Source organism: Ovis aries, chromosome 3, assembly GCF_016772045.2.
Source record: "Ovis aries strain OAR_USU_Benz2616 breed Rambouillet chromosome 3, ARS-UI_Ramb_v3.0, whole genome shotgun sequence".
In the NCBI taxonomy this organism is placed as follows: domain Eukaryota; kingdom Metazoa; phylum Chordata; class Mammalia; order Artiodactyla; family Bovidae; genus Ovis; species Ovis aries.
Window position 1 is genome coordinate 147,095,747 of NC_056056.1, and position 72,089 is coordinate 147,167,835.

Genomic DNA, 72,089 nt, shown 5'->3' on the forward strand with positions numbered 1-72,089 from the left:
AAAACTCATTTGAGCTCTTAAACCAGATTCTAGCTATTTTATATAATAAAAGATAAAGAAACAGAATTTTTAAAATGTATAAAGTATAAGGAACTCTGCCTAATTTGAGCCTTGAGCCATAGTTTAAACATTATTTTAAGGAAAAGCCTCTTTACCCATTTATCTATTGATGGGCTTTACCTTGCTTCCATATCCTAGCTATTTTAAATAATACTGCAGTCATATAAAGGTGCATATACCTTTTTGAATTAATGTTTTTTTCTTTGGGTAAATAGCCAAGAATGGAATTGTTGGATTAGTTAGTTCTATTTTTAATTTTTAAAAAAATCTCCATACTGTTTTCCATAGTTGTTTTGTCGCTAAGTCATGTCCAACTCTTTTACGACCCCATGGACTGTAGCCCACCAGGCTCCTCTGTTCATGGGATTTCCCAGGCAAGAACACTGGAGTGGGTTCCCATTTCCTTCTCCAGAGGATCTTTCCAACCCAGGGGCTGAATCCACATCTGCATTGCCAGTGGATTCTTTACCACTGAGCCACCTGGAGAGTCCCTTTTGCATAGTGGCTGCATCAATTTACACTCCCACCAATGGTGCACAAGCATTCTATCTCACCATTCTTGCAAATACTTGTTATTGGTTTTCTTTTTGATGCCAGCCATTCTGACGCATGATAAGCGCTACCTCATCGTGGTTTTGACTTGCATTTCCCTGACGATTAGTGATATTGAACATCTTTTCATGTGCCTGTTGGTCATCTGTATGCCTTCTTTGGAAAAGTGTTTATTTGAGTTCTCTGCCTATTTTTTAATTTTGTTGCTTGTTTTTCGATGTTGAATTATGCAAGTTCTCTGCATATTTTGGCTATTAACCTCTCTTTTTTTCTTTTTCTCTTTCTTTTCTTTCTTTCTTTCTTTCTTTTTTTTTTTTTTTTTTTTGGCAGCACTCCGCAGCTTCTGGAATCTTAGTTCCCCGACCAGAGATTGAATTTGGCCCTGGCTGTGAAAGCACCAAATCCTAACCACTGGACCTCCAGGGAATTCCCTGGCCATTAATATCTTATCAGGCATATCATTTGCAAGTATCTTCTTGCAAATGAAAAGTAGGCAGTCTTTTCATTCTGCTGACAGTTTTCATCACTGTGCAAAAGCTTTTTAGTTTAATGTAATTCAATTTGCTTATTTTTAGTTTTGTTTCCCATGCCTAAGGAGAAATATCCAAAAAATATTACTAAGAACAATGCCAAATTATGTATTTCCAAGAAAAGGATCAAGATGAAAGAGTAGTGGTATGGGGGCTCACCTCCCATCATGAACATATCAGAACTACAACTGTATATACATTTTTGCTGAAATCAACCTGGGGACTAGCAGAATGCCTCTTCAACAACCAAGAGTATAGTGAAAGATCCACACAGAGTCTGGCAGGAAAGGATGAGAAGTGGTCTGGTAGGGATCTGTGTCTGTTGGGGAACACAAAAGAGGAGGGGCAATATCACAGGCTCAGCGATCCTCCTTGGGGAGTGATGGGCTCATTTCTCATAGCAGACACCCCAGCCCTGGGGGTTGGACACCAGGAAGACAAACTATCTTAGCTTTCTTGAAAACCAGTGGGGCTTACTGGAGGACTGTAAGGGAACCAAGACTATGCGTTAAAGTGTGCAGGCACAGATTTGCTTAATTCCAGTCACCGCACAGAGGTAGCAGACTGAAAACTTACCTGAGGTTCTGTCTGCCTTGCCAGAACTGACCTTGTATAAAAGTTGTTGCTATGTCCACCTGCAAATATGGGATGATAAGTGAGAATTAAAGACCCAGGAAGGCATAGATTTTTATGAATTTGGTAAAGGTTGTTCTGAATTTAACTCACCAAATAATAAGTCCGTTAGGAAGTTGAGAGATATAGACCAATGAAGAAAAAAAAAATAACAGATTGATATGATTTGGCACAAACACAGAAGTACCAATAACAAACCTCATTTAATGTAGTTTTTGGTAAAGCTTTGGGTACTCGGCCAAGTTGGAGAAAGAGCTTTTAAGAATCGTCAAAAAACATGTATGAATGTCAAAGAAATACATGAGTCAGAAAGGGACAGATATTATTGTCCCCTTGTATGTGGAATACCTACTGTGTGCATGTGTGTGTGCTAAGTCATGTCAGTCATGTCCGACTCTGTGCGACCCTATGGACTGCAGCTTGCCATGTTCCTCTGTGCATAGGATTCTCCAGGCAAGAATACTGGGGTGGGTTGCCATGCCCTCCTCCAGGGGATCTTCCCTACCCCGGAGTAGTCAAATACGTAAACAGAAGGTCTGGTAGTTACCAGGAGTAGGAGAGAAGGGCAAGTAGGCTTGTCTAATAGTACACAGCTTTAGTTTGAAAAGATGAAGAAGACATGGAAATGGTTGTTGATGATGGTTACACAACAATGCAAATGTACTTAATACCACTGAACTGTACACTTCAAAATGATTAAAATGGCAAATTTTAGTTATATGTATTTTACCACAATTGAAAAAAAGAATCATCGGGAGAAATTTGGAGGAAACTGACTAGGATAATGCAATGGAAATGACCATGAGAAACTAAACGTGCGTATCTACTTGCTGCTGCTGCTGCTGCTGCTAAGTCGCCTCAGTCGTGTCCGACTCTGTGCGACCCCATAGACGGCAGCCCACCAGGCTCCCCTGTCCCTGGGATTCTCCAGGCAAGAACACTGGAGTGGGTTGCCATTTCCTTCTCCAATGCATGAAAGTGAAAAGTGAAAGTGAAGTCGCTTGGTCGTGTCCGACTCTTCGCGACCCCATGGACTGCAGCCTACCAGGCTCCCCCGTCCAAGGGATTTTCCAGGCAAGAGTACTGGAGTGGGGTGCCATTGCCTTCTCCGGCGTATCTACTTACTGATAACAAATTTCCTTATCGTAAAATTTGTTTTTACCTTAGAATGTGAAGAAAATCTCAGCAAAAGAGTGCCCCCTTGTGGACCTCTGTGAGGTGGCAAAACGCGTAATGAATAAATTCTCTAAAATCACCCAGTTCTCAATCATGCATTCCAGTTACTGCACGTAAGATTTATGCTTGCATTCCTTGATTTCAGAGAACTCAAACATCTCTCAAAAGTTAATTTAGAGTTATAAACTAAAAGAGTCATGCTGATATGTTTTGGAGAGATTCTTTTCTCTTAATTTCTTAACACGCAAAAGAATATTCATTTCTTGAAAGTTTTAAAGGTTCAAGTTTAGTGGCTCTAATGCTAATTGTAACCTAGGATATTTAAATTCATATTGGATTTCTGGAAGAAGTTTCTCTAATGGTAAATATATATATATATTTTGTAGTGGATTTTTTGTAGGAAGAGAGGGCTTAAGATTAACTTTAGGGTGGGTAGAAGATTGGAGAAAGGTTCAAGAGGGAGGGGACATATGTATACCTATGGCTGCTACATGTTAATATATGGCAGAAACCAACACAGTATTGTAAAGCAATTATCCTTCAATTAAAAATAAATAAATTTTGTAAAAAGATTACCTTTATTTCATTCATCGCTATATTTTGTTCATTCATCTCAGTAGAAATGATATCTTTTTTGCTACTGCCATCCAATTTTGCTGTTAGCAAATAGAAAATTGAAGAAAATTATTATCTCTTTGATCACCACAAAGTGGTATGATGCCCTTCCATGACAGATATTTTTATTTATTTATTTTTTAAATTTCTTTCTTTATCCTGAACATCCCCTCCCACCACCCTCCCCATATCATAAAAATGATATTTTTATTTAACACTTTTAAGTTGTTTTTTGATGATTACATAATTATTTCTCTTGTTCTTTATTTTTTTTAACTCATTTGGTGGCCAAGGAACATGTTAAATAAAATTTTCAAGATCATTGGAAGAAAGAGTGGCAAAGCAAATTTAATATTCTGATGTATGGATTTCCTACACTAATCTTGGAGATGCTGCTCTAAAAATATATGTTTTCAAGTAGAAACAATCTTGTGGGGATAGGATTTTTCAAGGTAATTTTATTTTATGGGGTAAAATAACTTATAGACTTTGATAAAAGTTTATTTTACAGACCTAAGTTCCCAATGATGAATCTATCAATTTTGAAGAAGACAATAGAAAGATGAATTGCCCCTGCTGGCATCATTCACTTGACTTTGGAAATGTTAGAGTCATCCAGAAATCTCCTTGGAAATATTTTTTTAGTGAAAATTTCAAATTAAATGTCTTTCTACACTTTGATTTCTGTTTACTTAGGATCTGAAACCTGAACCAGTCTGGTATTAATGCAATAACTATGAGTTACTTAAGCAATCTGTGGTTATCCATTTTGGAATGATTTGAAGACATTTGCAATGGCAACCCACTCCAGTATTCTTGCCTGGAGAATCCCAGGGACGGGGGAGCCTGATGGGCTGTTGTCTACGGGGTCGCACAGGGTCGGACACGACTGAAGTGACTTACCTTAGCAGTTATAAGTTCATGATGTTAATTATAGTGTGCCATTAGCAGGCTATACCATTTCCAATTGTAGCTATGTGAGGATCTTTAAAAACTTCTTATTTTAGAATAATTTTAAATTTATAGAATAATTGCAAAGACAGAGAATTTCGATATACCCTTCACCCAGTGTCCCTTCATGTTAACATCTTACATTACCATGTTACACTTGTCAAAATTTAAAAACTAATATTGGTACATTGGCTTTATTAATAGCTGAGGAAAGAAGTGAAAAGCAAGGGAGAAAGGGTAAGATAGCAACTGAAATCAAAGTTCCAGATAATAGCAAGGAGTGATAAGAAGGCCTTCTTCAATGAAGAACACAAAAATAATTAAAGAAAACAATAGAATGGGAAAGACTAGAGATCTCTTCAAGAAAACTGATGATATTAAGGAAATATTTCATGGAAGGATGGGCATGAAAAAGCACAGAAATGGTAAGGACGTAACAGAGTTTAGAGATTAAGAGGCAGAAGAGATTAAGAAGAGGTGGCAAGACTACACAGAAAAACTACACAAAAAAGATCTTAATGTCCAAGATAACCATGATGGTGTGGTCACTCACCTAGAGACAGATATCCTGGAGTGTGAAGTCAAGTTGGCCCTAGGAAGCTTTACTACAAAGCTAGTGGAGGTAATGGAATTCTAGAAAAGCTATTTTAAATCCTTAAAAAAGATGCTCCTGAAGTGTTACACTCAATATGTCGGCAAATTTAGAAAACTCAGCAGTGGTCACAGGACTGAAAAGGTCAATTTTTATTCCAATCCCAAAGAAGGCCAGTGCCAAAGAATGTTCAAACTATGAGATAATTGAGTTCATTTTGCATGCTAGTAAGGTTATGCTCAATATCCTGCAAGCTAAGCTTCAGCAGTACATGAACTGAGAAATTCCAGATGTACAAGCTGAATTTAGAAAGGGCAGAAGAATCAGAGATCAAATTGCCAACATCCATTGGATCATAGAGAAAGCAAGGTAAGTTCAGAAAAACATTTACTTCTGCTTCATTGACTACATGAACACCTTTGACTGTGTGGATCACAACAAACTGTGGAAAATTCTCAAAAAGATGGAAATACTAGACCACCTTACCTGTCGCCTGAGAAACTTGGATGCAGGTCAAGAAACAACAGTTAGAACCTTACATGAAACAAGTAACTGTTTCAAAATTGGGAAAAGAGTACAACAAGGTTGTATACTGTCACCCTGCTTATTTAACTTATATGCAGAGTACATCATGCAAAATGCTGGGCTGGATGAAGCACAACCTGAAATCAAGATTGCAGGGAGAAATATCAATAACTTCAGATATGTAGATGACACGACCCTTATGGCACAAAGTGAAGAGGAATTAAAGAGCCTCTTGATGAAGGTGAAAGAAGAGAGTGAAAAAGCTGGCTTAAAACTCAACATTAAAAAAACTAAAATCATGACATCCAGTCCCATCACTTCATGGCAAATAGATGGGGAAACAATGGAAACAGTGACAGACTATTTTCTTTGGTTCCTTAATCACTGTAAATGGTGACTGCAGCCATGAAATTGAAAGATGCTTGCTCCTTGGAAGAAAGGATATGACAAACACTTTGCTAACGAAGGTCCATACAGACAAAGCTATGGGTTTTCCAGTAGTCATGTATGAATGTGAGAGTTGGACCATAAAGAAAGCTGAACCCTGAAAAACTGATGCTTTCTGACTGTGGTGTTGGAGAAGATTCTTGAGAGTTTCTTGGACTGCGAGGAGATCGAACCAGTCAATCCCAAAGGAAATCAACCCTGAATATTCATTGAAAGGATTGATGCTGAAGCTGACGTTCTAATACTTTGTCTACCACATGTGAAGAGCAGACTCATTGGAAAAGACCCTGATGTTGAGAAAGATTGAAGACAAAAGGAGAAGGGATAGCAGAGGTTGAGATGGTTGTATAGCATCACCTACTCAATGGACATGAATTTGGGCAAACTCTGGGAGATAGTGAAGGACAGTGAAGTCTGGTTTGCTGCAGTTCATGGGGTCGCAAAGAGTCAAACACGACTGGATTAAAAAAAAACAATACATTACTGATAACTAAACTCCAAAACTTATTTCATTTATCCACTAATGTTTTTCTCTATCCCAGATTCTCATCCGGGATATCATATTGCATGTAATAGTCAAACCTCCTTAGTCTTCTCTCATCTATGACAGCTTCTCAGCCTTTGCCTGTTTTTCATGACCATGACCATTTTGAAAAATATGTACTTTGTAGATTGTCTTTAAATTTGATTTTGTCTGATGCTGTTTTCATGCTTATAGCTAGGGTTTTTATGTGTGTAGAACACTGAAAATGTGGCAGCGTCCTTCTCATAACATCAAGTGAGAGATGCTTGATATCAACATGGCTTATAAGATACCCTTGATCACTAGGTTAAGGTGCATGTGTGCTAAGTTGCTTTAGTCACATCCAACTATTTGCAATTCTATGGACTGTAGTCCACCAGGCTTCTTTGTCAATGGAATTCTCCAGGAAAGAATACTGAAGTGAGTTGCTATGCTGTCCTCCAGGGGATCTTCCCAAGCCAGGGATCAAACCTGCATCTTCTGTGGCTCCTGCTTTGCAGGCAGATTCTGTACCACTGAGCCACCCTGGAAGCCCTAGGTTAAGGTAGTGCTTGTCAAATTTTTCCATTATAACGTTGCTGGATTTTCAATTTTTTTCTTTTTGCTATTCTTTGGGAGGGATCACTATGTCCAACCCACGCTGAAGGTGAAAGTAATTAAGCTCTACCTCCTCAAGGTGGGGGAGTATTTGCATATGCTATTTGGAATTTTCTTTGAGGAAGATTTGTCTCTTCTCTTTTATTTGTTTATTCAATTATTTCTCTATATCAATATGGATTCATGTATATTTTATTCTTTGGGTTATTATCCAGTACTATTTATTTTCTTGCCCACATTTTCCAGCTTTGGCCATTGAGATCTCTTTCAGACATGTTCCTGTGGCCTTTTGATATGCCCCCATTCTTTTGTTTTCTTAAGCACTTCCTTACTTTCCAATATTATAGATGCTCCAAGTTCATCTAGTATTTACTAATATTTCTATTGCCCCAGAGCTAGACTCAGCTCTTTCCAAGGAGTTACAATGCCTTTTATGGCAAACGGTGTTTAAAAACCAAGATCAGGGCACTCAGTGTGCTCATTGTTAAGTCATACCTTCTAGACCCTCTCAGCAAATATAACTAAGAAAGTATGTATGTATATTAACCTATGTATAAACATATGTATATAATTATTTCTGTATCTTTCCATTCATAGACAGATGATAGATGAATGGATACATAGATATAGAAATTCATATTAAGTCTCTGACATTAACCCAATACCACAGGGTTTATTCCTACCTTTTGTGAGACTTGTTTAAAAATATTGAATCTTACTTCCTCTTACTAATCTAATCTTTTTTGGTAATATGTCCTATATTACTAAATAATGTTTGCCTTATAGGCTGCTGCCAGTGCACTTTGGTGACTAATGATATTGCAATATCATTTTCTATAAGTAAAAAATTTTGACCCATACAGCAGACCCTGCTGTTATCTACCTAATCCACTCTTCTTTAGTCCTCAAACTTTAAGGCTAGCAGTGCGTCCAGTTTAAAATTTTTCCTCCTCAGACTTTCTTTAAACTAGGGTCACCTTCATGCAATCTAGATTTATCAGATGCACAAGGAAGCCTACTGGGTACAGCTTATGCAAAGACTATTGTTTTCCCAATGAAACACATATTTTGTTCTTCATTCTGTTCTCATCCTACCATCTTAGACACATGATATATGGAGGTGGAGCAGCTATCTTATGAACAAATAGATAATAGCCATATACTAAATGTGCAGAGCAGGAAGAAAGAAGGATCCTTGTTTAATGAGTTCTCTAAGCAACTACATCTAAAGACTACCTACCTCCAGACTTCTTGTTACATGGGGGAAGCTATGCAACTCATATTAAACTAAACTACTATAGCCTGTTATATGAAGTTGAACAGTCTTAACTGATACAACCCATTTGGAGTAATGGAGGAATAACTTTTTTTTTCTGTCTAACATGGGTGATATGTTATTGCAATATGTGCCATGGAATACTTCCCATGGTTTGTTGTATCACATTTATGTATTGAAAAACATAGTCCAGTTTTAAGGGTTGCTATGCAAAAAATTTAATGGTATTAGGCCAGCAAGTTTCAGGATAAGGCAAAGGTTCCTCCATATATACCATGTAAGGGAAAAAAACTGTGAAAAAAAGGAAATTGTGTAGGACCCTGAGGTCATAAATTAGCTTCATAAGAGACTGATTTACAGGATGTGTGTCAATATCTTAAGAATACAATCCAAAGATTTTTGGTATGGCAGGAGAGGAATATGGTGAAGGAAGAAGGGGAAGCAGGGAAGTGTCAGAGTTCATAGGAGAATGTGCAATTTGAAAATAATCATACTTGAGTTATAATGACTTTGATCAATATATTTAATTTTCTTTGAAAATTAATAATGATAATACTATTTATAGACATGTTTTATGTTCTTGGCAATATATTTTGCCTCATAAAAGTATTATAACATAAACTTGTTACATTAATACTTCGCAGTTAGCTACTCTTAGTATCTTTGCATAAAAGATTAGGAAACAAGTGTAGAAGCGTAAACTCACATATCTAACAAGCTCTGACATTTAAGACCAAATACATCTGGTTCTAGGACCTATGTCCCTACTCATTCACTGAACTGTTTTCTTGTTTTTGTTATTGTTGTTTTTCAGTTATCAGTCGTGTCAGACCCTTTGTAACCTCATGGACTTCAGCATACCAGGCTTCCCTGTCCTTCACTATCTCTCAGAGTTTGCTCAAATTCATGTCCATTGAGTTTATGGTGTTTCCTTGCTAAATAACATTAAAGGAAATTATAGGTCTTTTACTTTACAAAATAGTGCTTTATCAAAAGGGTTTTTAAAAGTTGAGTAATGCTGTTTTACTCATAGTGAAAAATGGAAAGATGTTTTTCCTAGAAGTACTGATAGGAGTAAATCTCTTTGCCAAATTGACATAAATGATGTATTCCTAGATGAATATAACACTTTAAACTGGCAGTTGAGTCACATGAATCTATGACCTTAGGTCATTACAGTGTCACTAAGAAATCTCTTCTCATTTAAAACATAAATAATGAGGTATATTTGTTTCATGTAAATTATTTGTGAAAGGAATATGCATAGTTCATATGCTCATAATTCAATTTTATATGAGATATTTTGAATCATGCTAGAAATGACAGGCAATTTTAATGTTATTCTGATTTAGGAAATGCTAGTTATTTGGGAGCTTAACTGAAATGCATAAATTATAACATGGATTTGAGAAGGAATTTTTATCATTTTTTTCTATACATAGTAAATGTATGTGATTGAATTCTTAAAAATTATTGTTTAAGAAATTAGGAATTAGAAATTTTTACTGAAATAAGAAGAAATACATTTTCCAACTTTTAAAGTATAGATTTTTAGCAGGCACACTGCTTTTTTTTGTAACACTACCTATAACAGATTTTCACACTACTTAGATTAGCTTGGGAACCACTGGATATTTCCTTATGAACATAAAAACATTTTTGAAGAGCTTATGGCATTCTTTTTTTTAAATTTTTTATTGAAGGATAATTGCTTTACAGAATTTTGCTGTTTTCTGTCAAACCTCAACATGAATCAGCCATAGGCATACATACATCCCTTCCGTTTTGAAATTCCTTCCCATTTTCCTCCACATCCCACCCCTCTAGTTTGATACAGAGCCCCTGTTTGAGTTTCCTGAGCTATACAATAAATTCCTGTTGCCTATCATCTATTTTATGTATAGTAATGTAAGTTTCCATGTTACTCTTTCCAAATATCTCATCCCCTTCTCCCCTCTCCCCATGTCCATAGGTCTATTCTCTATGTCTGTTTCTCCATTGCTGCCCTGTAAATAAATTCTTCAGGACCATTTTTCTAGACTCCATATATATGCATTAGACTATGATATCTATCTATCTCTTTCTGACACACTTCACTTTGTATAATAGGTTCTAGGTTCATCCACCTCATTAGAACTGACTCAAAGGCATTCCTTTTTATGGATGAGTAATACTCCACTCTAGATATATACCACAACTTCTTTATTGATTCAATTGTCAGTGGACATCTAGGTTGTTTCCATGCCCTAGCTATTGCAAATAGTGCTGCAGTGAACAATGGGATATATGTATCTCTTTCAGTTTTGGTTTGCTCAGGGTATATACCTAGGAGTGGGATTGCTGGGTCATGTGGTGGTTTTATTCCTAGCTTTTTAAGGACTCTCCATACCATCTTCCATAGTGGCTATATCAATTCTAATTCCCACCAACAGTGCAAGAGCATTCCCCACTCTCCAACACCCTTTCCAGCATTTATTGTTTGTGGAACTTTTGATGAGGGCCATTCTAACTGATGTGAGGTGATATCGTAGTTTTGATTTCCATTTCTCTAATAATGAGCTGATAAGAACAATAAGAATTGATACATTTGAACTGCGATGTTGGAGTAGACTCTTGAGAGCCACTTGGACTGCAAGGAGATCCAACCAGTCCATCCTAAAGGAAATCAGTCATGAATACTCATTGGAAGGACTGGTACTGAAGCTGAAACTCCAATACTTTGACCACCTGATGCAAAGAGCTGACTCATTGGAAAAGACCCTGATGCTGGGAAATATTGAAAGCAGGAGGAGAAGGGAATGACAGAGGATGAGATGGTTGGATAGCATCACCAACTCAATGGACATGACTCTGAGCAAACTCCAGGAGTTGGTGATGCACAGGGAGGTCTGGCGTGCTGCAGTCCATGAGGTCGCGGAGAGTCGGACACGACCGAGTGACTGAACTGAACTGAACTGTGTAATGAGTGATGTTGAGCATCTGTTCATGTCTTTGTTGGCCATCTGTATGTCATTTTGGAGAAATGTCTGTTTAGATCTTTCTCTCACTTTTTGATTGGGTTGTTGGTTTTTCTGGTATTGAGTTGTATGAGCTTCTTGTATACTTTGGAAATTAATCCTTTGTCAGTTGTTTCATTTGCTATTATTTTTCCCCCATTCTGAGGGTTGTCTTTGCACCTTCCTTAGTGTTTCCTTGGCTGTTCAAAAGCTTTTAAGTTCAATCAGGTCCCACTTGTTTACTTTTGTTTTTATTTCCTTTACTCTAGTTGGGTCATAGAGGATCTTGCCTTGATTTATGTCATTAAGTGCTCTGCCTATGTTTTCCTCTAAGAGTTTTACAATCTCTGGTCTTACATTTAGGTCTTTAATCCATTTTGAGTTTATCTTTGGGTATGGCGTTAAGAGATGTTCTAATTTCACTCTTTTACATGTAGCTGTCCAGTTTTCCCAGCATCATTTATTGAAGAGGCTGTTTTTGCCCCATTGTATATCCTTGCCTCCTTTGTCAAAAATAAGATATCCATAGGTTCATGGGTTTATTTCTGGGCTTCCTATATTGGTCCATTGGTCTTTATTTCTGTTTTTTGTGCCAGTACCATACAGTCTTGGTGACTGTAGCTTTGTAGTATAATCTGAAGTCAGGAAGGTTGATTTCTCCAGCTCCATTCTTCTCAAGACTGCTTTGGCTATTCAGAGGCTTTTGTGTTTCCATGTGAATTGTGAATTCTTTTTGTGGAGGAGCTAGAAGGCTTTAAGCAAGTACTGAGAATGTATTTGCTCCACTCATGACGAAGGTTGAAAGCTGGAATGAGCATACCAATGGGTTATGAGCATTCACCGAGTGCCTGAGGCTGGGAACGGATAATGAAGGGTTATATGCCTGGCCTTGAGGCATTCAAAGTCTTCTTTCTGACCACCTGTTTCTGGGAGCAAGGACTGTTGTTTCATGATAAGACTCCCTTTAGAGTTTCGCCAGAGCTATGTTATGGCTTGGGCGGTGGGAACTATATTTTATGCTTGAATGCTTTGATGTTTTATTGAGAAAGGCTACGTGCAAGTCTGCTTTATGCTTTGCTCCCTGAGACCATATATCTGCAAAATCTGGATAATAAAACTTGTCAATCCACTAGAGGCTGTCCCTGAATGTCCTTTTCAGAGTGTGGCCCTCCTAGCCTTACACTTTTGTTCTAGTTCTGTAAAAAAAAATGCCATTGGTAATTTGATAGGGATCGCATTGAATCTGTTGATTGTGGTTGGTAGTATAGTCATTTTTACAATATTGATTCTTCCTAACCAAGCACATGAAATATCTCTCCATCTGTTTATGTCATTTTTATTTCTTTCATTAGTGTCTTATAGTTTTCTGTGTACAGTTTTTTGTCTCCTTAGGTAAGTTTATTCCTAGATATTTGATTCTTTTTGTTGCAATGGTGTATGAGATTGACTCCTTAATTTCTCTTTCTGATTTTTCATTGTTAGTATACAGAAATGCAAGTGATTTCTGTGTATTGATTTTGTATCCTGCAACTTTGCTAAATTCACTGATTAGCAGTAATTTTCTGATACTATCTTTAGAGTTTTTTATGTACAGTAATTAAAAGACATTTACACCTTGGAAGAAAAGTTATGACCAACCTAGATAGCATATTCAAAAGCAGAGACATTACTTTGCTGACTAAGGTCCATCTAGTCAAGGCTACGGCTTTTCCTGTGGTCATGTATGGATGTGAGAGTTGGACTGTGAAGAAGGCTGAGCGCTGAAGAACTGATGCTTTTGAACTGTGGTGTTGGAGAAGACTCTTGAGAGTCCCCTGGACTGCAAGGAGATCCAACCAGTCCATTCTGAAGGAGATCAGCCCTGGAATTTCTTTGGAAAGACTGATGCTAAAGCTGAAACTCCAGTACTTTGGCCACCTCATGCGAAGAGCTGACTCATTGGAAAGACTCTGATGCTTGGAGGGATTGGGGGCAGGAGGAGAAGGGGGCGACAGAGGCTGAGATGGCTGGATGGCATCGTAGACTCCATGGATGTGAGTCTGAGTGAACTCTGGGAGATGGTGATGGACAGGGAGGCCTGGCGTGCTGCGACTCATGGGGTCAAAAAGAGTCGGACACGACTGAGCGACTGAACTGAACTGAACTGATGTACAGTATCATTATCTGAAAACAGTGAGAACTTTACTTCTTTTCTGATCTGGATTCCTTTTATTTCTTTTACCTCTCTGATTGACATAGGTAGGAATTCCAGAACTATGTTGAATAATAGTGGTGACAGTGGATGCCCTTGTCATGTTCCTGATCTTAGGGAGAATGCTTCCAGTTTTTCACCATTGAGAATAATGTTTGCTGTAGGCTTATAATATATGGCCTTTACTATGTTGAGGTAGATTCCTCAACAATTATGATCCCGATTGGAAACTTTACACTTCTGCCAGCCATGTATAAGGATTTCCATAGCTCCACATCATCATAAGTTGATGAACTTATTATTTCTTAGTTTTTACAAATCAAATAGGCATTTTTCATGCCTTTTTTTTTTTACAAATAAAATTTCTTATAGTTTTACAAATAAAATATCACACTTTGCCTATAGTTACAGCTTCTTGATTACCAATGAAGCTGATTATATTCTTTTTCTGCAAGGAGTTTTTAAAATATTTTACTCATTTTGGGGGGTTGTTTATCTTTTTAGTATTGGTTTGCAAGTTCTTTGTGTATTCTATAAACTAATACTTTAAATTTGTTTTAAATATCTTCTATTTTGATTTGTTTTTTGCTTTTTTATGAATGTCTTAGTTTTAGTGTAATTGCATTTATGAGACTTTTCCTTGATAAGTTAATTGTTTCTTGCTTGAGAATCTTTGTTTTGCAATGTTAAAGATTCTCATAGATTGTCTTATAAAAGTATTATAAAATTTTCTAATTCACCTATAATTTATTTGTGTGTTTGTGGTTGCAATTTTCCAAAATGGCCTCCAACATTCCCTTCCTGCATTACTCTTACCCTTGTGTATTATCCCCTTACAATGAATACAGCTAACCTGTGTAGTAAATAGTATACGCGGAAATAATGATTTTTGATCTCTGAGTCTAGATAGTAAAAGGCATTGCAGTTTTTGTTTTGCTCTCTCTTGTATCCCTAGCTATGGGAGAAAACAGCTGCCATGTTGTGAGGGTGCTCAAGCAGCTCTATGGAGTATTCCATGTAGATAGGGGCTGAACCCACTTAGCTAAGAGTCAGTAAGAAGCAGGTTAACAACAACCATATAAGTCATCTTTGAAGTCGATTATCCTGTCTCAGTCTTGCCTTCAAAAGACTGAAGCATCTACTCCAAGACAGAACAATCAAATAAGCTGCACTTGTACTTCTGATCTGCAGAAATTATATGAAATGCATATGTACTGTTAGCCCTAAGTTTGGGGCCAATGTATAGCACAGTATAGAAAATTAACACATTAGATACATAAGATAGCATTTAGATTTCATTATTTTTCACTTACATGGTCAGTTTTTCCAGCATAATTTATTTTAAAAGTTCTTTTAACTACAGCTATCTGCAAGAGTAGCTCTCCCATAAATGAAATTTATACTTAAATGTGGATCTGACTCTGGATTTTACTGGTCAATTTGTTTATTCTTGAGTTAATTCTTCATTAGTTACTAAGCTATATAATTATTCATATTTTGATAGTGACTACAATCACCATTCACCAACACGCATTAACTTCTTGTATATATTTTAAAATTTTTAATTGCAGGACAATTGCTTTACAATGTTGTGTTGGTTTCTGCCATACAACAACATGAACCAGCAATAAATATACATATGTCCTCTCCCTCATACCCTAATTTTTTTTATATTTAATAAAGTATGTTTCCAATATTCTACAAGAAAGTCTTACCTATTTTCGACTCTTTGATCTTTTATGTGTATAATGAGATTCATTATATCATTCCTATAAGAAAACCTACTGAGTATTTTAGCGCAGGTGGTTGCAACCAGTGCACTTAGCACAGCCGAGAGGAGCTACCCCATGTCTGAGGTCAGGGGCAGAAGCCGGGATGACCCCATGCCTGAGAGGCGGCGGCCAAGAGGAGTTACCCCACGTCTGAGGACAGGGGCAGTGGCCGAGAGTGCCAGGTTGCAATGGTGCAGGAACAGCCGGGAGAAGCTACCCCACGTCTGAGGTCAGAGGCGGCACCGAGAGGAGCTACCCTGTGTTCGAGGTCAGGACAGCAGCTGGAAGGAGCCACCCCACGTCCATGGAGCGGTGGCTGTGCGGGCACAGGAGGGCCTAGAGGAGCTATCCCTCGCTCAAGGTCAGGAGGGGTGGTGGTGAGGAGATATCCTTCGTCCAAAGTAAGGAGCAGTGGCTGCACTTTGCTGGAGCAGCCATGAAGAGATATCCCATGCCCAAGGTAAGAGAAACCCAAGTAAGACGGTAGGTGTTGCAAGAGGGCATCAGAGGGCAGACACACTGAAACCATACTCACAGAAAACTAGTCATTCTAATCACACTAGGACCACAGCCTTGTCTAACTTAATGAAACTAACCCATGCCCGCTGGGCAACCCAAGATGGGCGGGTCATGGTGGAGAGGTCTGACAGAATGTGGTCCGCTGGAGAAGGGAATGGCAAACCACTTCAGCATTCTTGCTTTGAGAACCCCATGAACAGTATGAAAAGGGAAAATGACAGGATACTGAAAGAGGAACTCCCCAGGTCAGTAGGTACCCAATATGCTACTCTAGGTCAGTGGGAAAATAATTCCAGAAAGAATGAAGGGATGGAGCCAAAGCAGAACAATACCCAGCTGTGGATGTGACTGGTGATAGAAGCAAGGTCCGATACTGTAAAGAGCAATATTGCATAGGAACCTGGAATGTCAGGTCCACGAATCACGGCAAATTGGAAGTGGTCAAACAAGAGATGGCAAGAGTGAATGTCAACATTCTAGGAATCAGCGAACTAAAATGGATTGGAATGGGTGAATTTAACTCAGATGACCATTGTATCTACTACTGCGGGCAGGAATCACTCAGAAGAAATGAAGTAGCCATCATGGTCAACAAAAAAGTCCGAAATGCAGTACTTGGATGCAGTCTCAAAAACTACAGAATGATCTCTGTTCATTTCCAAGGCAAACCATTCAATATCACAGTTATCCAAGTCTATGCCCCAACCAGTAACACTGAAGAGGCTGAAGTTGAATGGTTCTATGAAGACCTACAAGACCTTTTAGGACTAACACCTAAAAAAGATGTCCTTTTCATTCTAGGGGACTGGAATGCAAAAGTAGGAAGTCAAGAAACACCTGGAATAACAGGCAGGTTTGGCCTTGGAATATGGAAAGCAGCAGGGCAAAAACTAATAGAATTTTGCCAAGAAAATTCACTGGTCATAGCAAACACCCTCTTCCAACAACACAAGAGAAGATTCTACACATGGACATCACCAGATGGTCAACACCGAAATCAGATTGATTATATTCTTTGCAGCCAAAGATGGAGAAGCTCTATACAGTGAGCAAAAACAAGACCAGGAGCTGACTGTGGCTCAGATCATGAACTCCTGATTGCCAAATTCAGACTCAAATTGAAGAAAGTAGGGAAAACCGCTAGACCATTCAGGTATGACCTAAATCAAATCCCTTATGATTATACAGTGGAAGTGAGAAATAGATTTAAGGGCCTAGAACTGATAGATAGAGTGCCTGATGAACTATGGAATGAGGTTCATGACATTGTACAGGAGACAGGGATCAAGACCATCCCCAAAGAAAAGAAATGCAAAAAAGCAAAATGGCTGTCTGGGGAGGCCTTACAAGTAGCTGTGAAAAGAAGAGAAGTGAAAAGAAGGAGAAAAGGAAAGATATAAGCATGTGAATGCAGAGTTCCAAAAGCCTTCCTCAGCGATCAATACAAAGAAATAGAGGAAAACAACAGAATGGGAAAAACTAGAGATCTCTTCAAGAAAATTAGAGATACCAAGGGAACATGTCATGCAAAGATGGGCTCAATAAAGGACAGAAATTGTATGGACCTAACTAAAGCAGAAGATATTAAGAGAGGTGGCAAGAATACACAGAACTGTACAAGAAAGATCTTCACGACCATGATAATCACGATGGTGTGATCACTCACCTAGAGCCAGACATCCTGGAATGTGAAATCAAGCAGGCCTTAGAAAGCACCACTACGAACAAAGCTAGTGGAGGTGATGGAATTCCAGTTGAACTATTTCAAATCCTAAAAGATGATGCTGTGAAAGGGCTACACTCAATATGCCAACAAATTTGGAAAACTCAGCAGTGGCCACAGGACTGGAAAAGGTCAGTTTTCATTCCAATCCCAAAGAAAGGCAATGCCAAAGAATGCTCAAACTACTGCACAATTGTACTCATCTCACACGCTAGTAAAGTAATGCTCAAAATTCTCCAAGCCAGGCTTCAGCAATACGTGAACCATGAACTACAAGGTGTTCAAGCTGGTTTTAGAAAGGCAGAGGAACCAGAGATCAAATTGCCAACATCCGCTGGATCATAGAAAAAGCCAGAGAATTCCAGAAAAACATCTACTTCTGCTTTATTGACAATGCCAAAGCCTTTGACTGTGTGGATTACAATAGACTGTGGAAAATTCTGAAAGAGATGGGAATACCAGAACACCTGACCTGCCTCTTGAGAAACCTATATGCAGGTCAGGAAGCAACAGTTAGAACTGGACATGGAACAACAGACTGGTTCCAAGTAGGAAAAGGAGTACATCAAGGCTGTATATTGTCACCCTGCTTATTCAACTTCTATGCAGAGTACATCATAAGAAACGCTGGGCTGGAAGAAGCACAAGCTGGAATCAAGATTGCCGGGAGAAATATCAAAAACCTCAGATATGCAGATGACACCACCCTTATGGCAGAAAGTGAAGAGGAACTAAAAAGCCTCTTGATGAAAGTGAAAGAGAAGAGTGAAAAATTTGGTTTAAAGCTTAACATTCAGAAAACAAAGATCATGGCATCTGGTCCCATCACTTCATGGGAAATAGATGGGGAAACCGTGTCAGACTTTTATTTTGGGGGCTCCAAAATCACTGCAGATGGTGACTGCAGCCATGAAATTAAAAGACGTTTACTCCTTGGAAGAAAAGTTATGACCAACCTAGATAGCATATTGCAAAGCAGAGACATTACTTTGCCAACTAAGGTCCGTCTTAGTCAAGGCTATATTTTTTTCCAGTGGTCATATATGGATGTGAGAGATAGACTGTGAAGAAAGCTGAGCACTGAAGAATTGATGCTTTTAAACTGTGGTGGTGGAGAAGACTCTTGAGAGTCCCTTGGACTGCAAGAAGATCCAACCAGTCCATTCTGAAGGAGATCACCCCTGAGATTTCTTTGGAAGGAATGATGCTAAAGCTGAAATTTCAGTACTTTGGCCACCGCATGTGAAGAGTTGACTCATTGGAAAAGCCTCTGATGTTGGGAGGGGTTGGAGGCAGGAAGAGAAGGGGACGACAGAGGATAAGATGGCTGGATGGCATCACTGACCTCGATGGACTTGAGTCTGCGTGAACTCCGGGAGTTGGTGATAGACAGGGAGGCCTGGCATGCTGTGATTCATGGGGTCACAGAGTCGAAATCACTGAGCGACTGAACTGACTGAACTGATTGAGTGTTTTAGTATTTTAGCATTTCAAATATTTTAGTCTGTGTGTATCCATTTGGAGTTATCTTTTAGCAAGTATAATGTTCTTAACAAACAGCATATAATTTTTTATTTGATTTATATCTAGGCATTTCAATTTTATAAACCAACATGGAGTATTATAAAATGGAACATTAAAGATGATACCATTTAAAATAGCATAAAAAGCAACAAATTGCTCATACCTTATGCCAGAAACTGGCATAGCATGCAGTCCATAATATTTTAAAGAAGATTTATGAATGGATAAATGGTAAATAACTGAATGGACAACCATCTACCATTTATTTTTGAAGTGACAAGTGTGTCTACCTCTAGCTTATCTATTTCAAATACCATTTTACTTAGGTATTCAGTATTATTAGGGGATTTTCACCCACAATAAGAAACTCTGATGCTTCTGGTTCTCACCTCAGTATGGCACCAATTCAGTGATACAGGATCTAAAGGAATGACTTCATATGAGCATAAGACAGCATATTACATCAATTTGTCTTTTCTTTTTCCACTATTCCCTTTTCTTCTTTATAACTTTTGACTTGTATTATTGACCTCTTCTGCTCAGTATATTCAGCTCAACTTTTGTACTTTATTTAGGCCTTTACAGATCTTTTCATTTGTCAGGACAACAGTTATATATTTTTCTATACTTCACTTTGTTAAAGTAAATAAGTTAGTTTTTGTTGTTTTCTTTTGTTTACTATAAAAACTATTCTCTTATTCAATGGAACAGTTTTCAAATTGTATCTTCATTATTATCCTTATTAGTTCTACTATATGTGAGATTTCTAAAATTTTCCAAATTTTCAACCCTGGACATCTTTCAGTGGTATTTTTTAAGTCTCTTAGCTATTCAGAAATTTAATAACTCTTTTTTGTTATTTTTTTCAAAATCTGAGTAAAAAATTGCATATTGGACTTGGGCCAACAATATGTGTTTCTCTGTGTGGATAAGCAAAATTTCATAAGAACTAAGATTATTCGAGCAGATGTTCATGATGTAACTGCCAGAAAAAGCACTGGGAGTCACAAAGACAAATTCAAATTCAGTGCTTGGAAATTTCCCAACCTTGCCCAAGCATCTTTTGAAGTAGTTATTTAATTGCTTATAGGTACTTTTAAAGGCCTTCCATAATTTCATTTAAAAATCACTTCTGAAATTTGGACTGCCACTCTTGGAAAAATGTCTTAGATGGCTTTAGATTGAAGTTAGGGAGAAGATGTGGGTCTTTATCTTGTCTTTTAGTGGCTCATTCATCTATAAATATATGTGGCTCTCCATGATTAAGTCACAGCTTATTTCTTGCCACTTCCTATTTTCAAATGCTCTTCTAATTATATGGAAATTGTAGCATCTCATAAAGCATGTTATGCTATTTATGTGACTTTGCTCACTTTGTTGTCTTTCCTTAGAATGCTCTCCTCTGACCCCCACTGCCATTACCCACCAGACAAATACATGCTGTGTTTTCAGATTCAGTCCAACATCACCTGTTTTAAGAAACATCCTCTGACTTCCATTCATCTCTTACAGCAAATTAACCACTTTATCTTTTGTACTCTGTCTCTCTCCACTTTAGGCCTTTCTATCATGGTACCTATATTATTGTTTTGGCTTATTTGAACTTGTAGCTGTCCCTGCTGCTGCTTCTGCTAAGTCACTTCAGTCGTGCCCGACTCTGTGCGACCCTGTAGATGGCAGCCCACCAGGCTTCCCCGTCCCTGGGATTCTCCAGGCAAGAACACTGGAGTGGGTTGCCACGGGTAAACATAAATTATTTGGAGGTGAACATTTTGTTGTCCACTTTTGAATTACGGTAGCTCTGGCAATAAAGTATCCGCCTGCAATGCAGGAGATCTGGGTTCAGTCCCTGGATTGGGAAGATCCCCTAAAGAAACAAATGGCAACCCACTCCAATATTCTTGCCTAGAGAATCCCACGGACAGAGGAGCCTGGCTGACTACAACCCATGGGGTCGCAAAGAGTCAGTCAGAAAGAACTGAGCAACTATGCATGTAGTAGTATCTGATTTGGAGTATGAATTAAATAAATTCACCTTAAAGAAATGAATGAATGAATGTCTGTATTTCCATCAGCGATTTAATACTTAACTAGTAAAGATTTTAAATTTTATTCTCCCACATTTAAAAATTCTGATTTGTATTTAATAAAATCACAGGCATTCATTAGATATTACTTTGTCCTTTTCATTTGTCCCTAGCACATAGTAGATAAATAATCTCCACAAATGTTAAAAGAACATATTGTAATGTGTTATAGCATAGAAAAAGCTTATATAAAACATCACAGTGCAGGGACTTTATTCCAATGTTTGACGGAATGCTGGACTAAAACTTAAAGAATCTTGAAAAGAAGGGATGCCTAAATAGTGATACCATTATAGTGTATATTTAAATGCTTAGAACTGTAGCATATTCCTTTAATAAGTTACTTCATTTACTGTGTACAACTAATCTGTAAGATTTATGACTGTTTTCCTCATAGCAGATAAGGAAACTGAGTCTCAGAGATTAATAAAATTCCCCAAGATCACACAAACTGACTTTGATTCTGGTATTTCTAAACTGAAAGCCCATGAATTTTGTTTTCTTTTTTTTTTTCTCCTTTTCTTTTTTATTGTGGTAAGAACACAACAGGAGATCATCCTTCAATACATTTTTAAGTGTACAATGCAGTATTATTACTAGAGATACAATGTTATACAGCAAAACTTTGGAACTAAATTACCTTGAGTAACTGGAACTTTATGCCAGTTGATTAGCAACTCTCCATTGCCACCTAGCCTCTCACAACACTATCACACTCTCTACTTCTATGCATCCATTTTATTTATTTTTAATTGAAGTATAGCTGCTGTACAGGTGTACAATATAGTGATTCACTATTTGTAAAAGTTATACTTCATTTTGGGCTTCCCAGGTAGCTCAGATGGTGAATAATCTGCCCACAGTGCAGCAGACCTAGGTTTGATCCCTGGGTCAGAAAGATCTCCTGGAGAAGGGAATGGCAATCCATTCCCATTCTTGCCTGGAGAATTCCATGGACAGAGGAGCCCAGCTGGTTACAGTCCATGGGTCACAAAGAGTCAGACACGACTGAGTGACTAACACACACGTACTCCATTTATAGTTATAATATTTGCTACATTCTCCATGTTGTACAATATATCTTTGTAGGTTATTTTATGCCTAATAGTCTGTATCTCTTAATCTTCTACCTCTATAGCCTCTCCCCATTTCCTCACCCCACTGGTAACGTCTAGTTTCCTCTCTGTATCTATGAGTAAGTTTATTTTTTGTTATGTTCACTGATTTGTTGTATTTTTCAGATTTTGCATATAAGTGATATCATGCAGTATTTGTCTTTCTCTGACTTATTTCACTTAGCATAATGCCTTCCATGGTCATCCATGTTGCTACAAATGGCAAAATTTTATTATTTCTTATGACTGAGTCGTACTCCATTCTGGAATGAAATATATATATTGCATCTTCCTTATCCATTCATCTGTTGATGGATACTGAGGTTGCTTCCATATCTGGCAATTGTAATAATGTTGCTTTGAACAGAGGGACACATATATGTTTTGGTGAATTAGTGGTTTGGTTTTTTCTCTGACGCGTATCTACGAATGTAATTTCTGGGTCATATGATAGTACAATTTTAGGTTTTTGAGAAAACTCTGTATGGTTTTCCACAGTGACTGTACCAACTTGCATTAATCCAGCAACAGTGTACAAATGTTCCTTTTCCTCCATATACTCACCAATAATTTGTTGTTTGAGTTCTTTTAGTTGATAGCCATTCTGACAGGTGTGAGTTGATATTTCATTGTGGTTTTGACTTGCATTTCCCTGATGATTAGTGATATTGACCATCTTTTCATGTGCTTGTTGTCCATCTGCACTTCATCTTTGGGAAAAAACTATACTCAGTTTCATGCCCATTTTTAAGTTAGGTTGTTTGTTTTCTTGATGTTCAGTTGTATGAGCTGTTTATATATGTTGCATGTTAACCCTTACCAGCCCTATCATTTGCAAATATCTTCTCTTTTTTTTGTCCTTTTGTTTTGTCCATGGTTTCCTTTGAGGTTAAAAATCTTTTAATTTTAGTTATGTCCCATGTCTTTCATTTGCTTTTATTTCTTTTACTTAGAAGAGAGATCCAAAAAATTTTGCTGTGATTTATGTCAGCTTTCTGCCTATATTTTCCTCTATAAGTTATATAGTATCCAGGTCTTTAATCCATCTTGAAATTGTATATAGTGTTAGAGAATGTTCTAATTATTCGAGCTCATCAATGAATTCAATAAATTTTCAGGATACAAGATTAATATACAGAAATCTGTTGCATTTATATACACTAAAAATGAAGTATCAGGAAGAGAAATTAAAGAAACAACCCCACTTATCATTGCATCAAAAAGGACAAAATACCTGGAATAAAATCTACCTAAGGAAGGAAAAGATATGTACTCAGAAAACTATAAAACAGTGATGAAAGAAATTTAAGATGACACAAACAGATGGAAAGATACCTTGAGTTCTTGGACTGAAAGAATTAATATTGTTAAAATAAATGTACTACTCAGGCCAATCTACATATTCAATGCAATCTCTATCAAAATACCAACTGCATTTTTTACAGAACTAAAACAAATAATTTTAAAATTTGTATACAAACAAAAAAGATCCCCAATAGTTAAAATAATCATGAGATAGAACAGAGCTTGAAGAACCATTCTCCTTGACTTTAGATGATACAACAAAGCTACAGTAATTAAAAAAAAAAAAACTGGTATGATACTGACACAAAAACAGACACATAGGTCAATGGAACAGTATAGAGAGCCCAGAAATAAACCCATACAATCAGTCAATCAATGCAGAACAAAGGAAGCAAGAATATACAATGAGGAAAAGACAGTCTCTTCAAAAAGTGATTCTGGGAAAACAGGACAACTACATGTAAAGGAATAAAAGTATTTTTCTACTTTAGAGTCATCATACAAGTTAAATCATGCAGTATTTGTCTTTCTGAAAGTCTGTGTTTTAATTTATTAGTTACTGTATGTAACATGTTAACATTTATGAACAATGACTATATTTGTTATTAAAGTGTAACTGATTTATAATATTGTGTTAGTTTCCGGTGTAGAGAAAAGTGATTTCAATATCTATTTTTATGTATTTTGTATATTTTTCTGAATCTTTTCCTTTACAGGAAAAAATATCACAAGATATTGAATCATGCAGTATTTGTCCTTCTGAAAGCCTAATTTTATATTTAACTAAAATTAAATATATGCCTCTGTTAATCCAAAGCTCCTAACTGATTCCTCCTCTCCCCTTTCCCCATTGGTAACTATAGGCTTCTTTTCTATGGCTATGAGTCTCTTTCTATTTTGTAAATATTTAAGTATAAAGAGGGCTGAACAACAAAGAATTGTGGTATTGGAGAAGACTCTCGAGAGTCCGTTGGACTGCATGGAGATAAAATCAGTTAATCCTAAAGGAAATCAACCCTGCATATTTATTGGAAGGACTGATGTTGAAGGTGAAGCTCCAATACTTTGGCCGCCTGATGTGAAGAGCTGACCCATTGGAAAAGGTCCTGATGTTGGGGAAAATTGAGGGCAAGAGAAGAAAGGAAGCAACAGAGGTGGAGATGGTTGGATGGCATTACTGACACAATGAACATGAGTTTGAGCAGATTCAAGGAGATAGTGATGAACAGAGAAGCCTGGCATGCTGCAGTTCACAGGGACACAAAGAGTCAGACACAACTTAGTGACTGAACAACGAAAAAAGTTCATTTTTTTTTTCACATTTTAAGTTCCATAGGTAAGTGATATCATATGATATTTGTCTTTCTCTGACTTACTTTACTTCATATGATAATTTCTAGGATCATCCATGTTGCTGCAAATGACATTATTTTATTCTTTTTTATGGCTGAGTAGGATTCCATTTTACGTATTAATGTAATACCACATCTTCTCTATCCATTCATCTGTTAATGGACATTTAGGGTACTGCCATGTCTTGGCTATTGTAAATAATGTTGCTATGAACGTTAAAGTAAATATATCTTTTCAAATTACAATTTTTTCTGGATATATGCACAAGTGTAGGATTCCTAGATCATAAGGTGATTCTATTTTTAGTCTTCTGAGGAACATACACACTGTTTTGCATAGTGGCTGCACCAACTTACATTTCCACCAACAGTGTAGGAAAGTTCCCTTTTCTCCACACCCTCTCTAGCATTTGTAGACTTCTAAATGATGGTCATTCTGACTGGTGTGAGGTGGTACCTCATTGTAATTTTGCTTTGCATTTCTCTAATATTTACTGACATTGAGCATCTTTTCATGTGCCTGCTAGCCAATTGTATGTGTTTTTGAAGAAATGTCTATTAAAGTCTTCTGCCTATTTTTTATATTGGGCTGTTTTGTTTCTTGTTTGGTTGCTGAGTTGTATTAGTTTGTATATTTTGGAGGTTAAGTCCTTGTCTGTCCCATCATTTGAAAATATCTTCTTCCATTTCGTTTGTTGTTGTTGGTTTTTTTTTTTTTTATGGTTTCCTTTCCTGTGCAAAAGTTTGTAAATTTTATTGGGTCCCCTTTGTTTATTTTTGTTTTTATTTCTATTGCCTTCAGAGACTGACCTAAGAAAACACTTGTACAATTTATGTCAGAGAATTCTTCACCTATGCTCTCTTCTGGGAGTTTTATGGTGTCATGTCTTATGTATAAGACTTTAAGTCATTTTGAGTTTATTTTTGTGCATGGTGTGAGGATGTGTTCTACCTTCACTGATTCACATGCAAATGTCCAGCTTTTCTAGCTCCATTTGCTGAAGAGACTGTCTTTTTCCCATTTTATATTCTTGCTTCCTTTGTCAAAGATTAGCTGACCGTAGGTATACGGGTTTATTTCTGGGCTCTCTGTTCTATTCCACTGATCCATGTATCTGCTTTTGTGCCAATACCACACTGTTTTGATTTCTATAGCTTTGTAGTCTTGTCTGAGGTCTAGGAGAGTTATAACTCCTATTTTGTTTTGCGTTTTCTCAGGATTGCTTTGACAATTATGCATCTTTTATCATTCTATATACATTTTAGGATAATTTGTTGCACTTCTGTGAAAAATGTCTTGGGAATTTTGATAGGGATGACATTGAATCTATAGATTGCTTTGGGTAGCATTGCCACTTTAACAATATTAATTCTTCCAACCCAAGAGCATAGGATATCTTTCCATTTCTTTGAAACCTCTTTAATTTCCTTTATTAATGGTTTATAGTTTTCAGTACAAAAATATTTCATCTCCTTGGTCAGGTCTATTCCCAAGAATTTTTTTGGTGCTATTTTAAAAGATATTGCTTTTTTATATTTACTTTCTCATATTTCATTGTTAGCATAAAGAAATGCAACAAATTTTTGAATGTTAATCTTCTTTCTCATTATTTGCTGAATTTATTCATTAGATCTAGTTAGTTTCATTTGGAGTCCTTAGGGTTTTCTATATATAGTATTGTGCCATCTTAATATAATGGCAACTTTACCTTTTTCCCTGCCAAATCAAATTCTCTTTCTTTCTTTTCTTTTCTTTTTTTTTTGGTCTGATTGCTCTGACTACGACTTCCACTACTATGTTGAGTAGAAGTGATGAGAGTGGGCATCCCTCTCTTGTTCAGATTTTAGCAAGAAGGCTTTTAGCTTTTTACCACAATTACATAGGCTCTCGATTTGTCACAAATGGCTTTTATTATGTTGAGAAATGTCCCCTTTAATCCTACTTTGGCAAAACTTTTTATCATGAGTGAATGTTAAATTTTGTCAGTGCCTTTTCTGTGCCTATTGAGATGATCATGTGGCTTTTGACTGTTCTTTCATTAAAGTGGTGTATTACACTGATTGATTTGCAAATGTTGAACCATCTTTGTGAACTTGGGATGAATCCCACTTGGTCATGGTATATAGGCTTTTATATGTATGTTGTCTTTGGTTTGCTATTAATAATATTTTGTTGAGAATTTTTGTATCTATGTTTATCAGAGATTTTGGCTTGTTATTTTCTTTCTTCGTGATGTCTTTGTCTAGTTTTGGTATCAGGGTGACTGTGGCTACATAGAATATCTTTGGAAGTGTTCTTTTCCATCTTTTGGAAGAGTGTGAGATGAATCAGTATAAGTTTTTTGTGTGTTTGGTAGAGTTAATCTGTGAAGTCATCTGACCCTGGACTTTGTTTGCAGGGAGAGTTTTAAATTACAAATTTTGTTCTACTTCTAGTGATTGGTCTGTTCAAATCATCTATTTCTTCTTGATTTAGCTTTGGTGGGCTGAGGTTGCTCACAGTATTCTCTTATGATTTTTTGCATGTCTGCAGTATCAATTGAGATTTTCCCATTTTTATTTCTTATTTTGTTTATATGGATTCTCTCTCTTTTCTCCTTGATGAGCCTGATCAGATGCTTGTCAATTTAGCCTTTCCAAAAAAAACTTTATTGATATTTTATATTTGTTTTAATCTGTATTTTATTTATTTCCTCCCTAATCTTTATTATTTCCTTCCTTTTGTTGACTTTAGGTTTTGTTTGTTCTTATTCTAATTCTTTTAGATAGTACACTAAATTGTTGGCTTGAAATTTTTCTTATTTTTTGAGAAACGGCTTTATGGTTATGAATTTCCCTCTAAGAACTGCTTTTGCTGCAACTCACTGATTTTTTTTTTTTTAACTGTTTCTTCATTGTTGTTTATACCAAGGTACTTTAAATTTCCTTTTTGATTTCTTCATTGAGTCATTGATTTTAGTAGCATGGTTTTTAGTCTCCATGTAGTCATGTTTTCCTCATTTCTTTCCCTGTGGTTCATTTCCAGTTTCATGCCATTGAAGTCAGAAAAGATACTTGAAATAGTTTCTACCCTCTTAAATTTGTTGAAGTTTGTTTTGTGTCCTAGTGTGTGGTCTATCCTAGAAAAATGCTCCCTATGACCTTGAAAAGAATCTGTATTCTGAATTTTTTTGGCTGTAATGTCCTGAAAATATCAATTAAATCAAACTGTTCTATTGTTTCATTTAGGATCTCTGCTGCTTTACTGATTTTCTGTCTGGAGGATCTGTCCATTGATGTAAGTGAGGGGTTAATGTCTCTTACTATTATATTCTCATCAATTTCTACCTTTATGTCTGTTAGTATTTGTTTTATGTATCTAAGTGCTCCTGTATTGGGTGCATATATGTTAATGAGTGTAATATTCTCTTCTTGTATTGATCCTTATGTCATTATACCAGGGTTTCCCTGGTGGTTCAGACAGTAAAGGATCCACCTGCAATGCAGGAGACCTGGATTTGATCCCTAGGTTGGGAAGATACCTTAGAGGAGGGCATGGAAACCCACTCCAGTATTCTTCCCTGATAAATCCCCATGGACAGAAGAACCTGGTGGGCTACAGTCTATGGGGTCATGAAGAATCAGGCATGACTGAGTGGCTAAGCACACCACACAATGTCCTTCTACATCTTCCTTTATGGCCTTTATTTTAAAGTCTATTTTATCTCATATGAGAATTTCTACCATCATGTTCCTGTCATTTCTGTTTGTATGAAATATCTCCTGACTTGTAATCTGTGTGTCCCTCATTGTAAAGTGGGTCTCTGGTAAGCAGCATGTTATAGGCTGTTGTTTTATTATCCAATCTGCCATTATATGTCTTTTGACCAGAGTATTAAGTCCATTGATATTTAAGGTAATTTTTCACAAGTATGCATTTATTGCCATTTTAAACATTTTTTCCAGTTGCTTTTGTATTTCTTCTTTCTTCCTTTCTTTTTCTGCTTCTTTTCTTTTTTGTGGCTTATGGTTTTCTTTTAAGTTATGCTTCAGTTCTCTTCTTTTTGTTTTTTCTGAATCTGTTGCATGTATTTTATTTGTGGTCACCCTGATTTTTAACCATGTTAATCCATTACTCTATCTACTTTCTTTAAACTGAGAGTCAAATAAACTCAAACACATTCAAAAAAAATTCTACATTTTCTTCCTCCCTTCCCCAACATTTTATGGTTTTGATGTCCTATTTTACATCTTTATATTTGTTATTTGGCAATTTATTGTAGTTATAATTGCCTTCACAAATTTGGATTTTTTTTTTCCTTATTCTGTGTACTGGCTTATTTAAGTGATCTACAATCCATTCATACGTTTGCTTTTCCTATTGTGACTTTCTTTTCCCTGTATATTCTTGCTTCTTTTCTATGTAAACAAAACCCGTCAACATTTCTTTTATGATAGATTTAGTATTTCTATATTCTTTCAGTTTTTTCCTACCTGAAAATTTCTTTATTTCTCCTTCTATTCTAAATGATAATCTTTCTGGGTAGAGTATCCTAGTTGGCAATTTTTTTTTTTTTTCCTTTCAGGATTTTGAATATACATTGCAAAATTTCTTTAGAGAAATCAGCTGATTGTCTTATGGGAGTTCCTTTATAACTAAGTCTGTTTTTCTCTTATTTCCTATACAACCCTCTCTTCATTTTTAACATTTGCCATTTTAATTATAATGTCTTGGTATAAGTTAGTTTGCATTCTTCTTATTTGGGACCTACTGTGCTTCCTGTATCTAAATATAGATTTCCTTCTTTAGGTTTGGGCAGTTTTCAGGCATAATTTTTTCAAATACATATTTCATCCCTTTCTGTCTCTCTTCTCCTTATGGAACCCCTATTATGTGTAGATTGGCATTAGTATATTATTTTATCCCACTGTTGTTAAGTCACCATCTCATCCAACTCTTTGTGACCCTGTGAATTGCAGCACACCAGACTTCCCTATCCTTCACTATCTCCTTCATTTTTTTTTTCCCCTTTGGTCTTTCTGCTGCTGTTCTGATCAAATAACTTCCATTATCCTATCTTCTAGATCACTTATTCACTCTTCTGCATTATTTAGTTTGTCACTTGCCACTTTTAGCTCAGTTTTTATCTCAACAATTGAGTTGTCTGATTTTGATTGGCTCTTCTTTATAGTCTCTAGTTCCTTGTTACGATGAATGATCTACCTTTCTTAATTTCCCATCATTTTTATCATCCCCTTTTTGAACTGGGGGCCTAATAGACTGGAGAAGTTTTTTCCATTATTTGTTCTTTGAGGAGACTTCTCTTGTTCTTTCAACTTGGAGTGATTCCTCTGCTTCTTTATTTTACATCTTTTTCTCTGGTTCTATGAATTTATGAGAAACAGTTATTCACTGTGACCTTGAAGAGCTGGTTTTATGTGGGAGCATCCCTGTGTAGCCTGTATGAGTTCAACAGCTTTGGTGTGAGGGTTGCTTTTAGTATGAATACCCTCCACCTCTTTCCTGGATGTGCTGGACATTATCCCCGTTATTGGAGTTGTAATTGGTGTTGTGGTGGCCAGAGCCTGTCTTGGATGTTGGTCAGCACCTCTTCTTTGCTCTGTTACTGTTAGCTTTCTTAGGAGCAGAGTCTGATCCCCAGTTGTTGCAGTAGAAACCCCTAGATCCAGTTATAAGCTGCAATGTGAAGTAGGTTGGACCAGACTGTTGTCTCAAGGAAAGAAGCCACCAAATATTCTTCTGTAAGAATGGTCCGCTGGGAAGTGCACACTGGGATGTCACCTGCCACCTGTTGTGTGAGCTCACAAAATACACTGCCCTTGGTACTATCTTTGGCCCCATCTTATGGGAATGCTGGTAATTTTCTCAGATGTCCCTCAGGTACTGTGCTCACAATGCTGCTAGCAAAAATCTACTGAAGTCCAAGACTTGAACCTGCCATAGTTGTACCCCGTACCCACTGTGTGGCTTCCAAGAATCAACCCAGAATCCAGCCCTGCCTCCACATGTGCCCACCTACAAAGCCCACCTCTGCTGATGCTGGACCCTCCCCCATGAGAATGCCAGTAATCCTCCTAGATGTCTGGATGTTCTGTAGGTGCTGCACTTACAAATCCATCAGGGGGGTAAACCTGCCATTACCACTCCACTGGCAGGAATTGGCTCAGAATTTAGCTCCACCTCCACGTTTTGGCAACCTGCCTGCTCTTATTTGCTCCCAGAGCTTGTAGCAGCAGATTCAGCTCACTGCAAGCATGCTGAGAATGAGAACCCAGGCTCCATTCTGCACACACTCTGAGTTGTGGCCCAGAGCACATCGCATGTCCTTTGGGCTGTCTATGCACAGCCAAACTGAGTGCTCTCCTTGAGTCTGTCTGCTGAAGCTGCACACAAAAGTAGGTGTGCATCTGGAGCTGGGAGTGCAGCAAGGTAGCCAAGACCTTCTGTGCTGGTCTCTCTCTATTTTGCTGCTGCAAGTTGGCTGCTGCACTTTCCTTTGGACCACTGAAGCGCTTTATCTGTCCTGGTTGATATCCCAGCTAGTAAAGGGCGTTCCCAGGGTGACGGAACTTTTATTTTTTCACTACTCCCTCTCAGGATTGCAAGTTTCATCCAAATTGCTTTTATTGTTGTTGTTTGGTCCTACCCGGTTATGTGGTGATCTTTCTTGCAGCTTTGGTTGTATGAGACCTGCCAGTGTTCAATAGGCATTTTGTGAAAATCTTCCCATGCGTAGATGTATTTTTAGTGTTTTTGTAGAAAGAGGTGAGTGCCATGTTTTTATGTTTCACCATCTTGATCTCCACTGAGTTGCGATATTTAAAAAAAAGACTTAGGAGAGCAACATAGTTTTTCACCACTAATCTCCTTAAAATGTTTGGACTATTGAGAAGCACTGACTTCATGTTAACAGATGCACACTTTCCAAAATGTAATACTTCCCTTAAAATTCAAAGTTTATCACTGGCAACAAATACTGTCAGTTGTTTCCCCTGAAGTAGCAAACCTGCTTTGTGAATTTTCAAAATAAAATTTTTTTTGCCCCATACTCAAGTCTGAATAGATATAGTTTGTCAGCATTCTTTTAATGATGTTCTGTTCAAATTTTATTAAAAGCCTGTTTAACTTGCAACTCACTTGCACAAATGCTTTTCTTCAAGGCAACTATTATACTTCACAAACAGCAGAAGAGCTTTATGTGTGCTTCTCATTTCATCACACAGAATTGTTCATTAACAAGACATGTTCTCAAAGGTTGAGATTTAATAACACTAATTTCTACTGCTTCATCAGGGATACGAAACTTTTATTGATGGCAGAGTTGTGGTTGTAGAAAATACTATGACTTTTAGTAAAGTTTGGTGCCACTATCTTGGTTCATGTTAAGGTGACGGCAGTGTTACTTATCACTACTTTTGCACCACCAGTGCATATGTCAACAAGTGAAAAAGGCAAATAACATCTTATTTATCATGAAAGTAAGTTTGACTTCATGGATTTGTGAAAAGATCTCAGTATTTTCCTGATGTTCCTTGGACCACACATTGAGAACTATGCAACAAGACAATTGTCACAGCTTCCTATTAGCCCTTCTTTATCTTTTCTCCCCCTAACATTTTAAATTAGATCATGTTACCCTTCTGTACAAAATTACATAAACCTCTCATTTCATGCAGAGTAATGTGGTGTGCTCCAATTTTTTCAATTTCGTTTCTTACTACTTTCTCAGTAACTCACCTTCTCAAAAGTAGTGGCCTCCTTATTCTTGGACATTTACCTAAGCTCCTTCTCAGTAGGTCTTTACATTCTCTATTCTTTCTGCACAGAGCGTTTTTTTCTTAGAGACTTCCATGAATCATTTTCTCCTTTCATTCAGGTCTTTATTTCAATATCACCTGATGGAAAGGATCTCCTTTGAACACAGTTTCAACTATACCTCTGTCATTCTTTAGACCCTTGGCTTGCTTTGCTTTCCTTTTTGCCACTTACATCTTACTGTCTAACTTCCTCCATGATAGAATGTCAGTTCCATAAAATCAGAAATTTGATTCTGTTCACTGTTTAATAAAAATCACATTCCAATAGGCTCATCAAAGTGAATTCACAGGAATATGTTTGCCTTATGGAAGCATAATATAGTGTTTCTTAAATTCAAGTTCATAAGTAGGCTGCACCAAATTAACTCAGGATATTTTTTAAAGAATCTAGGCTCTTTCCCCAAAATTCTGATTCAGCCAGTAGAAAATAAAAAGAGTCAATGTATATTACAAAATTCCCCAGGTATTTATGAAGAACTGTCAGTTTGGGAAACCCTTTTCCTAATTCAACATGCTGCTTTCCAATGTAAAGTGTTAGTAGATGTTGGATTTATATGAAAGTCAGTTGGGCAACTTGCTAAATCATCATTCAGATTTCTAAGGATCATATTATAAACATGATGATAAATCATGTAACTTTATAAAAAGCCTCATAAAGTAAAATAAATTTTCTATATTTTCTTAGTTACATTATCAATAAACCAAAATAAATAGCATGTCTATAAGTTAGCAATAGTCAATCTGAAAATTGAACTAAGGAAGCAATTCCATTTTAAATGGTCTCAAAAAGAATAAAATGATTAGAAATAAATTTAAGAAATGTAGGACTTGTACATATTCAAGAATGGAAAGCATAAATAAATGGGAGGACATCCCAAGTTCATGGTTCAGAAGACTTAATATTGCTAAGATGAAAGTAGTTTTCAAACTAAAGTACAGATTCAATCCAATTCCTCTCAAAAATCCTGTCTGGCTTTTTTGCAGAAATTGACAAGCTGATCCCAAAAATCATATAGAAATTTAAAGAACTCAGAAGAAACAAAATAATATTGAAAAGTAAGATCCATGCTTGAAAGAATAGTCTTTTCAATAAATGATACCAGGACAGTTGTGTATCTATATACAAAAAAAAAAAACAAAAAAACAAAAAACAAAACCAAAAAAAAACACCACAAGAATAATTCAAAGTAAAACATAGGCCTAGATTCATGAGCTAAAAGTATAAAACCCTTAGAAGAAAATATAAAAGCAAATTTTCATGACCTTGGGTTATGCAGAGTTTTCTGAAATGTGACAGAATTTATCTATAAATAAACAATTATTAAAATGCAATAATAAGACAACCCAGGGACTTACCTGGTTGTCCAGTGGTTAAGACTCCTTGCTCCCAATGTAGGGGTCATTTTGACTCCTGGTCAGGGAACTAGATGGAGACTGAGACACTCTATACAGTCAGCAAAAACAAGACCTGGAGCTGAATGTAGCTCAGATCATGAAGTCCTCATTGGAAAAATTCAGATTTAATTAAAGAAAGGAGGGAGAATCACTAGGCCATTCAGGTGTAACTTAAATCAAATCCCTTATGATTATACAGTGAAAGTGATAAATAGATTCAAGAGATTAGATCTGATATGCAGAGTGCCTGAAGAACTATGGATGGAGGTTCATAACATTGCACAGGAAGCAGTGATCAAAACCACCCCAATGGAGGAAAAAATGCAAAAAGGCAAAATGTTGTCTGAGAGTCCTTAGAAATAGCTTAGAAAAGAAGAGAAGTGAAAGGCAAAGGAGAAAAGGAAAGATATAAGCATCTGAATGCAGAGTTCCAAAGGATAGCAAGGAGACATAAGAAAGCCTTCTTAAGTGAACAATGTGAAGAAATAGAGGAAAACAATAGAATAGGAAAGACTAGATATCTCAATAAAATTAGAGATACCAAGGAACATTTCATGCAAAGATGGGTGCTTAAGAACAGAAATGTATGGACATAACAAAAGCAGAAGATATTAAGAAGAGGTGGCAAGATATACAGAACAGAAGAACTATACAGAAAAAGATCTTAATGACCCAGATAACCACGATGGTGTAATCACTCACCGAGAGCCAGACATCCTGGAGTTCAAAGTCAAGTGGGCCTTAGGAAGAATCACTACGAACATAACTAGTTGAGGTGATAGAATTCAAGCTGAGCTATTTCGAATCCTAAAAGATGATGCTGTGAAAGTGCTGCACTCAAAATGCCAGCAAATTTGGAAAACTCAGCAGTGGCCCCAGGACTGGAACATGTCAGTTTTCATTCCAATTCCAAAGAAGGGCAATGCCAAAGAATGTTCAAACTAGCATACAATTGCACTCATTTCACATGCTATCAAAGTAATGCTCAAAATTCTTTAAGCTAGGCTTCAACAGTGCATGAACCAAGAACTTCCAAATGTTCAAGCTGGATTTAGAAAAAACAGATGAACCAGAGATCAAGTTGCCAATATCTGGTGGATCATAAAATAAGCAGAAGAATTCTAGAATTCTAGACGAGTTCAAAACTGGGAAAGGAGTATGTTAAGGCTGTATATTGTCACCCTGCTTATTTAACTTATATGCAGAGTACATCATGAGAAATGCCAGGCTTGATGAAACACAAGCTGGAATCAAGATTGCTAGGAGAAATATCAATAACTTAACATATGCAGATGACACCATCCTTATGACAGAAAGCAGAGAGAAACTAAAGAGCTTCTTGATGAAGTTGAAAGAGGAGAGTGAGAAAGTTAGCTTAAAACTCAACATTCAAAAAATGAAGATCATGGCTACCAGTCCCTCACTTCATGTTAAATAGATGGGGAAACAATGGAAACAGTGACAGACTTTATTTTCTTGGGCTTGAAAGTCACTGAAGATGGTGACAGCATCCATGAAATTAGAAGTTTCTTGCTCCTTGGAAGAAAAGATATGACAAACATAGACAGTGTATTAAAAACTAGAGACATTTACTTTACCAACAAAGGTCAAAGCTATGGTTTTTCCAGTAGTCATATATAGATGTGAGACTTGGAATATGAAGAAGGCTGAGCAATGAAGAATTGATGCTTTTGAACTGTGGTGTTGGAGAAGACTCTTGAGAGTCCCTTGGACTGTAAGGAGATCAAACCAGTCAATCCTGAAGGAAATCAATCCTGAATATTCATTGGAAGGACTGATGCTGATGATGAGGCTCCAATACTTTGGCCACCCAATTCAAATAGTAGACTCATTAGAAAAGACCCTGATGCTGGGAAAGATTGAAGGCTGGAGGAGAATGGGATGACAGAGGGCGAGATGGTTGGATGGCATCACCGACTCAATGGACATGAGTTTGAGTAAGCTCCTGGAGATGGTGAAGGACCAGAAAGCCTGGAGTGCTGCAGTCCATGGGGTCACAAAGATCAGACATGACTAATCAACAACTGATCACCTGAACAGCAACAAATTGAAACAACCAGTATACAGATGAACCTTGAAAACATTATACAAAGTGTAAGAAGCCAGTCTGAATATACATTATATGATAGCATTAGTACAAAATGTCCAGAAGAGATCTATAAAAACAGAAAGCAAATCAATGATTATCCCTGCTGAGAGATGGAGCTTGTAGGAAATACAGTGAATGCTAATGAGTCTGTAGTTATATAGTTTCTTAGGTTTGTTATATCAGCCATAACAAGACAAATCTCACAGCTCAAACATATGATTTTCAAATCCTAAGTATGTCAATGTGTATTCTTGCCACCCAGGTTACCTTCCTGGATGAACAAGGGCAGAAAGTGTCCAAGAAAACTGATGGAGTGAGTCTCCTGTTAACTCCTGTGCTTCCTTTCATAACCTCCTTGATTAACTTGTGAAAAACTACATTCTTTTAAAGCTATAGTCCTTATTAGCTACAGGAGTTTTTAGCAAGATTTAAAAAATTATTTTCTTACAGTATACCACCAGAGACTAACGGAAGTAGGTAGGTACATTTGGCTTCCCTGGTGGCTCAGAAGTTAAAGCATCTGCTGCAATGCAGGAGACCCGGGTTCTATTCCTGGGTTGGGTAGATCGCCCTGGAGAAGGAAATGGCAACCCACTCCAGTAGTCTTGCCTGGAGAATCCCATGGACGGAGGAGCCTGGACCTTTCCTTTTGTGAATGCACTCAAATACTATTTAAATCTCAAATGCCCTTTCATTTCAACATCAAAATATCTAATTCACTGTTTATATATTATTTTCACAATAAAAAAATTGTCCAACATAAACAGTACTAAAATATATTTTGCTTATTTATTGTAGTGAAATATACGTAGTATAAGTTTATCATTTTAACCAATTTTAAGTGTACCACACGGTGGGCAGTAAGTGTATTCACATCATTGTGAAACTATCGTGTGTGTGTGTGTGCGTGTGTCTGTGTGTCTGTGTCTGTGTGTGTCTCTGTGTGTGTGTGAGCACGTGCACTCAGTCACTCAGTGGTGTCTGACTCTGCAACTCCATGGACTCTAGCCTTCCAGGCTCCTCTGTCTATGGAATTTCCCAGGCAAGAATACTGGAGAGAGTTGCCATTTCCTACTCTGGGGAATCTTCCTGATGCAGGGATTGAATCCTCATTTCTTACATCTCCTGCATTAGCAGGGAGATTCTTTACAACTGTGCCACCTGGGAACACCCCCAACACCAAAATAGCAAGTAACTTTTATATAAATAACTCAATAGAAAATAAAATATATAATCAAACCTTCAAAGTACTATTTTGGAGTTGTTTATATTAAAAAAAATTTTTTTAATTTAAAAATTGGAGGATAATTGCTTCACAATACTGCATTGGTTTCTGCTATACATCAATGTACAAAATATTTTTCATTATTAAAGTAAAACCACAATTCTAATAAAGAATGCTATAATAAATCTTCAGATAAACAAGCAATTTTATTGATAAATTCATGATATTATTATTTATGGAATTATATTTAAAATACATTTACATTTGAATCTTCTTTTTCAACCCAAAGATTTTCATCTAGATTTCATATTAAAAATAAAGTCATTGATGCATCATGAGACAGATTGCATATTAAATATATTAAATGTCAAGCTTTTTATTCTAGTTTCACTTGAAAAATAAACTTCCATAAGGCATGGACAGATGTTGATAAGATAATAGCAGCTGTGGTGAGAATACATTTAAGGAAAAATGACAGTGTTTAATTGTTAAGATTATGAATAGCTCTTTCAAAGTATTAAACAGAACCTGTTATAAGACATTTTAAAATAATCAATAACTCCTGCACTGTGTTTTTCATTTTGGTACCAGCTGCTACCATTTCTTCTCTCTTGACAAGACATCAAACTCTAAGGCCATGTCTCCCTTGCTGTATCAGACAGGATCAAAGCATAGCTGCCTACTTAACTAAGAGAGTTGTCCAATTAAGCTGAAATTTCCAGTTTTTCCTCTTTTTTCATATTCTTCCTTCTTTATTCTTGGATCTTTTATCCATCCCTTCTTCATTCTTAGAGACTTGCTATCATGCATTTTTTCTCCTTTGCCTTTATCTTCAAAATTCATAGGTTATTTTCCCTGTTCAGTTCAGTTCGGTTCAGTAGCCCAGTCATGTCTGACTGTTTGCGACTCCATGAATCTCAGCACACCAGGCCTCCCTGTCCATCACCAACTCCTGGAGTTTACTCAAACTCATGTCCATTGAGTCAATGATGCCATCCAACCATCTCATCCTCTGTCATCCCCTTCTCCTCCCACCCTCAATCTTTCCCAGTATCAGAGTCTTTTCAAATGAGTCAGTTCTTTGCATCAGGTGGCCAAAGTATTGGAGTTTCAGTTTCAACATCAGTCCTTCCAATGAACACCCAGGACTGATTTCCTTTAGGATGGACTGGTTTGATCTCCTTGCAGTCCAAGGGACTCTGAAGAGTCTTCTCCAACACCACAGTTCAAAAGCATCAATTCTTCTGCACTCAGCTTTCTTTATAGTCCAACTCTCATATCCATACATGACTACTGGTTCTTTCCCCTATAAAGAACTCCTATGGGTTATTTCTAGATTTCCCACACTTTCTAAAGAAAAAAATAAAAATCCTTTTTCTTATCCCTCTTATTCCCACTTACCTAGTATTTAAGATCTCCACTGCACTTTATAACCAAATTTCTTTATAAAGAAATTGACATCTCCTCTCTGATTTCTCACCATCATTCCCTCTTTAATCTACTGGAAACTTGCTTCTACTGAAAGTGCCCATTCTGGGGCCCCTAAGGCCATTGGATACATTTTTGTCTTCCTACTTGACCTCTCTCTGTATTTAACAGTTTCATATATCTTTACTCTTGAAATTCTTTTGCGTTGGCCTGTGTAACACTAACTCTCACAGTCAGTCAGTTCAGTCACTCAGTCATGTCCAACTCTGTGTGACCCCATGGACTGCAGCATGCCAGTGTCCATCACCAACTCCCATAGCTTGCTCAAACTCATGTCCATCAAGTGGGTGATGCCATCAAACCACCTCATCTTCTGTCGTCCCCTTCTCCTCCTGCCTTCAATCTTTCCCAGCATCAAGGTCTTTTTCCAGTGAGTCAGTTCTTTGCATCAGATGGCCAAAGTATTGGAGCTTCAGCTTCAGCATCAGTTCTTCCAATGAATATTCAGGACATATTTCCTTTTAGATGGACTGGTTGGATCTCCTTGCAGTCCAAGGGACTTTCAAGAGTCTTCTCCAATACCACAGTTCAAAAGCATCAATCCTTCAGCATTCAGCTTACTTTATGGTCCAGTCTCACATCCATATATGACTACTGGAAAAACCATAGCTTTGACTAGTTGAGCCTTTGTTGGCAAAGTAATATCTCTGCTTTTTAATATGCTTTCTAGGTTTGTCATAACTTTTCTCTCCAAGAAGCTAACATCTTTTGATTTTATGGCTGTAGTCACCATCTGCAGTGATTTTGGAGCCCAAGAAAATAAAGTCTGTCACTAGCTCTCACAGTTCTCCATATCTCTCACTCTGTCACACTTTCTCTTGGGGACTTTTCCTTCTCTGTCTTCTTAAGTATTGATATTTTCCACATATCTAACATGTAAACATCTATGATAAGACAGCACATATCAAACTCAATTACAAAATTCAGTTCTCAAAACGGAGGAGTAGGTGGATGTGGAGTACACCTCTTTCCACAGATACATCAGGAATACACCTGCAGACACAGAAGTGCATGTAGAACACCAGCTGAGAATGGTCAGGAGTACCTGACCAGTGGAAAATAATATATAGAACCATGCAGAAGTTGAGATCAAGCCCTGAACGTTTGGAGTGGGAGCACTGACTCCAAGACCCTAGACTACCAGAGAGCTAACCCTAGGGAGTATCAAATAGTGAGAACTCACACAAAGGAAACCACTTGAGTACAAGACCCTGCATCACCCAACCACCAGTAGCACCCTGTGCAGAACACGTCATTTAAACACAAACAAAACAAAGATACAAACCCAGTCATCAGCAGACAGGATTACCACCTCACTCAGCCTTGCCCATTAGAGGAAAAACAAAAAAGTCAGCAGAAATCTCACCCTATATGAAGCTTACACAAACCACTGGACCAACCTTAGAAGGGCAGAAACCAAAAGGAAGAAAGAATTCAACCTTGAAGCCTGGGAAAAGGAGACCTCAAACACAATAATTAAAAAAATAATAATGAAAAGGTAGAGAAATACTACACAAATGAAGGAACAAGCTAGAAACACAGAAGTCCAAACAAATGAAGAGGAAATAGGTAAACTACCTGAAAAAGGATTCAGAATGATGATAGTAAAGATGATCAAAAACCTTGAAATCAAAATGGAGAAAATGCAAGAATCAGTTAACAAAGACCTAGAAGAATTAAAGAATAAACATACAAACAAAACAATTACTGAAATTAAAAATATTCTGGAAGGACTCAACAGCAGAATATCTGAAGCAGAAGAATGAATCAGTGAGCTAGAAGATAAAATGATGCAAATAACTTCTGAAGAGCAGAATAAAGTAAAAAGAATGAAAAGAACTGAGGATAGTCTCAGAGACCTCTTGGACAATATCAAATGCACCAAAATTCGAATTATAGTGGTCCTGTAAGCAGAAGAGAAAAAGAAAGGGCATGAGAAAATTTTTGAAGAGATTACAGTTTAAAATTTCCACAACATGGAAAAGAAAATAGTCAATTAAGTCCAAGAGGAACAAAGAATCCCATACAGGATAAACCCAAGGAGACACACCAAGACACATACTAATCAAACTCACAAAGAATAAACACGAAAAAAGAATATTAAAAGCAGCAAGGGAAAAGCAACAAGTAACAAACAAGGGAAATCCCATATGTTTAACAGCTGATCTTTCAGCAGAAACTCTGTAGGCCAGAAGGAAATGGCAGGATATATTTAAAGTACTGAAAGGGGAAAATCTACATCCAAGATTACTGTACCCAGCAAGGATCTCATTCAAAATTGATGGAGAAATAAAAAGCTTTTCAGAAAAGCAACAGTTAAGAGAATTCAGTACCACCAAGTCAGCTTTACAACAAATGTTAAACGACTTATATAGTCAAGAAATACAAGAGAAGGAAACAGATCTACAAAATTAACCCCAAACAATTGAGAAAATGGCAATAGGAACATATATATCAATAATTACTTCAAATGTAAATGGATTCAATGCTCCAACCAAAAGACACAGATTGGCTGAATGGATACAAAAACAAGACCTATATATATGCTGTCTACAAGAAACCCACTTCAGACCTCAAGACACATATAGACTGAAAGTGAGAGGATGGAAAAATATATTCCATGCAAATGGGGAGCAAAAGAAAGCTGCAGTAGCAATCCTCATATCAGACAAAATAGACCTTAAATTTAAAAAAATTACAAGAGATAAGGAGGGCACTATGTAATGATCAAGGGATCAGTCCAAGAGGAAGAAATAACAATTGTAAATATCTATGTCCCCAACATAGAAGCGCATCAATACATAAGACAAACACTAACAGACATAGAAGGAAAAATTGACAGTAACACAATAATAGTAGAAGACTTTAACATCCCACTCACACCAAAGGACAAATCATCAAAACAGAAAATTAATAAGAAAACATAGCTTTAAATGATACGTTAGATGAGATGGATCTCATTGATATCTTCAGGACATTCCATCCAAAGCAGAAAACACCTTCTTCTCAAAGGTACATGGAACATACCATATCTTGGGTCACAAATCAAACCTCAGTAAATTTAAGAAAATTGATATTGTAGCAATCACCTTCTCCAACCCCAATGCTATGAGACTAGATGTCAATTACAAGGAAAAAAGTGTAAGAAACACAAACACATGGAGATTAAACAATACATTTCAAAATAACCAACAGGTTACTGAAGAAATCAAAAGAGAAATCAAAAAATTTCTAGAAACAAATGACAATGAAAACACGACAACTCAAAACCTATGGGATGCAGCAAAAGCAGTTCTAAGAGGGAAGTTTATAGCAATACAGTCCTACCCCAAGAAACAAGAAAAACATCAAATAGACTACCAAACTTTACACCTAAAACAACTGGAAAAAGAAGAAGAACAACAACAACACCAAAAAAAAAGTCCACAGTTAGTAGAAGGAAATATATCATAAAGACCTGAGCAGAAATAAATGAAAAAGAAATGAAAGAAACAATAGTAAAGATTAATAAAACTAAAAGCTGGTTCTTTGAGAAGATAAACAAAACTGACAAACTTTTAGCCAGTTTCATCATGAAAAAAAGAAAGAAGAATTAAATCAACAAAATTAGAAATGAAAAAGGAGAAGTTACACAGACAGTGCAGAAATACAAAGGATTATAAGAGACTGTTATGAACAATGGTATGGTGATAAAATGGATAACCTGGAAGAAATGGACAGATTCTTAGAAAAGTTCAATCTTCCAAGACTGAACCAAGTAGAAATTATGAACAACCCAATTACAAGCACTGAAATGGAAGCTGTGATAAAAAAAAATCTCCCCAAAATCAAAAGCTCAGGACCAGATGGCTTCACAAGAGAAATCTATCAAACATTTAGAGAAGAGCTAATGCCTATCATTCTAAAACTGTCTCAAAAAATTGCAGAGGAACGAACATTCCAACTCATTCTACAAGGCCACTATCACCCTGACACCAAAACCAAAGATAACACAAAAAAGAGAAAATCACAGGCCAATATAACTAAGGAACATAGATGCAAAAATCCTCAACAAAATTTTAGCAAACAGAATTCATCAACACATCAGAAAACTCATGCACCATGATAAAGTTAGGTTTATGCCAAGGATACAAGGATTCTTCAATATATGCAAATCAATCAACGTGGTACACCATATTAACAAATTGAAAGATAAAAACCATATGATAATCTCAATAGATGCAGAAAAAAAAAGCCTTTGACAAAATTCAGGACCCATTTATGAGTAAAACTCTTCAGAAAATGAGCATAGAAGGAACCTACCTCAACATAGTAAAGACCATATATTATAAGTCTATAGCAAACATTATTCTCAGTGGTGAAAAACTGAAAGCATTTCCTCTAAGGTCAGGAACATGACAAGGGTATCTACTTTCACCACTGTTATTCAACATAGTTCTGGAAGTCCTAGCTATGGCAAACAGCAGGGGGTGGGTGGGTAGGGAGAAATAAAAGGAATCCAGATCAGAAAAGAAGAAATAAAGCTCTCACTGTTTTCAGATGACGATACGGTACATAGAAAATCCTAAAGATAGTATCAGAAAATTACTAGAGCTAATCAGTGAATTTAGCAAAGTTGCAGGATACAAAATTAATACACAGAAATCATTTGTATTTCTGTATACTAACAATGAAAAATCAGAAAGAGAAATTAAGGAATCAATCCCATACACCATTGCAACAAAAAGAATCAAATATCTAGGAATAAACTTACCTAAGGAGACAAAAGAACTGTACACAGAAAACTATAAGACACTAATGAAAGAAATAAAAGATGACATAAACAGATGGAGAGATATTACATGTTTCTGGGTAGGAAGAATCAATATTGTGAAAATGACTAGCTACAAACACAATCTACAGATTCAATGTGATCCCTATCAAATTACCAATGGCATTTTTTACAGAACTAGAACAAAAGAATTCAGAATTCATAGGGAAACACAAAAGCCTCTGAATAGCCAAAGCAGTCTTGAGAAAGAAGAATGGAGCTGGAGGAATCAACCTTCCTGACTTCAAATTATACTACAAAGCTACAGTCACCAAGACTGTATGGTACTGGCATAAAAACAGAAATAAAGACCAACGGACCAAGATAGGAAGCCCAGAAATAAACCCATGAACCTATGGGTACCTTATTTTTTACAAAGGAGGCAAGAATATACAATGGGGCAAAGACAGCCTCTTCAATAAATGGTGCTGGGAAAACTGGACAGCTACATGTAAAAGAATGAAATTAGAACACTTCCTAATTCCATATCCAAAGATGATCTCAAAATGGATCAAAGACCTAAATGTAAGACCAGAAACTATAAAACTCTTAGAGGAAAACATAGGCAGAGCACTTAATGACATAAATCAAAGCAAGATCCTCTATGACCCACCTCCTAGAGTAAAGGAAATAAAAACAAAAGTAAACAAGTGGGACTTGATTAATCTTAAAAGCTTTTGAACAGCCAAGGAAACACTAAGGAAGGCGCAAAGACAACCCTCAGAATGGGAGAAAAGTAATAGCAAATGAAACAACTGACAAAGGATTAATTTCCAAAGTATATAAGCAGCTCATATAACTCAATACCAGAAAAACCAAAACCCAATCAAAAAGTGGGAGAAAGATCTAAACAGACATTTCTCCAAAACAACATACAGATGGCCAACAAACACATGAACAGATGCTCAACATCACTCATTATTCAGTTCAGTTCAGTTCAGTTTAGTCGCTCAGTTGTGTCCGACTCTTTGTGACCCCATGAATCACAGCACGCCAGGCCTCCCTGTCCATCACCATCTCCCAGAGTTCACTCAGACTCACGTCCATCGAGTCAGTGATGCCATCCAGCCATCTCATCCTCTATCATCCCCTTCTCCTCCTGCCCCCAGTCCCTCCCAGCATCAGAGTCTTTTCCAATGAGTCAACTTTTCGCATGAGGTGGCCAAAGTACTGGAGTTTCAGCTTCAAAATCATTCCCTCCAAAGAAATCCCAGGGCTGATCTCCTTCAGAATGGACTGGTTGGATCTCCTTGCAGTCCAAGGGACTCTCAAAAGTCTTCTCCAACACCACAGTTCAAAAGCATAAATTCTTCGGCACTCAGCTTTCTTCACAGTCCAACTCTCACATCCATACATGACCACTGGAAAAAAACATAGCCTTGACTAGACAGACCTTTGTTGGCAAAGTAATGTCTCTGCTTTTCAAAATGCTATCTAGGTTGGTCATAACTTTCCTTCCAAGGAGTAAGCATCTTTTAATTTCATGGCTGCAGTCACCATCTGCAGTGATTTTGGAGCCCCCCAAAATAAAGTCTGACCCTGTTTCCACTGTTTCCCCATCTATTTCCCATGAAGTGATGGGACCGGATGCCATGATCTTCGTTTTCTGAATGTTGAGCTTTCAGCCAACTTTTCCACTCTCCTCTTTCACTTTCATCAAGAGGCTTTTAAATTCCTCTTCACTTTCTGCCGTAAGGGTGGTGTCATCTGCACATCACTCATTATTAGAGAAATGCAAATCAATACTACAATCAAAACCTCACACCAGTCAGAATGGTCATTATCAAAACTTCTACAAACAATAAATGCTGGAGAGGGTGTGGAGAAAAGGGAGCTCTCTTTCACTTTTGGTGAGAATTTGAATTGATACAGCCACTATGGAAGATGGTATGGAGATTCCTTAAAAAACAAGGAATAAAACCACCATCAGTTCAGTTCAGATCAGTCGCTCAGTCGTGTCTGACTCTTTGCGACCCCATGAATTGCAGCACACCAGGCCTCCCTGCCCATCACCAACTCCCGGAGTTCACTCAGACTCACGTCCATCAAGTCAGTGATGCCATCCAGCCATCTCATCCTCTGTCGTCCCCTTCTCCTCCTGTCCCCAATCCCTCCCAGCATCAAAGTCTTTTCCAATGAGTCAACTCTTCTCATGAGGTGGCCAAAGTACTGGAGTTTCAGCTTTAGCATCATTCCTTCAAAGAAATCCCAGAGCTGATCTCCTTATGACCCAGTAATTCCACTCCTAGGCATATACCCTGAGAAAACCAAAATTGTAAAAGACATATGTAACCCATTGTTCATTGCAGCACTATTTACAATAGCTAGAACATGGAAGCAACCTAGATGTTCATCAGCAACTGAATAGATAAAGAAGTTGTGGTACATATCCACAATGGAATATTACTTAGCCTTAAAAAGGAACACCTTTGAGTCAGTTCTAATGAGGTGGATGAACCTAGAACCAATTATACAGAGTGAAGCAAGTCAGAAAGAGAAAGAAAAATATCATAATCTTATGCATATATATGGAGTCTAGAAAAGTGGCACTGAAGAATTTACTTACAGGGCAGCAGTGGAGAAGTGGACATGGAGAGCAGACAAGGGAGAGGGAAGAAGAGGGTGAGATATATGAAAAGAGTAACATGGAAACTTATATTACCGTATGTAGAAAAGATGTCCAGTGGTAATTTGCTGTATGGCTAAGGAAACTCCTACAGGGGCTCTATGTCAACCTAGAGGGGTAGGATAGGGAAGGAGATGAAAGGGAAGTTCAGGATGGAGGAGACATATGTGTACCTATGGCTGATTCGTGTTGAGGTTTGACAGAGAACAGCAAAATTCTGTAAAGCAATTATCTTTCAATAAAACATAAATAAATTTTTTAAATTCAGTTCTTTTTTTCCCCTCAATTTTTCCTTCTTTTGATGTTTTCTCTCTCAGTGAAGGGTGCCACCATTCACCCCGTTATTCACGTCCAAGCATCACTCTTGGCTTCTTCTCCTTCCTCTTCCCCCATGGTCCCAGTTACCAGGTCCCACCAATTTCTCTGCTACCCAGTTCATAACCATTCTCTCTAAGTATTCTGTGCTTCACTCTCAGAACTGGCTTCTGATCAGTTGCTTTATCATTCAGTTTGATTCTCCATGATGTTTCACAGTTTGTTTCATGAAACGATGCTGTTTCACATTTGCAGTATTTAAATCTGATCATATGAGTCTGGTGAGCTGTAGTCCATGGGGTCGCTAAGAGTCAGACATGACTGAGCGACTTCACTTTCACTTTTCACTTTCATGCATTGGAGAAGGAAATGGCAACCCACTCTAGTGTTCTTGCCTGGAGAATCCCAGGGACGGGGGAGCCTGATGGGCTGCGGTCTCTGGGGTTGCACAGAGTCGGAGACGACTGAAGCGACTTAGCATATCATTCCTTTGCTTAAATATCCATCAGTGTTTCTACATGAGAAAATAAAGTTTAAATTTGCCTACAGTTTCTAACCACTACCTGCTTCCTCCCACTTTTCACTATATCCTCCCACTCCCATTGTTCCAAATAATCAACCTTCACTTCAGCCAAAGGGAATTTATTAGATTTTTTCCTATGTATAATGTAGTTTTCCTTTTCTTAAAATACTTTTCTCACTTTTCCCTTGGTCTTCCCAAGTGGCGCTGTGGTAAAGAATCTGCCTGCCAATGCAGGAGACGCAAGAGGTGTGAATTCAATCCCTGAGTCAGGAAGATCCCCTAGAGATGGGAATGGCTACCCACTTCAGTATTCTTGCCTGGAAAATTCCATGGACAGAGGAGCCTGGAGGGCTACAGTCCACGAGGGCACAGAGTCAGATATGACTGAGTGCACAAACACACACACACACACACACACACACACACACACACACACACACGCACTTTTCTCTTGTCCATTAAAGATCATCTAGAGTATCACTATGTCCATGAGGTCCTCACCCACCGCCTCAGGCACAACTTCAATTTAGTTCAGTTTAGTTTCTCAGTCATGTCTGACTCTTTGCGACCCATGGACTGCAGCATGCCAGGCCTCCCTGTCCATCATCAACACCTAGAGTTTACTCAAACTCATGTCCATTGAGTCACTGATGCCATCCAACCATCTCATCCTCTGTCATCCCCTTCTCCTCCTGCCTTCAATCCTTTCCAGCATCAGTGTCTTTTTAAATGAGTCAGTTCTTTGCATCAGGTGGCCAAAGTTTTGGAGTTTCAGCTTCAGCATCAGTCCTTCCAAAAAATATTCAAGATTGATTTTCTTAAGAATGGACTGGTGGATCTCCTTGCAGTTCCAGGGACTCTCAAGAGTCTTCTCCAACAGCACAGTTCAAAAGCATCAATTCTTTGGCACTCAGCTTTCTTTATAGCCCAACTCTCAAATCCATACGTGACTGCTGGAAAAATCATAGCTTTGACTAGACAGACCTTTGTTGGTAAAGTAATGTCTCTGCTTTTTAATATGCAATCTAGGTTAGTCATAACTTTTCTTCCAAGGAGCAAGCGTCTTTTAATTTGATGGCTGCAACCACCATCTGCAGTGATTTTGGAAGCCAAAAAAAATAGTCTGTCACTGCTTCCACTGTTTCCCCATCTGTTTGCCATGAAGTGATGGGACCGGATGCCATGATCTTCACTTTCTGAATGTTGAGTTTTAAGTCAACTTTTTCACTCTCCTCTTTCACTTTCATCAAGAGGCTCTTCAGTTCTTCTTCACTTTCTGCCATAAGGGTGGTGTCATCTGCATATCTGAGGTTATTGATATTTCTCCTGGCAATCTTGATTCCAGCTTGTGCTTCATCCAGCACAGCATTTCTCATGATGTACTCTGCACATAAGTTAAATAAGCAGAGTGACAATATACAGCCTTGACATACTCATTTCCCAGTTTAAAACCAGTCTGTTGTTCCATGTCCAGTTCTAACTGTTACTTCCTGACCTGCATGCATATTTCTTAAAAGGCAGGTCAGGTGGTCTGTATTCACATCTCTTGAAGAATTTTCCAGAGTTTGTTGTGATCTACATAGTCAAAGGCTTTGGCATAGTCAATAAAGCAGAAGTAGATGTTTTTCTGTCCTTTTGCTTTTTTGATGCTGCAAATTTGATTTCTGGTTCCTCTGCCTTTGCTAAATCCAGCTTGAACATGTAGGAGTTCACGGTTCATGTACTGTTGAAGCCTAGCTTGGTGAATTTTGAGCATAACCTCAGGCTGACTGTAATACTACTGCCCCGACCCCCACCAGCCTTGCTCACCTAAAGCTGCCTCTACAACTCTTTCTAACTTGGCTCATATTAGGAAAAATTGTAATCCTAGATTTCCTTTCATTTCCTCTACTAAACTGTTGTCTCTTGAGGGAAAGAATTTGCTTCACTTGCCTCTATAGTCCTAGAGCTAAGTAAAGTCTTTGGCTATCAGTTCAGTTCAGTTCAGTCACTCAGTCATGTCTGACTCTTTGCGACCCCATGAATCGCATATAGTAGTGAGCAATACAGTTTTGTTGGATTAATAAATATCAGAATAAATGTAATCGACTAAACTTGTTTTGACTTAAGTGTATGACCAACCATACTGTAATACAAGAACCCAGAATTATTGTCCTGCTAGTCAAAATGCTTTTAATTGAATCTACAAATAAATGGGTTTCAGTTTGGTTGATTCTTATACAAGCAGGCTTAGTATACTAAAGAAGTCATTTAATTAAATTTTATAGTTTATTTGTCTTTGTTTTGAGACTGTCACATATGTATACTCTAGAGGATAAAATATTTGAGCTTGACTTAACTTTCAGTTGGTAGACATTTGTGTGGATGTGAATGTAAAAAATCTCTGACCACAGAATATTCTGATCCAAATAATGAAACAAAGGGACAGGAGACTTCCCAAAACATTGTTTACACTGTTAAGATGACAGGGAGGTCCTGTCAGCAACTCTCAGGCAAGATGCAAAAGCTATGCTTTGTTTATCTGTTTGCTTATTTTTTCCTTGCCTGAAAATGCTAAGGTGAAGGTGAAGACACTCAGTCGTGTCCGACTCTTTGCGACCCCATGGACTGTAGTCTACCAGGATCCTCTGTCCATGGGATTTTCCAGGCAAGAATACTAGAGTGAGTTGCCATTTCCTTCTCCAGGAGATCTTCCTGATCCAAGGATTGGACCCAGGGATTGAACCCATGTCTCCCGCATTGTAGGCAGACACTTTACCATCTGACAATGCTAAGTACACAGTAAAACTGAGTAATAATTTTACATGGCACTTTACATTTTAAAGTAATTTCAAGTTAATTTTCTCCTGCGAAACATGTATGGGTATGTCTATTTTATTTAATCCTCCTGAATTCTCAATGGTTCTAACAAGAAACAGAACTGTGTTTCTGCTTTTTACTGTATCTAAAAATCAAAATCCTATATTGTCTGAATATTTTAAAAAATGTTTTAATTGTGTTTCAGTTTTGTTTTCAATTTTCAAAATGATCTGTCTTGGGTTTTATGATACATCCAAATGAATTTTAAGTTAATGTTTTTTAAAATATATAGGTACCATTCAGGGAAATATACAGCTGTAATGCTTCAGATTAGAAAATTAGATCTGAAGCATTCCAATGGCTTCTATGGATGATCTTCAGCTCTAAACTGCTTCTATGAAGTATTTTTCCTAGTTGCTAAATGTCAAGTCACACTCTATTTTGAAGTTACTCCTTATCCTTACACCATCACAATGCTCTTAATCTTTTCTTTAATGGAAAAAAAAAGCAGTAATTGTTATTTCTAGGCTTTAGAAATAACTGTCTATTCTATCCTATTTAGATTGAATCTAAATCTTTGAAACCTACTGCACTTATTCTTACATGCTATCTACTTTCAATGTCTTCATATTTAATTCCCAGAAGGTATACCAAGAATTCAAACAGAATTTATGGTTTGAATTGTCTATATGGCTTAAATAGCCTCAGTTGGTCACATATGGAGACTGTGTGATGAGCATAAATCGTTAGATAGTTAGAAACTAGCTTTTTACTCATCCTGTGGGTCAGGTACTGTTACGTGTGTGTATGTGTGCTCATTTGTGTCCGACTCTCTGAGACCCCATGGACTCCTCTGGACTCCCACTAGGCTCCTCTGTCCATGGAAATTTTCCAGGCAAGAGTACTAGAGTGGGTTGCCGTTTCCTTCTCCACAGGTACTGTTATAAGCCTTGGTAAATAGTACTACCATCAATACATTACAATCATGCAGAATGACTAATTGTGTTTTACATGAAGTATCTTGCTTACTATCATTCTGTTCAGAGTGACACCTTAAATTTTATATATTTTCCTACCTTAGTATTCCTTTTGCCCTAATTCTTTAATACATTATTTTTAAATTATTGATCTGTATGTAGGTTTGTATAACACCTCGAATCATTATGGAATGAGGTATGATGTGAATAACCAAACACAACTCCATGTAGAAACATATTTTCAGCATAGACACAATAAAGAAGTCACTCCTCCAAGTGAATAGGACATGAACTTTCTTTTGCCACAGCAGATTGGAGAATGCAAAGCACTCAAGTCAGAAATCAGAAAACTCAGCACAAGGAAACAGAGGTAGAAACCATTCCCAGATAATCAGTAACACATATTTTGCAGAGAAATTTTTTGAAAATGATACTCATATTTTTAAATAAGGGATGATAGTTAAAGTGAACCTTGAGGAAACAATCAGTCAAAACCAGAATGTGGGAAATTCTACAGAACAAATGACCCATTTTTTCCATAAATAAATAAATGGAGAGATAAAAGAGAGAAAGAAAGGGAGGAAGGAAAGAAAAAAAAAAGAACTGCTATAGATTGAGAGTTGTATGACTTTGTTATAATCCTGACTACAATAAACTGATTGTAAAAAGACATTTATTAGACAGTTAAGGAAAAGTAAACACATACTAGGCATTAGACAATGTAAAGGAAATATTGTCAATTTTAGAAATGTGATAATGGGATTGTAGTTACATTTTTAAAGACCTTATATATTAAAGATACATGCAAATATATTTATAGATGAAATAATGTCAGATATTTGCTTTCAATAGTCTAAATTTATTCATTTTAATCTGCAATTTAAAAATTTATAAGTTTAAAAGTAAGAAAAATAAAGCATACCTGATTCATAGTAAATCTCTAATAGGGCTTCAGTTCAGTTCAGTCACTCAGTCGTGTCTGACTCTTTGCGACCCCATGAATCACAGCAGGCCAGGCCTCCCTGTCCATCACCAACTCCCAGAGTTCACTCAAACTCACGTCCATCAAGTCAGTGATGCCATCCAGCCATCTCATCCTCTGTCATCCCCTTCTCCTCCTGCCCCCAACCCCTCCCAGCATCAGAGTCTTTTCCAATGTATCAAATAAATACAAATTATTGGGATAGCCAAAATATACAAACTTTTTGGCCATTCCAAAATATTCTTGTCCCAGTCCAGGTTTTCTCAAAAGTAGCAACTGAGATAAAGCATATTTAAGAGTATAGTCTGCCCTCCATATCCACAGTTTTTGCATCTGCAGATTTAACCAACTGTGGATCAAAAATATTTTTTAGAATTCCGGGAAGTTCCAGAAAAGCAAAATTTGAACTTGCCATGCACTGGCAACTATTTACATAGCATTTACATTGTATTAAGCATTAAAAGTAATCTAGAAATGGTTTAAAGTATAGGTGAGGATATAAGTAGATTATATGTAAATAGTACATCATTTTATATAAAGGACTTCTTATTCATGGATCTTGTTATCCTCAAGAGTCCTTGAACCAATCCACAATGGATAACAAGGGACAACTGTAGTGTTTGGGGAATGTGATTCCAGGGAACAGCATTGAGAGTCAGAAAGAGTGAAAACGGAGAAGAGAAAGGCAACAGAGGAATGTACACTGAGCTGGCTATCACGTGGATGACAAGGAGCTTAATCTTGCGCAAGCCAAATGCATCTCAGAACCATTCACTGGGTAAAGTAAAGAGAAAATATTTATCAGTCAGTTTCCCTGGTGGCTCAGTAGGTTAAGAATCTGCCTGCAATGCGAGAGACACAGGTTCAATCCTTGGGTCAGGAAGATGCCCTGGAGAAGGAAATGGCAACCCACTCCTGCATTCTTGCCTGGAGGATTTCATGGAGAGAGGAGCCTGGCGGGCTACAGTCATTGGGATCACAAAGTTGGACACAACTGAGCGACAAACACTTTCACTTTCCCTTTTCCATTGATGAAGGCTAAGCCACAGGGCATTAACACCTCTAGATTTATTAGTTACTCAAGCATGAATATTGAGAGAATTCTGTGATATCTAATGACTTGTCCAATAGAAGCCTTCCAACAGAAGGAAAGAACTGCTCAGTGTTGGCCTGAGGCAATGTGCTTTCAGGTTACACTTGAAAGAATCTGGCTGAAGCCTTCAGGAGACCTGAAGTCTTGTGAAGTCTAGAACTAGTCTTCACAACTAAGATCAGATTAAAAATATTAGAAGAGGCACACAAGAGTTGTTACAACAGTCTATTCTCTGTGCTCACAATTCCAGTTTCCTCCTATGAAGTCCAGTCAGTTACAGGATTCCTTTCAATATGGTGGCCAGCTGGCATCTCTGCCGAGACTGAACGTAAGAAAGTAGGTGAAACAAGCTGCCATCCCCAGTGTTGCACCTGACTTCAAGGCCATAACAGACATTATTTATCTCCCCTCCTCCATTACCCAATTTAGAATTTTCTCAGCTTAGATATGCAACAGGGTTGATTTATGTTGTTTTCCTTCTGGAGTGAGCCTGACTTCTACCAAGAAAGAGTCTGTGCCCTTGATATCCTTGTGCTTGGCAGTCTGGTTGCTACAATCTTCTATCCACAATTATCACTGGGCATGGTAGCACCAAGAGACATTCAGTGGGCACCTCCCAGACACTCTGAAGGCCCCTATTATGTATCTCCCTGGCTTCATTTTGTAGCCAGAACCCTAGCTTCTCATGGTAAAAATAAAATTAATTAACACTACTAACACAAAATGCCTTTCTTTGCCTTTTGTTATATTTCAGTACTACAAGTTTTCAAACATAACAATGTAAAAGTTACCAATAATACACTCAGAATATAACATTGAATATGGTAACAGAACATTTATCAAAGTAAAATAGAATATAATTAGCAGCAGCATGTGACATGTTATACTTTGGTAAACCTGACCTCAAACCATCACCTTAAAATACAAAAAAACAAAACAGGTGGCTGAACAGGTCTCAAAATACAAGGTTATGCTGAATAAAAATTTTTGCCCATGAACCATTTTAGAAAACACTAATTTATGTGATTGGTTTTCATTCTATTTTAAATAATTTATATTTTTTAATTCAATACAAAGTTGAAGGAAATACGTGGGATTAATGATTTTTACCAAGTGTGGACAGAAATGTAAGAAGTCTTATTTAACAGAAAAGTGAAGTCTTATCTATCACGTCAGTTATACCTATTCTGGGTACATTTACTTATTCAATAATAATATAAATGCCTCCATTTATTTTGTATATGTGTTGCAAACAGCTCTTATATGAATTCACCTTAATCCCCACAATAATCTTGCAAGGTGGGAAACTGAAGGATTATAGGACACATCTTACACAAAATCAGTTACTAAACACCTAAGCCAGAATTCCAGTGCTGTTACCTTCAAATCATTATCTGGAATAGCAAAAGAAATCATTCATTTTATAGATGTAAATATTGTTGGAAATCTATTTAGATCTGAATCTATTGAATTGTCATTCTTTGATTCCAAGTCAAAAGCAGAGATGTTATGAAGAACAGAGAGAGAATTCACAAACTGTTGCCTTCAAACAGCTGGCTTTTGTATTATTCCATCATTGCAGAAGCAGAAATCCACTTTGTGAGCTGCAAGTCAAGGTGCCCTGACTTATTATAGTCAAGCAGTCATTTGACTTGTCATATTTTCTCTCCTGGGATTTTGATAAGTGAGTGAAGTGACACAACATGAAAAAAATTGATGAAGCATATTTACTCCAGGGACCACATTCTTACAACACAACCAAGCAATTCTGGCAGCTTAGTCTTTGGAATCTGTCACTTTGTGTGTGGGTAGTTCTTTGGTCTTTCTGTGGGTTTTATATATCATGATATCTTTCAAATTAAATTTTTTCCTTACATTAGGCAGTCAGTTTCTATAGCTAGCCATCAAAGAACCCTAAATTGTATACAACTACAACCAAAAGTGATCATCTCTTTCTCTAAAAATCTATTGAATTGACAGTTCACACCACACAATTCAGCATCAGTTCAGTTCAGCTCAGTCGCTCAGTTGTGTCCGACTCTTTGCGACCCCATGAATCGCAGCAGGCCAGGCCTCCCTGTCCAACCCTTTCAGGAAAAATGTTTAGATTTTTAGAAAATAGTTAGCACTTCTGGTTGAATACTGTAAAGGCTAATATTTCCTCCTAACTTTTAGTCATATAAATGCATGCCTTTTAACAATTGCAAAAGGTGATTTCACCTCAGATTGGTCTCATTTACCTTGAGGCAAATTAAACAAACATTACCTCTTTATGCCTACTGCTCTCCTTCCTTCCCATAATTTTCTTTGAAATTCTTTTAAAAACATGTTATTATGATAAAATATACACATGGAAAACTAAATTAAATATGTCCTTGAAACTTTTACATAAAGAATATCTTCTGCAGCTAGTAAATAGTCTGTGAAGTCATTCAATTTTGAAGGACATTCACAAACTCTACCCCCTGCAAAACTAGATAACAAATTATTTGAGGAGTTAATCCAGGCAGTGTGTAAACAAACACAAAAAATGGGAAGCAGGAATATAAGAAACAGGTAAGCTAAGTCTCATCCAGAAGTTAAGAAAAAATTTGAAAAAAAAAGAATATCATAAGTCAAGATGCTTGGAAGATTTCCCTTGGAGTAGGAAAATTTAACAATACAAGGTTGCATGTATTTCTGTAGGCATTCAAACATATTACTTGATTCAACACAAAATATAATTTATATAGTAATATTGTACTACTGTAGATTGGGTTTTGGAATAAATCTACAAAAGATTAGAGACATAATTTTCGTGACTGTCAAAAACCTTACCTATCAATAGAATAACAAAAAATACACTATAAAAACCAGAAGGTAAATGGGGGAAAGAAAAAAGAAAATTGATAGATAAGGTAAGTACTCTAAATGTCCTTATGCTTCTGGGTAGGTAATTTAAACATACTGTATAATGCTCTTGGTAAATCTAAAAATGGCAACAAGGAACCTATTGGCCTTGAAACTAATGAAGCATAAGCTTAAGGAATGCTCACTTGCAAGGATTTTCTGAAACGCATTGAGGGAGCCCTAGAAATTTTGCAGTTTTGTATATGTATGTTCAGTCACTGAATTGTGTCAACTCTTTGCAACCCCATGGACTGCAGCAAGCCAGTCTTCCCTGTCCTTCGCAGTCTCCTGGAGTTTGCTCAAATTCATGTCCATTGACTTGGTGATGCCATCCAACCATCTCGTCCTCTGTCGACCCCTTCTCCTTCTGCCCTCTCAATCTCTCCTGGCATCAGGGTATTTTCCAGTGAGCCGGGCCTTCATTTCAGGTGGGCAAAGTATGGAGCTTCAGCTTCAGCATCAACCCTTCCAACAAATGTTCAGGGTTGATTGACTTGCTATTCAAGGGCCTCTCAGGAGTCTTCTCCAACATAGCGGTTTAAAAACATCAACTCTTCGATGCTCAGCCTTTTTGTGGTCCAACTATCACATCTGGATATAACTACTGGAAAAACCATAGCTTTAACTACACAGATTTTTGTCAACAAAGTGATGTCTCAGCTTTTTAACACGCTGTGTATGTTTGTCATAGCTTTTCTTGCAAGGAGCAAGTGTCTTTGAATTTCATGACTGCAGCCACCATCCCAAGTGATTTTGGAGTCCAAGAAAATAAAGTCTGCCACTGTTTCCATTTTTTCCCTATCTATTTGCTATGAAGGGATGGGACTCGATACCATGATCTCAGTTTTTTGAATGCTGAGTTTAAGCCAGCGTTTTCACTGTACTCTTTCACCTTCATCAAGAGGGTCTTTAGTTCCTCTCTGCTTTCTGCCATTAGGGTGGTGTCATCTGCATATCTGAGGTTATTGATGTTTTTCCTGGCAATCTTGATTCCAGCTTGAGCTTCATCTAGCCTGGCATTTTGCATGATGTATTCTGAATATAAGTTAAATAAACAGGGTGACAATAGAGAGGCTTGATGTATTCCTTTCCCAATTTTGAACCAGTCCATTGTTCCATGTCCACTTCTAACTGTTGCCTCTTGACCTTGCATACAGATTTCTCAGGAGGCAGATAAGGTAGTCTGCTATCCAAATCTTCTAAAGAATTTCTACAGTTAAGATCCAAACAGTCAAAGGCTTTAAAGTAGTCAATGAAGCAGACATATACAGCTTTCTCAGAATTCTCTTGCTTTTCCTATGATCCAACAGATGTTGGTAATTTGACCTCTGGTTCCTCTGCCTTTTCTAAATCCAGATTGTACATCTGGGAGTTCTTGGTTCATGTACTGTTGAAGCCTAGCTTAAAGGATTTTGAGTATGACCTTACTAGCATGTGAAATGAGTGCAATTGTATGGTAGTTTGAACATCTTTGGCATTGCCTTTCTTTGAGATTAGAATGAAAGCTGACATTTTCCAGTCCTGTGGCCACTGCTGAGTTTTCCAAATTGGCATATTGAGTGCAGCACTTTTGCAGCATCATCTTTTAGGATTTGAAATAGCTCAGCTGGAATTCCATCACTTTCATTAGCTTTGTTTCTAGTAATTCTTCTTAAGGCCCACTTGACTTCACACTCTGCCAGGGTCCAGCCCCGGTGGATCCAGGGTGATTCGAAGGTGGGGACAGAGTCGGCGTCTTTGGAAACATACATATTTAATCACAGATATAGAGAGATTAGAAATGGATAGTGTAGTAGGAAGATCAGTGGAGAAAAGGAGGCTGAATAACTCGGATTATGTGGAATAGCATCATGCTGCAGATGGGAATTCAGCCAGAAAAACGGGAGCAAGAAAGAAGCGACATGGGGGAATCAGTCTTTCCGGAAACTGATCCGATTTCTTTATTTTGGGGTTTGCTTATATACCTTTTGTTACACATAGGGATGAATACAGAGTCACGTGGGGGTCAGCAGTCCTGACCTTCATCAAAATCAGGTGCTTCACATAAATGTATATAAAAAAGGTACATCATCTTCTGGCCATGAGTGAGACCTGCTGACATTTTACGATCCTTTCTTTCTGATAACCAAAAACTTATTTCTTCCAAGGGTGTTTTTTCTTAAACCAGGCACCATCCTCCAAATAAAGCTGCATTCCTATAGGGTGAGGGTGTAGTGAGTTACTATCAAGAAAGGAATTTATTTAACCCAAGGTTAACATGATTAGTCTTAAGGGTTAATACTTATTTCTCCTATATGCTTAAAGGTTAATACTTATTTCTTCCTATATGCTAGTTATATTCATTATAAGGGTAGGGAACATGGAGATTTAGCAGCAAACATCAGCCCAACAAATGAAAATCCTTTCACCAATGTTCCCCTTAAGATCTATTTAGTCTTAAGATATGATAAAGTTACATTCTTACATAGCAAGGACACAGTGATTTATAACAAAGTACAGTGATCTATTACAAAAGAGAAAATCCATTAACTCAACAAGTCTAGTATTGCTAACATCAAAAACTACCATATTTCCTTTGCTATATTCCAAATACATTGATTAATATATTCCCAGGTACCTAAGGATATAGAGGCCTGGCGGCGATCATTGACTCAACAAGAAGAAAAAGTCCCATGCTAATTAAGACTCTCAAAATACTCCAAAACTCTCTGTGCTGTTTATGGTTGAGAGGCAGTAAACAATCATGTGCCTAGTGGCAGCAGTAAGGATAATCCTGTCACACAAGCTAGTCTGTCAGCAGAGAGGTTTGACCTGAGACATCCTTGTCCCACCCAGAGCAGGGAATTAGCAGCAATTATTGACACAACAAATGAAGAAACCTTTCACCAATATAATTCCTAACCAACTATACTAACAATTTCTAACTCCCCAAAAGAATTTGCCTTTAGTAAGTCTAAAACATCTCGTGCCTCTCAGGTTGGGAGGCTGTAAGCAATCACATGTGGCCGGACAAACCTATACAGGTGGGCTAGATAACCTTCAGAGGAGTCCGTAAGCTGAAACACTCTTGTCACGCCCAAGAGTTTTTATTGTCTTGGAGCTGCACGTTTACTCCTTCTCCGAGAGAAACGGTTCTGGGGGAGAGCCCCCCGTAAATCAGAGGTGTAGGTGAGAGCATAAAACAGACTCTGGCTTTGGGGTTGATGCTCGGGAACAGGGTGTTTCCTGAGGCTTGATCACGCCTTTGCGTATGCCAAGCCTCCTTCCTCATGACCTTTGCCATGGGCGGAATTCCTCACGCTGGCCCCCGGCAACACTCCAGGATGTCTGGCTCTAGATGACTAACTACACCACCATGGTTATCCAGGTCATTAAAACCTTTTTTATATAGTTCTTCTGTGTATTCTTGCTACCTCTTCTTAATCTCTTTTGCTTCTGTTAGGTCTTTGCCATTTCTTTCCTTTATTGTGCTCATCTTTGCATGAAATATTCCCTTGGTATCTCTAATTTTCTTGAAGAGATCTCTAATCTATCCCGTTCCATTGTTTTCCTCTATTTCTTTGCATTGTTCACTTAAGAAGGCTTTCTTATTTCTCCTTGCTATTCTTTTGGAACTCTGCATTCAGATGGTTATATCTTTCCTTTATTCTTTGCCTTCCATTTCTCTTCTTTTCTCAGCTATTTGTAAGTCCTCCTCAGATAACCATTTTGCCTTTTTGTATTTGTTTTCCTTGAGGATGGTTTTGAACACCACCTTCTTACAATGTTACAAACCTCTGTCCCTATTTCTTCTGACACTATCAGATCTAATCCCTTGAATCTATTTGTCACTTCCACTGTATAATCATAAGGGATTTGATTTAGGTTGTACCTGAATGGCCTAGTTCTTTTTCCTACTTATTTCCATTTAAGTCTGAATGGAAGTACTTTGGTAATAAGGAATTCATGATCTGAGCCACAGTTAGCTATCTTGTTTTTGCTGACTGACTGTATAGAGCTTCTCCATCCTTGGCTGCATAAATATAATCAATATGATTTTAGTATTGACCATTTGGTAACATCCATGTGCAGAGTAATCTCTTGTGTTGTTGGAAGAGGGTGTTTGCTATGACCAGGGCATTCTCTTGGCAAAACTCTGTTAGCCTTTGTTGCTTCATTTTGTATTCTAAGACCAAACTTGCCTGTTGCTCCAGGGATCTCTTGACTACCAGCTTTTGCATTCTAATCCCTTATGATGAAAAGAACATCTTTTTTCATATTAGTTCTAGAAGGTCTTGTAGGTCCTCATAGAACTGTTCAACTTCAGCTTTTTTGGCATTAGTGGTTGGGGCATAAACCTGGATTAATGTGATATTGAATGGTTTGCCTTGGAAATGAACCGAAATCTTCCTGTCATTTTTGAGATTGCACCCAAGTACTTCATTTCGGACTCTTCTGTCGATATGAGGGCTACTCCATTTCTTCTAAGGGATTCTTGCCCTCAGTAGTAGATATAATGGTCATAAATTCATCCATTCCAGTCCATTCTAGTTTGCTGATTCCTAAAATGTCGACGGTCACTCATGCCATCTCCTGTTTGACCGCTTTCAATTTGCCTTGTTTCATGGACCTACCATTCCAGGTTCCTATGAATTATTGTTCTTTACAGCATCAGACTTTACTTTCACCACCAGACACATCCACAACTGGGATTTTTTCCACTTTGGCTCAGTCTCTTCGTTCCTTCTGGAGCTATTTCCCTGCTCTTCTCCAGTAGCATATTGGTCTCCTACTGATCTTGGCATTCATCTTTCAGTGTCATATCATTTTGCCTTTCATACTGTTCATCAGTTCCTCAAGCAAGAATGCTGAAGTGGTTTGCCGTTCCCTTCTCCAGTAGATCATGTTATGTCAGGACTCTTTACCATGACCCTTTTGTCTTGGGTGGCCCTACATGGCTTGGCTCGTAGTATCATTTGTATATGTAATTTTGTATGAACACCTTCTTAAAGATATATCTTCCTGAATGTATGCATTTTAGGCCCCACATAATCTTGATCCACTTCTGGGCCACAAATAATGCTGGGAGAGATATGCACCCAGAGGATACTGAAAGTTAAAATTTCTTTAGCTGCAAAGGAAATTCAACCCTGATGGCAACTACCCAAATAACTAAAAGTAGAAATCATTGACACTCTTTCCATCTACAACATGGCCTTGGTATAACTAGGAGTGGTGGGGGAGAAACTGCCACTGGTACGGTTTTATTTATTTATTTACCTGTAGATATATTTCTAAATAGTAATTTATTAATCAACATGCACTTTCCTCCTTCACATGTACAAAAACTGTATTGTAGCCACAATGTATATATGTATATTTTATCAACAATTGTAGTAACAATCTTTATTTTCCCCTTACACACAGATTTACCTTGGGTTTGGTGCTATCTTTCAAGTTAATAAATTCCATTTGTGAAAGCAGCAGTGCCTAAGACGGTAAGAAATAAAAATACCTGGCATTAATTTTTGTTCTTAGGAAAAACAGCTGAAGAAAATATCAGAGAGTGTGTTTTCTCTCAAATACATAGTGTTATTGACAGAACGCTTAAATACAGTATTTTATTCTTACAAAGAGTTTTCTCATGAATGAATTTTGTTCTTTCCCTAGATAGTTTAAAATAGAAATTCATAATTTTCATCATAAAATCTTTGTAACATTACAACAAAGGTATTTTTCTCTTGTAAATAGTTTGTAATATCGTTTGAGACAGAGACATTTAGAACTTGTGCTAGAGTAAGAAAAACCTGATTTATGGAGATATTTCAAAGTCTAATGAACTACTTTGCCAAGATAAAGTGTTGCTTTTTTTCAGATAATTAGGCTGTTCTTTAACTGCCATGAAGGAAGGCAGACACTAACTCCATGGTAACATGCAGATCAGCATTTTCCTTTTTGATACCTGGGAAACTTCATTTCTCTGAACATCTGCTAAGACATTTCTTTTCCTCAGTAACAGATGAGAAAACTTGTAGCAAAGAAAATGTTTAAACATTTTTAAACCTGAAAACATCATTTGGTCATTCAGCTACTTAAACAAAATGAAGGGGAGCAAAAGAAAAAGATATATGTAGATTTCTTTCCAGCCTTGAGATAAGGGAAATTTGCCTGGAGGATCCTCACTGCTTTCTTTTTCTTATCTCCGTGACAGCTTTGTGAAGAATGGCAGAGTATAAAACTAGAATCTAATTTAATTATGCAGTGTAATAATTTGTCTTTTGATTTATTTTTCATGTTTCTTACTTCCAGTTGAATGGTTAATAATGTCTATAACATGTCTATTATTATACGATATGAATGTAAAAACTGATACAAAAAGACCTGCAAATGACAAATCTATTTATCTGGGAATTTGGGGATAATTAATCCTGTGTGTTTAATCTTTCATAATGTGTGTTTAATATTTTGTTTTAACTTTTGCTAAGAAAGCCTATATGGACGTTTCTGATAGCAACTGACCTCTGTAAAGTATTGTGAAAAGTTAGGTTGTTTAAAACATAGAGATATTAAGGAATTAAAGATTTACATATGAAATTGTTAAGCATTGAATAATGAATGATATATTTGAAAAAGATTATTGGTAAAATAAAGATGGGAAACTAAAGAATCTCTGAAGTCTACTCAAGTCTGTATTTCTTTGAGCAACATGAAGAAAGTTAGAGGTAAAAATAAACCACTGAATTTTCAAAAATTCTTAAGTACTCTTGGAAAAAAACTTAACTGTGATGGTGTAGTCAGCTACTGCTGGCATGAGAGATAATTGGTGAAAATAATGGTCTGTTTGCAGGAGTGAGAAAAAAACATATGCCTTAGAGAAGTTGTGGAACAGAGGAAAAAATGTAAGAATGTGTAGGCAAAAATACCTACATGTGAACTGTCATGAGAGGAATTATTTGAGAAGACATTTAAAAGCCCCAGAGAAGATGGTGACAGCAGAATTAACAATAAAAATTTAAGTTGCATGAGTTATTTTGGAGTAGAGAAAATGAATATTTGTAATTACTATACAATAACAAAGTACTATCAGGAGTAGAATATCATGCAAGAATATTAAGGATTACATAAATGATCTGGCATCTTATTCTACAATTCAAAAAATCAGAGGGAGAGAGGAAAACATTAACAAAGAAGAGCAGAAAATTATTGAAAATTTATCAGTAGTGAATATTCATTCCACAAAATCCTATATATCTTGTCCTTATTATTTCTCCAAAATCATCTTATTCCCTATCACCTTCCCCCACCATACCCTGTATTCTGGCTGTATGATCTTTATTTTATGTGAAAATGACAAACTCTACTTAACCTCAGATCCCCTGTTCATGCTATCTCTTTTGCTATAAATGGTCTTCCTTCTGTTCTTCTTGACCAGTTCTTCCTCATCCTTTAGTCTTAGTTTGGCCCTTTATGATCCCTAGTAAAGATCCTTATTAAATAAAGATCAAAGCAGCTTATGACCGCTGATTGCTACTATCTCCCATGTCAGCTATCCTTGCATTTGTTTTCTGCAAAGTGCATTTCAAAAATTACTAATATTTTATTTTTAACACTAGAAATTCTTTTCAAAAATAGAAATTAAGCTCAATGAAGGAAAGGACTGTGTGTTTTTACTGTTGTAAGCCTAAGACCTAAGATGGTACTTGGCATACAGTAGGCACAAAATAAAGTATGATTGAATGAATGCCTTGCTTAATAAATTAATAAGCAACACATGTAAGTAATATGATTGGATAAATAATAATTGAAAATTGTAATTAATTGCAATTATAAATAATATAATGGGATAGGTAAATAAACATCTATTCTAAGGTTACCTTTGGCAAACATACTGTGTTTTCCCAAACTGTTTGGAAATCCTATCTTAGCATAGACCACACAAGCCCATGGTATAGGTGTCAGCGATCTGGCCTTTTTGGTTACTATAGTTAGAGGCCTCCAAGACTAGTAGAGTAGCAGATTTTCCAAACATCAAAGGAAGAGTCAGATGCTAAGCAGTCAAAAGACTTTCAAGAAATGTTAACAAGAGTCAAGGGTACTCATACTGGGATTGACTGAGTGAGGAAGTCACTCAGTCATGTCTGACTCTTTGTAACTCTCTGTAACTCTTTGTAACTCTTTGTAACTGCAGCCTGCCAGGCTCCTCTGTCCATGGTATTCTCAGGCAAGAATACTTGAGTGGTTTGCCATTTACTTCTCCAGGGGATTATCCCATCCCAGGAATCAAACCCAGGTATCCTGCATTATAGGAAGATTCTTTACTATCTGAGCCACCAGGAAAGCCCCATGGTGGGATTGTGTACAAATGCAGAGAAAGAGCCTTATTAAAGAAAAACAAAAGAGTTTGTTCAACAGTTATTCAGTTCAGTTCAGTTGCTCAATGGTGTCCAAGTCTTTGCAACCCCATGGACTGCAGCATGCCAGTCTTCCCTGTCCATCACCAACTCCTGGAGCTTTCTCAAACTCATGTCCATTGAGTCAGTGATGCCATCCAACCATCTCATCCTCTGTCATCCCATTCTCCTCCTGCTTTCAATCTTTCCCAGCATCAGGGTCTTTTCCAGTGAGTCAGTTCTTTGCATCAGGAGACCAAAGTATCAGAGCTTCAGCTTCAGCATCAGTCCTTCCAATAGTTATTACTGAATTCCTATTGAGTACCTGTTAAGAATCAATTGAGTGCAACCTTACTACTAAGTCCACAGAAGACAAAGAATAAGAAGCAATTCTTGTTTTCACAAAATTCAGAATCTAGTAGAAGAAACACATATATACATATAGGACGGTTCCCCACAATTTTGAGAATTATGTTCTTGAAAATTCTGTGACTAGATAATTTATAAACTAGAAATCTAAGAATTTAAGAGGCAGTGGGAACATGGGAGGGGGGAATGTCTTATTAAATATGAGGTTTGATACCCTTAAAAACAATTTTTCAGTGCAAAAGAGGTCATCCAAGAATTCCTTATGATATTAAAATTTGAAATTCAATTTAGCAACATTCTTTAAAGTTTTATTAATAAGTTGAATATACAAATGTACTTTCCAGTTTAGCTTAGCAGTTTCTGAATAAGATTTGATCTGTCCCATTTAATATTTTAAAATATTTTTAACTACACTTATAAAGCAAAATATTCAATTCCCTCCTTAAGTCCTTTGTGACTTAAAATCTTCTGAAGTACAAAATTAATTCTTACAAAGATATTAAGCTTCTGCATAGTTTGTTCTTAAGTTCTTTTAAATGTTTCAATGCATGCATTTAATAAAGACTTAGTTTAAAAACCAAAAGTTTAAATCAATCAGTAAATTACTAATTTTAAGTTGAATTGAATGTTCGACACATGATGCTCTGAAAGTTCAACTCCTTTTTCTTCATTAGAAGCACATTCCCAATACCCTCAGATTCTGTAACATAAAGATGTTAATATGATGCTTTTGATTCTTTTTAACTTTTCTGTGCTTAGTTCTAAACATTTTAATAGTTGAGAGATGCTTACTTGATAAGGAAATAATTATGCTATCCCAGTTGAATGTCTGCACAACTTCTGCTTGGTTTCACAATCAGAGCTTTTGACTTTGATGCTGACTGGATTGCTATTAGAGACTGATGGGACAGGTTTAGCATTACCTGTATCAATATGATTCATAGTAAATCATATCATTGGGTTCCATTTACAGATATCTGATTCTTTTGTCTACCGATCGAAGTGTCATAGCCCTACCTGGGTTATTTATATCACATGATTGGGCTTCATACTTTGTAAGCACTTAAAATCTGTACATGTATTTTCTGGTGACCTTTGATCTGGAAGGAGTTCTACATTTAAAAATAGTCTTCTTAATTTTCAGGATGCATGACCCTAATCAATAATGATAAGCAATTCAATTTAATATTTTAATGGTTTAGTGTGACTATTCAGGTACAATTTCTTAGATTTTGAATTACACTACCTATAGCAATAAGAAAATTTTAAGATTGGCAGTTTTAAAAAACTTGTTTCTTTTAATTTTTTCATGTTGAGGAACACATGGCTGGAGAGAAAATAACTGATATGGCAGCTTTGTGATGACATCTGACACCCAAGCCCTTTCCATCTTTCTCTTAATATATCCATTTTTAGATACAAAATATTTAACATGCTTAAATAATAATAATAAAGTTGGCATATAAAATAGAAAAATATTTTTAACAAGATATACATTTTTAAAAATGTATATGTTTTTAAAAATAGATGTATTAAGATGTACAATAACTGCACATATTTAAAGTGTAGAATTTGGTAAGTCTGACATATGTATACACCTGAAAAACCATCACCACCGCCAAGGTAATGAACATAACCCTCCACTGCCACTGTGTCTACCAGCCCCTGCGAAATCTCTTCTGACCGTTCTCCTGCTCCCAATGCCGTTCTCAGACAATCAATATTCACTTTCTTTTACTATAGATTAGTATGTATTTATATGACTTTATATATATGAAATTTTACAGTGTATATTATTTTGTCTGGTGTATTTCACTCAGCACAACTACTTTGAGATTCATCTATGCTGTTACATGTATCAATAGTTAATTACTTTTTATTTCTGATTGCTTTTCCATGTATAGATATACCACAACTTGTCTAATCATCTGTGATGGAGATTTGAATTTTTATTTATTGTTTACTACAAATAAAGCTTCTATAAACACTAATAAAATGTTGTATATACATATGCTTTCATCTTTCATCTCTATTTAGGAATGGAATGACTGGATCATATACTGGATGTAATTTTAACCTTTTAAAGAAAATACCTCAGTATTTTCAATAGTTGTATCATTATACAGTTCCACTTGCAGATGAATGTTCCAATCATTCCACATCTTTTCTGCACTTAAATCTGTAGGTTTATTTTTAGCCTTTCTATTAGGTATGTAGCAGTACTTTATCAAGGTTTAAATTTACATTTCCCTAATGAACAGTGGTTCAGTGGCTTCCCTCGATTCCTGGGTCGGGAAGATCCCCTGGAGAAGGAAATGGCAATCCACTCCAGCACTCTTGCCTGGAAAATCCCATGGACGGAGGAGCCTGATAGGCTACAGTCCATGAGGTCGCAAAGAGTTGGACAGGACTGAGCAACTTCACTCACTCAATGAACAGTGAGTGTTAAGTGTCACTTCATATGCATATTTGCTACCCATACATATAGTCTTTGGTGAATGCTTTTCCAGTTATTTTGTCCATCTTTTAACTGAGTTGTTTATTATTTAATTTCAAGTCTTTTATCTGAGTCTTTTATCAGATTGTTACTGTTGTTCAGTCACTCAGTCGTGTCTGATTCTTTGTAACCCCATGGACTACAGTGCAGCAGGCTTCCCTTTCCTTCTCTATCTCCCAGAGTTTGCTCAAACTCATGTCCATTGAGTCGGTGATCCATCCAGCCATTTCATTCTCTGTCACCTCCTTCTTCTCCTGCCCTCAATCTTCCCAGCATCAGGGTCTTTTTCAAATGAGTCAGATCTTCACATCAGGTGGCCAAAGGATTTTTTTCAACTTCAGCATTAGTCTTTCCAATGAATATTCAGGACTGACTTCCTTTAGGACTGACTGGTTGGTCTCCTTGCTGTCCAAGGGACTTCAAGAGTCTTCTGCAGCACCACGATTCAAAAGTATCAATTCTTCAATGTTCAGCTTTCTTTATGGTCCAACTCTCACATCTGTACATCACTACTGAAAACACCATAGCTTTGACTATACAGACGTTTGTCTGCAAAGTGATGTCTCTACTTTTTAATATGCTGCCTATGCTTGTCATAGCTTTGCTTCCAAGGAGCAGGCGTCTTTTAATTTCAAGGCTGCAGTCACCATCTGCAGGGTTTCTGGAGATACAAAATTGCAAATATTTCCTATCAGTCTGTAACTTATCTTCTTATATATTTAAAAGTCAGTTTTAAAAATTATTTTAATTGGAGACTAATTACTTTACAATATTGTAGTGGTTTTTGCCATACATTACATGAATCATAAAAGGACATCCAAAACTAGTAACTTCAACACAGTTACAAGATACAAAATAAACATACAAAAAATCAATTATTCTTCTATATACTAGTTATGAAAATATGGACACCAAAATTATAAATACATATATAAAAGAGATAGCTAGTTGAAAGTTGCTAATAACACAGGGAGCTCAACCTCTGTGACAACTCAGAGGGGTGGTGTGGGAAAAGAGTGGGAGGGAGATTCAAAAGAAGACATATGTATGTATACTTATTGCTGCTGATTCACAAATCTGTTGTAGGCAGAAACCCACACAACATTGTAAAGCAATTATCCTCCAATTAAAAAATAAATACAGTTTAAAAAGAAAGGAAGAAAACATTCCTTTTATTTACTTTTCAGTTTACTATGTATGAGTATTCTGGTATAAGGTTACTTTGGTAGACATATAGTTATATATGTCTCAATTATCTGTAAAATAACTTTACAAATTTTTAAAATTAAAAATATATGCATTGTTTAAATTTTTTTTAAAAAAGTAAATTTGACATGCAGAATGTTCTGATTTTGACGAAAACTAAATTATCAATTTGTTCTTTTATACACTGCATTTTTGATAGTGTATTTAAGAACTCTTTGCCTAGCTTAAGGCAGCAAAAACTTTCCCCTCTGTTTTCTTCTGGAAGATTTTTATTAGTTTTAGATTCTTATATTTGCATTTACCTAACATTTACCTTGGGATATATCCCAGGTGTTGCTAGTGATAAAGAATTTGCCCGCCAGAGACATAAGAGATGCGGGTTCAGTCCCTGGGTTGGGAAGATCCCCTGGAGGAGGGCATGGCAACCCTCTCCAGTATGCCTGGAGAAACCCATGGACAGAGGAGCCTAGCAGTCTACAGTCCATGGGGTCACACAGACTCGGACACAACTGAAGTGACTTAGCACACATGTGTTGAAAGCCAGTTTTGCATACATATGTGGATCTATTTCTGGTATCTGTCCTATTACGCTATTTGTCTGTCTTTACATCAATGCCACACTACCTTGATTACTGTAACTGTATATTAGAGCTTGAAATCATGGAGTTTTTAAATTTTGACTGACCAACTAAAGCATGTTTGTTAGTCCGCCAACTTTCTTTTTCATTTTCAAGTTGCTTTGGATATTTTATCTCCTTTTTCTTTTCATATAAAATTTTAAATCAGTCTGTAAATTTCTTCATGAAAAGCCTATTGGAATTTTAAATGGGATTGTGTTTAACCTATGGATCATTTTGGGGGAGAGTTAATATCTTAATGAGTCTTTCAACCCATGAAGCTGGCATATATCCGTCTCCATTTGTTTAGGTCTTTAATTCGTTCTAGCAGTGTTTTATAGCTTTTTCACTGTATAACTTTTCCACATCTTTTGTAATATTCATCCTGAATTATCTTACATTTTTATGTCACTACAAATAGTATTTTTATTTCAATTTTTGATTGTTTCTAGTATTTAGAAATACAATTATTCTTTTGTTTATGATAATATATCTCACAACCTTGCTAATCTGACTTATTGGTTCTAAGTAGCTCTTTTGTAGTTATCTTTGGATTTTCTAGAGACCAATATGTCATTTGTAAATAAAGACAGTTTGACTATATATATATTTTTACAGTCTGGGTGAAATCTGTTGTATTATAGTAAGTCCTTTACATATGAACCTTCAAGTTGCGCACATTCAAAAAGGCAAGGATGTGTTCTCATGTTGTCACGTAGTTAGTTCACGTGTCTAGCATGCATTGTCACATATGTGCATCCTCTACAAATGGTGATGCTTTTGTGTACTTTACTTACAGTACTGTATACAGTACAGCGGTACAATATCTTTATTTCAAGCTCAGGATGTCAGACGTCAGGAAGAAACATAAAAGCAGCAGTGATATAGCTGAGAAGCACCTGGAATTGATGGTCCAGAGAAAGAACAAAGAGAGACAAGAGGAAGAAGTAACTGAAGGACCAAAGAGATTCACAATGCAGGAAATGGCAAGGGAATTTTCTTTATTTGAGGAGGCATTGTTAGTTTCTGAGGTACAAGCCATGAGCGTAGAAGGGTACATGAAGGTTGGAGCAGCCATTCAGAAGGAACCAGAACATTTGCCATCAGGTGTGAGTGAAATTGCAGCTTGCTCTCCATCTCCTACTGCTGAAGATGCTTCAGCTCTCCCATCTCCCACCTTCTTTCCCTCTTCCAGTCAGTAACTCTTCTTGCTTGCTCACTTCATGCCAGCTTCTGTATGCCAGATGTTGTACTACTGTATTTTTTAATATACTGTATTGTAAGATTAATATTCATTGGAAGGTCTGGTGCAGAAATTGAAGCTCCAATAATTTGGTCACCTGATGCAAAGAACTGACTCATTGGAAAAGACCCTGATACTGGGAAAAATTGAAGGCAAGAGGAGAAGGGGGCAACAGAAGATGAGATGGTTCCATGGCATCACTGACTCCATGGATATGAGTTCGAGTAAACTCCAGGAGTTGCTGGCATGCTGCAGTCCATGGGGTCACAAAGAATTGGACATGACTGAGCGACTAAACTGAACTAAAGAAGACAATTTTAAAAAGAAAAAAAATTAAAAGACGTAAGTTTTTATTTATTTATTGGCTATTTATTGGCTTTGTTGCTGCATTCGGACGTTCTAATTTCAGAGAGTGAGGGCTACTATCCACTGGGGTGTGCAGTCTTCTCAATGTGGTGGCTTCTCTTGTTCTGGGGCACAAGCTCTAGGCACCCGGGCTGCAGTAGTTGCTGCACACAAGTTTCGTTGCTTTGTGGTATGTAGCATCTTCCTGGACTAGGGATTGAACCTATGTCCCCTGCATTGGCAGGCAGATTCTTAACCACTGGACCACCAGGGAAGTTCACAAGTTTTTAGAAATAAGACACACAAAGCAATTTTTCTTCATACTAAGCAATAACAGATATCTGAAACAGTTTTTAATGTCAACAAGGGCTTTAAAATTATGAGTATATATAGTTGGCTGCTTTTTCCCCTTATTATTCACACTGTGAGTTTCTCATCCATTGGGATGATAATTTAAAGCTGTCTTCACTTAGCTTGTAGGTCTATGAAAAATAGCTATGAATACCTCAGGGTTCCTGCATGAAAATTTCACGGCAATTTCACAAAACAAAGATCATATGGAAGAAATTGACTTTGCTTTTCTTGTCAGTGCACTATTGCATTCTTATTTTCTTACCAAATCACTCCCTGGTGAATATCTGTCATCATTAGCCAGTGGCAATAACATATTTACTGAATATTTCTATACTCAACCAAACATTTCTTACAACAATTCAATGATTTAGAGAAAATAATGAAATTATCTTAGCTCCTCAGATGACAATTTTTCTTTTGTATTGCAAACTAAGGAATGCTTTTTCATACTTGGAAGGCTTATTTTTCTTTTTGATATTGGGAAGAACTGCTAAAGTTGTTCCCTCTCTTTCTTGTTCTCCACAGAGTTAAGAGTACTTTTTCAAGATGATGATTGATAAGTATATTCACTTAGTTTTCAGCTTGAAAATTGTCAAAATTTTCTTTTAAAAAATTTTCAAAGTGTGGATTCCTGTTCTGTGTTTTGGAACTTATGCTGTTTTTCTTCTATTTGACATTTAAATAATATGCAAAACCGCATAGTGATAAGCAGGGTGATCCTGTCTGGTTAGTAGCTAGGTAAGATGTCTATTAATTAAGAAGTAGAACACAGAGATTGCGCTTTGCCACTTGTAACCTAGGGTTCCCCAAATTAGTGATGAAACATACTATGATCACTCACAGGTCAGAAAAATGTAAAAACTGTGTAGATTGTAAAACCCAAGTAAATGGAGTTATTTACTCTGTAGTTTAATCAGTTGACATTTCATCAACAATTTTGGTACCAATTAGGAATAAGAATTCCAAACTGTGAACTGA